At 47.2% G+C, this 72,089-nt stretch overlaps 1 protein-coding gene across 1 annotated transcript; it reads right to left on the bottom strand.

The window, feature by feature from the left end:
- Positions 1 to 22,057: 22,057 nt before the first annotated feature.
- On the bottom strand, positions 22,058 to 64,476 carry LOC144731166 (chemokine-like protein TAFA-1). Its single transcript, XM_078612131.1, has 4 exons — positions 64,437 to 64,476; positions 44,617 to 44,757; positions 27,375 to 27,523; positions 22,058 to 22,135 (listed from the first exon to the last, which is right to left on the bottom strand). The coding sequence occupies exons 1-4, from the start codon at positions 64,474 to 64,476 to the stop codon at positions 22,058 to 22,060; spliced, it is 408 nt and encodes a 135-aa protein (XP_078468257.1).
- Positions 64,477 to 72,089: the final 7,613 nt, after the last annotated feature.

The following is a 72,089-nucleotide window of genomic DNA, read 5'->3' as shown; positions in this document are numbered from 1 at the left end:
TCGCCCTGCGTGGCCTCACCCTAGTCCAGTCTCCAACAACCTCCTTTCCTCTTCCGGTTTCTCCCCTTAAAGACCCGAACCCTTCTCCCACGTGACGTAACCCCTCCCCCCCGTGACGTCACATCCGGAAGGTCGTTTACGCCCGCATTACACCAGTAACGAATTGGCACGTTCTGTGTAGGTGACAACCCTTACTAATTGGCTGTGTCGGGTGGTAGCAGGTTTAACGACACATTCATATATTTACGCGATTTGACCCAAAAAAACGCTATATTTTGGATGATATTGGTCGCGAAAGCCTACGTGTTAAACTGGGAATGTCTTCATCAGACATTGGATTGAGTGTGACAGGTGACAGGATGATGATGATTGGTGTGTATATATAGGGGTTATCACGCTGCGCTATGAACCCGACGACCCGAGTTTGATTCCCGCTCATAGCCACCAACACCAGTGACGAATATCTGAACCGGTCTTTGGGCCCCACCTAGGTAAACACAGCCTCAAATGAGTACGTGGTGTGACATGTCGACATCGCCACTGGGGAGACAAAGGCGGCCGGGCGTGGTGCTGGCCAGCCACCTCATCCTGTGCTATGCCGACTTTCATATGTGCTCGCAAACAGCACTTGGCCCCAAACGTCTGTTAAGGCTATACGGGGGATCTTTGTCTTTGCGCGTGTATATATATAGGGCGAATGCATGCGTTTCGCAACTGATATACGATACTCTAAAGTCTAAAGCTATCTGTAATCTTCGACACCTGCACGCCAATTAGGGGAATTCGGCATAATAACAGAAGCCCGGCCGCCGCTTTTTTTTCCCGACTCCCTTTTTTGTCGACGACAGATCCACCCTCCAATATGCAAAACAATTAATTTTACATGCTCTTTGCCCCGAGCAGTTAAAGTGCACAGCTAGCGAAATGTCACAGAGAATATTAATTATTGATTTCTACCTCAAGCATATTACCCACTGAGAGATGATGGTAATTTAGAATGAAAGCGCCCGCTTGCATCAAGGCCAGACTACGCTTGGAAGTTGCTGTTCTCCGAATGAGTAATGTTGTGGCGTTTGTAGAATCGCCGAATAATTACCTTAAACGTGCTGAAATTCATACCCTCACCTGCCTCCCCCCACTTCAAGTGTTGCTCCCTCTTGGCTTAAACACTGCAAGCGATGCGCTTCTCAAATCATTTAATGCCACAAAGACATTTAAATGAATCATTGTTTTTTGCATCGTTGCCCTTATGAGGATTTAAATGACCTGCAGCGATTATTATTTTTTAAATCATCGCTTGGAATCCCAATTGTGCCATCCGAATCACCATGCCGTGGGGCGAAAAGTTGTCCCTACGGTCACAGCATCCCGTGCCAGGGAATGGCCCCCAGAAGATGATACTACAGAATAACTTATGGGCCTGCTTTAAAGAATGATTTTCCCCGTAATTCTGCACAACAAGGCATAATGAGTTGAAATACAATATTACTTTTTGTTATTGTGTTGAACAGGGCCTCATTATTTAGGTGGAGTGGTTTTTTATTCCAAATACGTCAGGCTAACCCGAGCAATTTGCTTATCAAACCTGACAACCGGTGGCCCAGAGGGATTTGCTTAATAACCCTGACTCCGCCGATGAGACACAGAGGGTTAAGACCAGCCCAGCGTTTGCCTACAAATTCTGCTTTGCTAATCTTGGCTTATGAAGACAGGAGGCTCGTGGACTAAACGATATTTTATTTAATCCTTTATATTAAGTTCACTTGCTTGCTGGCTTGCTTGATTGCGCGCTTACGACCGTGCAAATATTTAGGTCGTTTTTTAACCCACTTCCCGTGATTTAATCGAGCTGACATTTTGCACACAGACTCGTTGTGCGTGACAATGTATTTTCGTGAAAAATTTTTCCCAAAATTTTACACTTTTTAGGTAAAAAAGAAATTATATTTAATTACCAATTGCTTAATGGTGGCAGGCAATCATCTGACCCATAGGTGGCAGCCATCTCAAGCCAGAGGACGAGAGGACTCTAGCCGCCCGTTTCAAAGACCAATGTGGGCTGGGATGTGGCCCATTGAACAGGCATATAAAGGATTTCTAGTGAAAAACTTTGTTTTTACGGGTTAATTTTTTTAACATGTGGAAGACACAGAAGGGAGTTCTGCTCACGGGGAGTTCAGTCGTGGGTGGATGAAACCTGGATTCAAATCCAGGATCTCAGCACTGTAGCTTCATCATACCACATAGCCACTTCTGAGACCCCGTGTATTTATTTAAATCTTGGGGTAATGTATATATTTTTTAACAGCATTCATTTTTGATAATTGTTTTTTTACCCTTCTATTTGGCAACAAAACTGACACTGTTTTTTACAAGGAGTCATGTTTACATAGACCACAATACCTGCAGTCATAATGCAAACAAAAAACATAACTCTGATAATGTGCACTGTCCTTGAAGTTGATTGGTCCACACCCGAGACAGCTTTGCTTAGAGCAGGGGTCGGCAACCTACGGCTCCGGAGCCGCATGCGGCTCTTTACGGGCTGCTTCTTGACGATATGTACGTATGTACAGTATGTACTCAGATGCATTGCGGCTCTTGAAATACTGAATTTTGTACCGAATTGGAAAGAAATGGCTCTTCTTGTTATTTTGGTTGCCGACCCCTGGCTTAGAGCCTAGTCTCACATGGGTTGGACCAGATGACGCCAAAAAAAAGGTGTCAGTTTTGTTGCCAGATAGAAGGGTAAAAAAACAATTATCATATTTTTACTGGCAAATGAGGTTCCAATGGAGCATTCATTTTTGTTCACACAAGTAAGCACTGCCCGCACATTCACGCCGGATACACGGCCGGTGATGACGTCAGCACGCTGCACGAAGCTCAACGCTCTGCAAAGCGATGACGTCCTCACGTAGATGTGCGGCGTGACGTCACCTGCCAGCCAGCAACACATTCTTGGTTCTTTCGGTAAAGTCACGTAGAAGGAAAATAACAGAGGTGTGGACTCGAGTCATGTGACTTGGACTCGAGTCAGACTCGAGTCATGAATTTGATGACTTGCGACTCGACTTGGACTTGCATAACAATGACTTTGTCCCACCTCTGGAAAATAATAAACATATTAAACAATACATTATCACGACGTTTCGACTGCAACACAAGCAATCATCATCAGGTGTGAAATCCACAGCTGCTTTTTTCAAATGTTCGTGCTGTGGATTTCACACCTGATGATGATTGCTTGTGTTGCAGTCGAAACGTCGTGATAATTTTATTGGTTTATATTTTTATTATTTTATTATTTCCCTTCTACGTGACTTTACCGAAAGAACCAAGAATATGAATCCCTGCAGTCACGAAAGCTTTAAATCGAAATTCCACTGTCTGTTGTTGTCGTTGTTGTCGTATCCTCAAATCTTGTAACTCAATTTTAACCCACTCCCCAATGTGGTATCGACTGCAAACTTGGTATACTTATGTCATACTCATGACAATACTATATTCCACGGGGTGACCAGCCCCTCCCCACCCAGCCCCACCCTTCCCACCCCCACCCAGCCCCACCCTCCCCACCCAGCCCCTCCCCACCCTCCCTCCCCACCCAGCCCCTCCCTGCACGACGGACGGACGGACACAATAATCCCCTGTGGGCTGGTGTAACCAGGAGGTTCCTACCAGTATCAAGTCACGTGCCCATCAGTTAATTCACAGCATTAAAATCATAGCCACTGTGGGCAGGCGAGTGCCTAGCAGGAGGTTCGCTTCAACAACCGCCGCGGCCACTGACACGCCACGTGGCATCATCCAGCAGTGGATCGATAAAGGGCTCCACACTATTTATTATATCATGCAGTGTATGGCTACATACGCATGCCCAAGAGGCTGCACACTCGTGAAGTCGGCCCGATGTGTTCTGAACCAAATTCTAAAGCTGGTAAATACCACTGATTTTGACCGTAAATGTTGGCTAAATGGGGCACGGCAGGCACGCACGATTAGTCCGAAATCCAATTGCTTAATTTCGCAACGGTGTCCATTTGGGAAACAAATTTGTCCAACTGTGCGCTCCATCGCGACGAATCCCGTGTTGGGCTCTCCGCCACCTCTCCGTCGCCGTATGATAATCATTGACAAGCATCTGTTCACCCACGCGGCACGACAGCACATTTTATCTTCCCCTTTTATAATTTTTTGCTTCGTCCCGAATGTAACGCAGTCTGGCAAGGTGTTGGAATTGGGAAGAAAATAGGATGGAATAATGCACTGTAATGTTCTTAGACATTAGGGCCTGTTGTGTTATGCTCTGAGTCTAATTCTTCCCCTAACTAAACTAATGGACCAATTTTGATGAGCAACAGCCCATTGGAAATGTCGTCAACAAATTGGAAAGAGTTGTGCACGTATTGACAGATGGACACCTTCTCCCCTGCCCCCTTGGGTGTTATTAAAGAGAAATGGAGCTGAGTGTGGGCTGTGACAGAACATTTGACCCTCGATTGGAAAAGTCGTGAGCTCAAATTCCCGATGGAGATCCACCGAGGTGCAGAGCCCTTCCAGTGTTATGCAGATGAATTATAGTCGTCATGGCGAAGCAATGAGATGAAACCACATAGAGCCTGAGTTCAACTTTGGGCAGAACTGGCCTGCTTGTAGTTCAAGCTGTTTTTTTGTTTGTTCCGAGTGGCCGGGTGGCTCAGAGGTCAGAGGGCTCAACTGGCAACGCTGAGAGTCCTGGGTTTGAATTCGAGCAGATGCCCACGGTTAAATCTGAGTTCCCGATTGCAGAACGTTCATAGAGGTGTAGTTACCAATGGCTGCACAAAAAAATCATCAAATTGAGGTTTTGCTAAATTATAGCTCTAAAACGCAAGATTAAAATATCAGCAATCTTCATGGAAGGGCTATTAGATTGCTCTATAAAGTGTAAAAGGCCCACTTTTTATTCATCATTTTCCAGAGGTATTGCGAAAATTGCTACCACAGTCATTAGCTGACAACGGAGGTGCAACGCTCTGTGAGACTCATGAATGGATTTTCCATCGCATGTACATGCCACTGAACGAAATTCGAATACTTTGGGAAAAGGATAGCAGAGTCATGTACAAATTTGAATTCAAGTGAAGTGGGCCTTAACTTTTTCAATGAAACAAATTATTTGGGGACGCTGCATTGGCAGCGGTGCGCATTCACAAACAAAAACAAACTCAACACATTCATCGATACCACTGTAGCCTTTTAAGGAAAAAAAATACAGAACAGGTAAAATTTTGGTCAGTGGCCCTTTGTCATGGCACGTAAATTATATTCTCAGCCTAATGGCCCAAAAAAATTAAATATATTCTGAAACTCATTTACCACCGAAACCACCAAACCCAGCTTTGAAGGGTGAGGTTTATAAACACAGTGGATAAATGAAACGTGGCAAGTGACTCCTTACGTAGCGATGACTTCCGTCTTCCATAGTTGGGTAAGGCCCATTGAAGTGACTCCAGAAGTAGTTCTGCCATGTCATGTTCTGCGGGTCGTTTGCTGACATGACCGTGATTGGTCTACCGATAGAAGCAGTTGCAGAGGGCTGTGTATTCACTGTTTGATGCGCGGCAGAATAAAAACACAACTGGTAATTTAACGGATACTGGTACATCATTTAACATAAATATGTTTTTCTCACGAGCTTTGCACATCATGGGATGCGATTGGTATACTCCCGTCTCCTTTGCAAATTCGCTTCAAGTACAATCACCATGTTATTATTACGAAGCCACTTTTTTTGCACAATCTGGCACAGACACAGATGCCTTCAATGGATGTATGTTGAACTTCTTTCGCACCGTACGTAGCCAACCGTGTTCATTGGAGGTGCGGGGGAAGGACAACGAGATAAATACAGTTCTGAAAGAAATTCGTTTTCAATCTAGGTTCAAAAGTGACATCGCTCCCAGTGGCTTCCATACATCGGAAGGAAGAGCGTTCCAGACGGCCGCAGAAGCGCATCTGCGAGCGTGCGATGTGGTGACCACCGCCTTTGTTCGGTGGCCAGCCAGAAGCCGCTGCTGCTGCTGCGAAGATGAGCGGAGTTGGCGTGATGGTTTAGGCTCCTTGACGAGATCAGGGAGGTCATGGGGTTCATTTGTGGAAAGCACCTCCGATTGGCACAGTTGGCTACGTACGGTGCGAAAGAAGTTCAACATACATACACATCTACAGCACTTACCTGAGTTGACGGAGACGCCGATAAGTGGTTTGGTAAGAGTCGTTGAAAGAAGAGCCAGGCAATAATAAAGCGATTCGCACAAGCCATCAATTCAATAACTTTCTTTAATTTTATATCTTTTCATCTTTTTTTAAATCTCCACATACACTTTACTTATATAACTAAAATATAGATTTAATGAGATGTCACGGGGCACTGGAGAGGCAGTAAGGAGGAAGGAATGCCTTTATATAATGATTATTGTTTATGTACATATTTTGAACTGAAAACAGCAATGCAATGGCATGCACACCGCATGGAAGATGTCATTCGATGATTTACCGTTTTTTGCATATTCGGCTGAGGAAATAATTAGCGTCTCGTTTGAATGTCCAAATTCGTGTTCTTTTGCAACGATGTCAGCTGTGAAGAGAAATGCAGACGAAAGATAAAGTTGAAGGTGAAATAAATATAATTTAAGGATAAAACAAGGAAGGTTTTGTTTTAAAGCACGAAATATTTGATTTTGTTTGACGGTTTAAAATTGTTGTTTATGTCTTTCAGCAAACTGTATTGCTGCTGTATGGTGACCACCAAAATAAGGCTCTTGTTTTTCTTCTGTCTCAGTCTCGTATTGCTGAAAGTGAATGTGCAAAATTACACAAAGACCACAGCTTCTGTGTGAAACCCTCTCTCCAACTCTTTAGACACACGCTCATAGACTTTTCTCCAAATGCAGGGAGAGAGCGATAAATGTTTTGGTCAACACTTTGTTCAAAGAATAATCATCGGAGTCTACATTGTATCCCTTCTCAAACGATCACTGTTGGAAGAACGTCCCCCATCACCACCACCACCACCACGTGACTTCCTTCCCACAAAGGGCTTCCCATGCACCTCGCAGGGAGGGACCGATGAGCCGAGTTTGACCCTTCACCAGAGGTATTGAACGTGTCACTTTCCTGATTGCGAGGTGGGCAAACTCTCGCGGTGCCACCCAACTCGGTCAAGAAACCCGCAAAAAAAAAGGGTTTCAACGAAAGTTTTACGTGAACTATTTTTTTTGTTTGTTTTTCAACGGGGATTAGAAATCAGCTCGAATTTTTGCGCCATTCGGTTTGGAGGTTGCTCCCGAACGAAGCGGGGCAAACAAAAAACATAACTCTGATAATTATATGCACTGTCCTTGATGTTGATTGGTCCACACCCGAGACAGCTTTCCTTAGAGCCTAGTCTCACATGGTGTTGGACCAGATGACGCCAAAAGGCGTGTCAGTTTTGTTGCCAGATAAAAGGGTAAAAAACCAATTATCATATTTTTTACTGGCAAATGAGGTTCCAATGGGGAGGCGGGGCAACTTAAAGTCTGCGCTTGGAAGGTAATATCGGAGCACGGCGTGTCCCCTCGTGGGAGCTGCATCGAACGGACGGTGCGGGGGGGAGAGATAGAGAGAGGGTGTAACTCGCAAAGCGGACTCCACGCAGTGGGACAAACGCCCAGCAGACGGAGGCTCACGCCTATGCTCGCGACAGGACGGCTCGCGAGCACAACGCCGCAATGACCCAGCGAAGGCCACCAGATCGTCACTTGCATGCGGGACGGTCCACTCGTTTAGTTCGATCCCAGAGAGAGAGAGAACGAGCGAGCGAAGAAGCTGCAAAAATTCACGCCGCACCAATTTCATTTGTTGTTATTGAGAATGCTTTTTATGCGTCGCTGTCGGTGCAGTTGGAGCGCCGGACGTGCAAGAATGATGACTAAATAAATGCGTCTGTCAACGTTGCTCGCGTGAGCGCGGACGTCAAGCCAAGCGCGTGGCCACAGAGCCACGTGTCAACGTCATCTCCCTCCAGCGCGTGGAGGGCAAAGCGATCGGCCCGCCCGCGAACGCCGTGACGGCCTTCGCAGTCGGTGACCGCGTGGCGTATCGAGCGACACGACGTGATCGCCCCCAACTTACTCCGATGGACTTTTTGTTTGTGTTTGCCCGTCCCCCCCACCTGCTAAGGGAATTTTTAAATCCCGGGCCATACCGCTTTTGGCTCTGTTCACCTTGACCCGAGAAAACTCCATTCACGACAAGCTAAGTTAAACCCATTACTGATATTTAAAAAAAAGTACAACCCCGGTGCCAGATGTGGCCAAAAATAATAATAATAATAATAACAGGTGTGACAATTAGAGGGCACCTGGCTCAATGATGAAGCTGCCCTGCTAATGGTCGTTGGTCGTGGGTTTATCGGTGGTGGTCTAGGTGTGCCTTTCTGGGCAAAGGGAAAATACACGTTCTATTCCTCGGCGATCGGATGTGTCACGCAAGGTTAGTGTTAATGGTGACTGACACCTGCATGATTTTATGACAGTGTCTCGATTCTAAGCATACCATTGATGTACTTATAAGAGCAATGCCAATACGTTGGTATTTCCCAAATCACATTACAGTCGGGGTGTTAAAGGCTCAGCGCTGCAATTGCCTGGTCACACCACGGCTAATGGCAGGTTCGCCAAGAGACGGAGCTCTGGAGATCCCCTTCAGAGGGTGTTTTTGGCCTATTCTTCCATTCTGGCCTTAAGTCTCGAAAGAGGCGGTTGTACCCACACGTCACCTCACCAACAAGCGACGTCAATTACAGCAATAGTAATAATACGAACCTCTGTTTTATATATTTTTCACGGCTTTCATGGAAAGATCACAGCTTGCTGCAATAATACAAACAAGATCAGACCTTTGGTTCTTTCGGTAAAGTCAGACCTGATGACGACCGCTTGTGTTGCGATCGAAACGTCGTGATTTGTTTTATTTTATTTGATTTCTAACTACGTGACTTTACCGAAAGGACCAACGAGTATTGATTTTTGCAGTCACGAAAGCTTCAAATCAAGATCAGACCTGCCGGTCGACTAACTGTGCTGAACCCATTCGTACTGCTGGCTGGACACAGAACGGGACAATTTAAGTCGCTTGCAGATTTAATTTCAACTGCCGCGCCCGGGAATCGAACCGGCGCCCTCTGGAGTGCAAGCTCGGTGTGCTAACCACTAACAACACCACAGGCAGCGGCTATATATATATACCGTAACTCTACTCGTTCACGCTCAAGGGCCATTGCCCGAAACGTTGGCGTGTTTAGTTTGTCGTCTTTCCCCTGCACCACGGTTAGCTACGTACGGTGCGAACTAAAAATGTTCAACATACATATATATTCATAATCAACGTTTTTGGGTTTAGATCGCGTTATTTATAAATGTGTCGTAACCCTCCACCACCCGACACGGCCAATCAGTAAAAAAGTGTCACGTTGACAAAAGACAAATAGTTCACTGCTTTAGCCCTCCGGTGTGTTGAAGCGTGAAACCACAACATTTACAACGCGATCTAAACCCAAAAAACGTTGATTATGAATAATATTGGTCGCGAAAGCCTACGTGTTAAACATACATATATATATATTTTTTATTTTAAGGCAGCGTTATTTATTTGTTGAGTTTTTTTTCTAACGTTAATTGTCTTTGCGCCGGCACAGCGCACGAGGGGGTGGGTGGTCTAGCCCCACGCCGCGACCGCCTTTGTCTCCCTAGTGGCGACGTTTACACATCGCACCAAGTGCACATTTGAGGCTCAGTCGACCTAGGGGAGTCGCACAACCGGTTCAGATAATCGTCACTCGTGGTCTCCGGGTTCGTAGCACGGCGCACTAATCATTAATCTAACATCGCTGGTGCAACACGACCCGTTGCAGCGTCATCAAATAATGTTCAATAAATATTGGCATCGTCGGCTAATTGCCACATCGCAATACATTACCAGTTCCTGTGTAACAATGAAGGGCATTGCTCATTGTTACAGGCGCGTAACGACTCATTGATTAAGATGGACTGCTCACGATGCACACGAGTTGAATCGCACGTACAACAATTGTCAACAGCTCTGATTTGCAAGCTACGCAAAATGTGCGCGATTGCACCGTTTGTGTTGGTGTGTGTGGCGTTGTTGCGGCGAACATTACACAAACCATACAAATACGGTGGTGCAAACAAGACGGGGAATAAACACTGGCCGAATCAAAATTGGGAAAATTCGTGAAATCTTCCGGCGATGTGTGGTGGCTGTGATTCACTGCACGACCAATCAGCACGAGCAGTGCCTCGTCATTACGTCACTCATGCCCTCGTGCATTGCCAATGCGTTGCATTGCCAATGCAATGCATTGCCAATGCGTTGCATTGACATCGCACGGGCAAAGGAGGTGAACTCGTCGTCAGTGTCCCGAGCAGTTACTGCTCGGCACAGAGACGACATTCTTGTCGGCATAGGTCAGTGCAGCAAAGTCCGTTGTTGTACTGTACCCGTGCACCGGCGAGCGTGGTGACGTATGGCCAAGTAAGCTCTCATCCAGCAGTGGATTGATTAAGTAATATGGTTGGTCCATGTTACACAGAGGCATTGGTGAATGAACAAACGCTGTGGGTGTATTAACCAACGTACTATTTGAAAGAGCCAAAAAAATCCCTTAATAATGAACGTTTCTTGTTCATTATGAATATTCGATATATTATTGACGAATTATGTTTTTTTCCAGCTATGTAATTCCTAATATAATTTATAGCTGATTACTGTGAGTCCAGGAGCAGAGTAGGTAACAGTTTTCGAGGGTTCCGATTCATGGTCACTCTTTGGCTGAACGTAATTTACAATAGATTTACAAAACGTTTACGGCCAATTCTGCTCATGGAAACACACGCACGCTCACTCACGAGACCCGACTTCACGTTCCACAATTTCGGAACGAGCCAAATTAGTTGGGGGCCGGGGTTATGAGGGCTGAGGAGGCGAGCACATCGCTGGCGGAAACTCCACGCGTTGTTATGTCTGGCTGTGTGTGTGTGTCTAGGTGTGTCTAGGATGTGTGTGTCTGGCTGTGTGTGTGTGTCTATGTGTGTGTCTAGGATGTGTGTTTGGTTGTGTGTGTGTCTAGGTTGAAGGACGCTACTCGACAGTTGGAGGCAGCCGCCCTCCAACAACAACGGAGGGCGGAGGAGCGACGCTCACAACAACGAGCGGAGCGCCGGGTGGCTAAAGCACAGCAAGTTGGTACAGTAGGGGGCACAGGTGGTGCATCAGCCAGTCATCTCGGTCATCTCGGTCAGTCGACCCGTGGCACCTGGGTCTGCCCCGTGACCTCCTGCCAGCGGGCGTTCGACACTTCACGTGGCCTCAAGGTGCACATGGCCTGGCACAAGCGTTGTGGTGACGTCACCGCCACTTAGTGGCGAATGGCGGTTGTTGTTGTCTAGGATGTGTGTGTGTCTGGCTGTGTGTCTAGGTGTGTGTCTAGGATGTGTGTGTGTGTGCGTTCGCTCGTATTCAACGTGACGAGTACCTGGTGCGATGGGTAAACATCGCCACTAGGGAGACAAAGGCGGCCGGGCGTGGTGTTTGGTCCACCCACCGCCTCGTGTGCCGCGGCGGCCTTCGTAGGTGCTCGCTAACAGCACTTGCCCCAATAGTCTGTTACAGACTATACGGGTGATCTTTGTCTTTAGTGTGCAACGTGGCCTTGGGCAGGTAGCAGACTGAGAAGGGAGCATTGTGCTCCCAGTCCAGCCTTGTTTTCGCTTCTCCGCGTACAAGAAATCTGGAGCAGGTGTTTTGTTTTCCTTTTGATGATGATGATGACCGTGATAAAGATGAAGACCGCAACGACAATGATGATGATGATTATGGTAACGATTTTTTATGGTTATTATGATGTTGATGATGGAGCTGTTGCTGTTGTTGCTGATTTTCGATTCTGATATTGTTGATGGCAATGATGATTAAGATTATGACAATGATTTTAAAAGTTTTTTTTTTAATGTAGTAGGAAACTAAGCAGAGAAAATATAGCTATGCTTCGAGAGGATTACACTCACGCATCCACACAGATACGTTCGAGTAGTACATGTTTGTACCGTCTTCCTGGCCGTGTTTCAGCCCAGCAGGTATGGGAGTTTTCAAACCTCCATGTGTCTCACCAGCCCTTGGCACCCACTGTGATGGATTTCAGGGGTACCAATGTGTACAAACCACAAGTTAACGCAGGGATTTCGCAAAAGCGTGAAAGCAACCCCGAAGGTTCATAGGCCTCGCCAAACGTCAAGGTTATTCCCTGTTCAACTTAGCATTTAAACGATGCCCCCCCCTGCCTGTTTACAGCCCTGAGTCAATGGTGTAAATTTCCGTTCCTATGGCAGGTACGAGTCCATCCATTGGACAACCGCCTTTGACGTGTCACAATGTTTCCAATTTTTCGATTTAAAGCTTTCGTGACTGCAGGGATTCATCTTCTTGGTTATTTCGTTAAAGTCACGTAGAAGGGAAATAATAAAATAATAAAAATAAAACATAATAAAATACAATTCTCACGACGTTTCGGCCACAACGCAAGCAGCCGCCCTCAGGTCTGAATGGGACGCTGTCTTTCCGACAGCCCTGTTCTTCACCTGGGGACGGCTGCTTGCGTTGTGGCCGAAACGTCGTGAGAATTGTATTTTAATATGTTTTATTTTTATCATTTTATTATTTCCCTTCTACGTGACTTTACCGAAAGAACCAAGAAGATGTTTCCAATTTTTTTTAATCCACCCCAGAGGGAAGGTGAGCCTAGCCCACTGACCTGCTTCTAACGGTCAACGATCGTCACTGTTAAATCTCTCGCAAGGAAGAGTAGGCCAAATACCCTCCAGAGGGACTTCATAAAACTCCCTCTAGTGGGAGGCGCTTCTGCCAGCAGTGGCCTGAGCAGGCGATCGCAGGGCCGCAACTTTTACCGTCGGCTATTATCATCCCACCAGTTAAGAATATATAGTCCAATTTGTTTTGGCGGATATCATAACTGCGCTAATCTTTTAACGGCGTTCAGATTTCGCACAGTCGGCACACACGAACGCAGCGCGATCATGCGCTCTGCTAAGTGAGCAGAACAATTGTTGCCAGTTTTAAGGACGCTAATATCGCAGGTCGGTGCGCACTACGGCGTCGTGATTACAGGGTCGCTGTGGGTCCATTGCCTCCGTTTACTGGTTGATTATGGCCTTTTGTAGAGAAGCTATCTATTTTCGCGCACAAACGGCAAAGAACGTGACTTATTGACATGCCATCCGAGTGTCTGCGGCGATGTTTGTTTAGCGAGGGACAATGCCCATTTGTCGTTAAGGTCTCTGGGATTTAAACGTACACCCGTGTATATGTGTATCATGTGTATGTATCCATGGAAGGATGACGCTGCCTGATGTGTTGTTCGGGTTGTACCGAGTCTTGCTGAGGCATTGTGTCGTCTTGACACTTTCTCTGCACGTACTCGTAGTAGCTTCTAAACACCATTGGTACCTCATTTGCCAGTAAAAAATATGATAATTGTTTTTTTACCCTTTAATCTGGCAACAAAACTGACACCTTTTTTACGAGGAGTCATGTTTGCATAGACCACAATACCTGCAGTCATAATGCAAACAAAAAACATATAACTATGATAATGTATGCACTGTCTTTGAAGTTGATTGGTCCACACCCGAGACAGCTTTCCTTAGAGCCTAGTCTCACATGGTGTTGGACCAGATGACGCCAAAAGGCGCACAACTCAAAGACAATGCACCATCAGATTATGAGAGCTCGGGGTAAGCATTTACACCATTGGAACCTCATTTGCCAGTAAAAAATATGATAATTGGTTTTTTACCCTTTTATCTGGCAACAAAACTGACACCTTTTTTTTTTTATAACTTCAAGGACATTGCATACATTATCAGAGTTATGTTTTTTGTTTGCATTATGACTGCAGGTATTGTGGTCTATGCAAACATGACTCCTCGTAAAAAAAGGTGTCAGTTTTGTTGCCAGATAAAAGGGTAAAAAAACAATTATCAGCTTCTAAATAGTTCCTGAACCGAGCTTGCGCAGCACAAACCAAGGGACATCTACCGCAGGCAGTATGGAGAGTTTGCGATCGATTTGCGATCGGTTGGGGCGCATATGCAGGACTGAGGAGGAGAAACGGGTGAGGGAGAGGGGCATTGCAGTGGCACGCAGCGATTGTTGGCCAAGCAGGAGACCTGTTAAAACAGAGATCTTGATGCGCGTGTATTGACTGCAACAGCTTGCAGGGATCTGGCAAACGGAAGTGGATATTTAGTGGTGGTGGTGGAATCCTGCATCGGCCGCAAAGCCCTCCTGATCTTGCGGGATGTATTATTAATATTTTATTTTGTTTCACAATATGGATGATTACGCAACCGGGCAGCACTGTTGAAAAGCAACCAGTTGCAACCGTCAAAGTAAGGACGTTCAAATCCCCTCCCGGTGTTTTCCCGGTCGTACGGGCGTGTTTGTCTGGCGCGATGCGACCACGTGTCGCTTCACGTGCTGGGGGGGGGGGGGAAGAGCCGCCTTCCAGCGGTACGTGGAGCGAAACGTCGGCCGAACAGCACGCGGTACGACCCGAAGACAGATCAGAGACTCAAAAAAAACCCTGCGAAACACGTGCGCCGTTGATGATTTCAAGCCCCATTCGGGACTTGACTACGCACATCGCCCCCTCCTTAGCCAACGAAGTGAATTTCACTTTAACAGAAAGTCACTGAATGGTGAAGCGATCGAAAGACGATCTCAGGGGTCGGCAACCTGCTGCTCCGGCACCGCATGGATGCACTATCAGGAACTGTTTGCGTGAAGTTATTTATTCAGCACCGCCGTCTCGTATTCACCACACAGGTCATTGCGGCTCCTTGAAATCAAGAGGTTTTTTGTTACCGAAAAAAATGTCTCTACCTTGGTGTTTTTTTTCGTCGCCGAACCCTGGATTAGTCCCCTGCCGTGGTACATTCGGAATTCCACCGCTGACGCAGGGCCACTGACAAATTAAAAATCGCCCAATGCCCGTTTGAGCAGAGACATTTTAACATTTACTCTTATGCCGGTACAAAGGACTTATGGAGAAAGTGCTGTTAGCGAGCACCTATGAAGGCCGGCACGGCACACGAGGGGGTGGGTGGCCAGCACCACGCCCGGCCGCCTTTGTCTCCCGAGTGGGCGATGTTTACACACCGAGGTTACTCATTTGAGGCCAAGTCGACCTAGGGAAGGCCCAGGACCGGTTCAGAAATCGTCACCGGTGTTGGCTGTGAGATGGGGAATCAAACTCGGGTCGCCGGGTTCATAGCGCAGTGCGCTAACCGCTACACTACCCGCTACACTACCGCACCCCATTTAACAACAACAAGCGCCATTTGCCACGAAGTGGGGATGACGTCACCACGGCGCCTGTGCCAGGCTACGTGCACATTGAGGCCACGTGAAGTGTCGAACGCCCGCTGGCAGGAGGAAATCACGGGGCAGACCCAGGCGTCAAGGGTCGACTCACTGAGATGACTGGCCGATGCACCACCTGTGCCCCCTACCGTGCCAACTTGCCGTGTTTTATCCACCCGGAGCTCCGCTCGTTGTTGTGAGCACGTACACACACACACGCGCGCGCCCACCTCCGTGTGTACGCGTAAGGCGCGCCTTGTGCCCGTCGGCGATTCTATTTCCCGCAACGCGCATTGCACTTTGCGCCGAAAAGTGCTCATGTGAGGCTGATTATGAAGCAAAAAACAAAGAACCACACACGGTCCTTCACCGCTAGCGAGGGGAAGAACACGACGGGAATTTTGGGGGCGTTTCACGGACACGGAGGTAGGGAAAGCCACCGTCGTCTGTCCGCTTCGATTACGGACACGAAAACCGTGCCCTCTCTCCTCGCGGTCCTCCCTCTGCACCCGCAGCTGCCCCCACGGCAGGTAATTGAATATGACGGCAGCGATGGAATTAAGAAGTGTTTGAATTACGCAAGTGTCAGAATGCCCTGTCGTGGGTGCTTTTTTGTCTTTAAAGGAGTCCATAATTGGAAAGTAATCAGCTGAGATGCACGTGGGTTAAGAATTGCAATGGTAAAGATTGACGGTGGTGGGGGGCGAGGTGGGGTGGGTAAGCTACTGGTTAATTTTGACGCGCATTTCAAATACATTTGTCTGGATGGGCTGAGTTACGAAGTCAATAATTGGTCTGCAGGGAAAACGTTTTTTTCCCCCTACTTATTTTCAATAAATGTTTTAATAAGGGGTATGGAGGTGTACAGCGGTAATCAAGCTCTCTGCGGGCAAGGTTTGGGTGGGTCCTGTGCTTGACTGCTGCCCATCGAATTCCTCCAGTGTCAATACTGATTATGATCAAGATTGTAGATTTGAAGCTTTCGTGACTGCAATGATTCATACTCTTAGGTTTTTTCGGTAAAGTCACGTAGGTAAAAAATAAAAATAAAAGTTTATAAAAGTAATAAAGGAAATAAAATAAAATAATAAATCACGACGTTTCGGAGGCAACACAAGTCTCCGTCATCAGGTGGGACCGTCACAGCTAAAATGACTGCATCAAGTGAGGAAAATTCCAAAAGACCAGCCCTTAAATACAAGTTAAGGGGGGAGGGGCTTATCTGAATGTGGTAACCAGGGAATGGAACGTGGGGGTGGTGGGCGGGGCTACAAGAGAAATTGGTCGACGTCGTCATGTGCAAGACAACAATCGGTGTACCTCGACCTAAACCGATGTTGGTTGAAAATCCAAATACAAGATGGGGCAGCCGATGGCGACGCGGCAATTGGATGTGTGACCCCCAGTTGTGCGGATCGGTGGCTGCTCTCACCTAAGCATGGAGATACGACGATTTTATATATCGCGTTACGATATAAAACATCAACAATCGTGCCCTTATCCGTTTTGGCTAATGTCGTCATTGTGATTTATCGTTGCTAATAAAAACAAACATATATTACATTTACTGGCAAAATAATTATGAAATGACAAACACAATCTTCAAGTTTCTAATTGGCTATTGCCAATTAAATGAGCTCAGATTATACATCAACATTTCCTAGCTCTTTTGATTAGTTTGTAAAATATTGTGTAGCCGACGGCGTTTGCATCATACGCATTGTAGATTGTAAAGTCGCAGTGATGAAGCTTTTGTTGAGTGAACTGGAGTTGAGTAACGCTTTAAAGTGATCTCTTTTGCGCCAGTGTGTTCCATGGCCACATCTCTTCTGTTCTACCCGTGTTCCTTTTAATTGATGAAGACGAATGTAAGTTCTTTCTTAAAATAATTTTCATGGGATACAGTGGGTATATTAATAACATTACCACGTCTGGTCTTCTTAGAATTATGTAGGTTGCAAGGATGTGTTCCCGATTTTTGGGCAGATTTGAAATATCTGAAAATTAGTCCTCGCTATCATATTTTTGGATGATCCTAAAACCATTTTTTTTGTTTCACATTGGTCAAAAGGTATGATATGATGTCGCATGTCATGTCATTTCCATGATTTTTGCCACCAAAAGTGGTTTTCACGTGACATCGGGTGATGTCACTTTCGTTAGCACAAAGATGAGTCGTGTTATTACATCATTTAAACCATCTGAAAGAGAACCTGCAATTTTCATTTAAAATAAAAAACATCCAACATCCTAAGTTTAAAAAAAAATCCGAAATCCATCCCGAGGAGGAGGTTAATCAATGGTTTCTGGTTGCCGAACGAATACGTTCTGAGGTCGAACTCATGACACACAAAGTGCTTGCCACAAATGAACCACAATATCTTGCTGATCTCATCAACGAGCTAAAACCATCACGCGAACTCGGCTCATCCTCGCAGTGGCGACTTCTGGCTAGCCATCGAACAATCGAACAAAGACGGTCACTGCATCGCACGCTTCTGCGGCCGTCTGGAACGCTCTTCCTTCCGATATTCGGAAGCCACTGGGAGTTACACACTTTTAAATCTCAATAATAAATAATTTCTTTAGAACTGCTTTTTGTGCTTAGTTTGTCCTTGGACGCCCCCGCACCTCGGATTAGCACGGTTGGATACGTACGGTAGGAAAGATGTTAAAAATACATATTCCAGCGTGGCATATGATATATTTTGAAAGCCCCAAGTCTGGGCTGGCTTCTGTGCATTCAACACGACGGGAAAGCAATGCAGAACCACGGATGCGATCCACATTTCTAATCGATCTCGGCAGAAAAATGGGGGAAAATCCCATGAATTTGGAAATGTATTTTTAAGCCGTGCGATTTAAACTTTGTGAAAGCGAAACGGGGTATCGATCAAGCGAAAGTTTAATTTAATTTGGAAGGAAATAAATGAGAAAAGCATGCGGCAGATAGATGTATTAACCTTGCAATGTCCTGCTCAGGGAGGGTTTTATTTGTAGCTGCACACCTTATTAACTTTAGTAAATATTGAGCTGTATGTTATGCATCATCTATTTTTCATGTATTTAATAGCTCAAACTGCAAAGTGTTTCCCAATCGTTTTAACAAATGGAGAAAAAAAAAACATGAATTGCTCTATTCTTTGAAAACGTGTAAAAGATTTACGAGGTAAGTCTTTTTTTCTTTAATCACGATGGCTCAACACAGCCCCAAAAGCCACCCTCCCCCAAAAATAAAAACAATCCAGCACGATCAAAGTTATATTCGATAAGAGTGTAACACGTTTTTTGATTTGAACAAGGCTATGCGAACTTGGATGAGAGACGATGATTGGAGAGAATTCCAAAGTCGAGCAGTGCAGCGTACAGAGTCGTATTTTTTTTTTACCGGTGACGTGGTGTTTTAACAACAATATTTGCCCACTCTGTTATGCAACCATTTAAAAAAAAATATTCATGCTACGATTGGTCGCCCCTTTGTTGCGATGAAGAAATGTTAAATAATACGTTCTCAAGAAATGTCGTAAATTTTGTTTTTGTTCGCTGAATTGTGGTAGGGGTGGCCAAGCCCGTGTTCCAGGTACGTTGCAAAGTGGGGGCCGTTGATCACCGAAAGATTCGTCCATTGCGACAGGCATCGACGATCAAGGCAACGGCGTGCCTGTGTGGAGTCGGCAGAGCAATACGGTTTCTGACAGGCAATCTGTGTGAAATTTTGAACGTCCTCCACTCTTAAATGCTTCACATTTTCTGGGAACTTCCGTTTTCCGTTCCCGTACAAATACTATGAAGAAATAAAAGCCTCCGAGGCTTTCTGTATAATTATCATGCGATGCAGTATTGTGTGTGTGTGTGTGTGTTTGCTGACCATTCTACCATGGCAGTGACACTGTGTTGGTTGGCACACGTGATTGTATTCTCCAGAGTTGGTCGGTTCTATCTCACCGGGGGATGGCAGGTGGTGAAACCACGTGAATGGTTTCACCACAGTTTGATCAGCAGATCCCATGTGGTGGTGGTGGCGGCGATGGGGCAAAGTGTGAGTACTCTCACCTCTTACAAGACATGTGATCAGTGTGGGTCAGAGTGGGCCAAATACCGTCTAAAGATTCCATCCGTAGAGGCCCTCTCACCAGCAGTGGCATGAGCAATAATTTGAAGGGCTGCTGCACCCTTTAAAGTCCTGGCGTGTCCACTTTTAAAAATCGCATTGTTTCGTGATTAAAACGAGCCCCGAACAATATTTTTTAAAAAACAAGGGGTGTGACCTTTTGAACGAATGGTGATGGGGAAAACTTTGGTAAGGAAGACTCAAATCGGGACTACAACAATACATTTTTTGTGAGGTTTGTGGCCCGCATTTATTTGAATGTGAAAAATGCCCTCTCCAATTATATGCAATTTAATAAGTAATTTATTTTAATACAAATAAGTGGACGTGTCATTGTGCAGTTTAGCTTGGATTGTATTAAAGCAATTTCAACCATTATGGAGAATAAACATAATCACTTTCGGGCGGGTGATTTCTCGACTTGTGAGCTCGCAGTGGTTTGTCTCATGGAACCCAGCCGCTTTGTCGTCTCGTCTCATTGGCTGGCCCAGTTCAAATGTACTCTGATAGACACGTGAGTGAGGATGTTACCGTGGTGGAATGGTCAGCTCGCTGGACTTGCAACCCAGTGGTCGCCGATTTTGATTAAATCTCCTGGTGTGGCAGTAAAAACAACGGCACGTGTTATTTAAATCCCCCCCCGCCCGCCCGCCCGCCTGCCTGTTTCCACCAAGCAGGGTACGGTGCGAACTTCTTTCGCACCGTACGTAGCCAAGCGTGCTAATCGGAGGTGCGGAAAATAGGTGACACCACAGTTAGCCAATCGGCAGGGTCGTCTGCGGTGTACGGTAGAGTGTGGTGGTGTTTCATTCAGACGCTGTCTCTGGTCTTCACCTGAGGACGGCTGCTTGCGTTGTGGCCGAAACGTCGTGAGAATTATTTTATTATGTTTTATTTTTATTATTTTATTACTTCCCTTCTACGTGACTTTACCGAAAGAACCAAGAAGATGAATCCCTGCAGTCACGAAAGCTTTACATCGAAATTTAGAGTGGCGGGTAATCGCACTTCCTTCCGAGATGTCTAACCAGCGTGAAAGAGTAGGCCAAATACCTATTTTTTCTTGTTACTAATGAAAGATTATTTAGACCTTCTAATGCTTATTCGTCGCCAGGAGGTAAAGATATTGTTTTCCCATGGCGTAATTTGCTCGAGAAATTTTAAATGATGCAGCACTGCGAATGATTCGCACAACTGTCGACACACACACACTCTATAAGCTTTAAGGTAATGCATTGCAAGCGAGCAGTTTTCTTTCATCGGAAGCCTGTCTGCCGGTGTAATGTGTTCACCAAAACACGTTGATCCACCAAAATCGGTGAGAAATTTGTAGAATCTGTGAAAAAAAAGTATCAGCAATTTGAACTTTTTTTTCTTTCCATATTATTAGTTCGAATTTCCCTTCTGTCTAAGCATGAAACGGACTCTTCTTTTTGTCTTAAGTTTCTTAAATAACATAGCAAAACTCGAGCTACGTTGGTCATTGAGAGAGGGCTTTACACAGAAGCTGGGCATGGTTAATGATACTCTTGTGGAAGTGTGTAACAATACGTTCATTTGAGTCACCACACAGCCTGAAAAACTCTCATTTGATATTACAGCCATACTCTGAAGGTTACGGCGGTCTTGAAAAGCACATTTAAACCAACAGAAATAAATTAATGACGATAAAATAATATACATTCTTTTTTATCGAACAATGTGCTTGAAACTCTTTGTCATTTTCAGTTGCTGTTCTTTGCTGTGATTGCATCTTCAGTGAATTTTAAACGATTCGGCAATCGCCAAGTGATAATTTTTTTTGAAAAGCGAATTTAACATGTGCGCAATTTTAAATGAAGGGGGAAATGAAAAAAGTGAAACAAAAAAAAAATGTTGGCAAAAATAACGACGGCAGTAGCTTTGAAAGCCTTGCTTGTTTTTTTTTATACAACTCACATCATCCACACATTTGTAAAACATTCAACCCCGTTTTCGCTTCGCTCATTTGGAACAAGTTGGCGCAAATATTTAAAAATAAACAATTCAACAAAAAAAACCCTCCAAAGACTGATGTCATTTGCACAAAATCACTCTTCACCCTACGCGTGTCGTATACAGGCTACGGAGAGTAAACAGAAAACAGAAATATGTATGCCTCGTAACTTCATCTTAAAGGGGTTTGATCGTCCTCCTCTTTGCAGATATTTACACCGATGGGAATAAATCAAGAGGGAAATTGTCACCCCAATTATAACAATATTTAAACGAGAAGAGATGTTGTTGTTTGTTGTTGTTGTTGTTGAGAATACGCAGCAAGGGGGGATGGGGGTGGGGGGAGGTTGGTGAGTTTTCGTTCACAAGCATCCCGCCGCCTGTCCCCTTCCATTCTGTCGGGATATAAAACCGGTCAAATTGTACTCGCACACTAAAACGGAATGTGTAACGCAACCAAGACAAACTCGCGGACCGTTTTGCTGCTCAAACCGCGCAGAGTTTCGGGTAGAGGCCCCGGGGTCGGGCGGCGGCTGGCAGGGAGAGAGGCAAGCCCTGCCCAGGCTTCGGGTCGCACCAAACGCCCGCAGCTCGGTTGAGTTTTAGGACACCCGGTGATCTTGTCGGTGGACTGGGAGAGACGTTGCCCTCCTCCCCCCCCCCCCGTGACGCCTTCCCCCACCCACCACCCACCACCACCACCACCACCACCCCGTTCCGTAATCCGTTGTCGCAGAGAAACTGGAAACGAGAAAACCAAACTGCGCTCTTAGAACGTCTGAGCGTGTGCAGGTGCCACGGCTTCTCCTGGGATCGACGGCACGAGACTCCCGTCTCCTCGGCCTCGCAGATTTAATTTTACGCAATTAATCGCATTTTTTCCCACCTCCCATCGACTTAAAGGGTTCCTCGATGTTTTTGTTGTTGTTGTTGTGTAATCCGCGTGCTCTCGCAGTGCCACGCTGATGATGCCCACGTTGCCTCTTCCAAAGTTGCCGCTCCCTTTTCATGATTGCGCTGTTGCTTGTGATGCTGCTGCTGCTGCAGCTCATTGATGTGGCTGTCACTACTGACATAGTTGATCACCGTTGCTGCTGTTGATGGTGCTGCTTCTGCTTATGTACAGTAGTTGATGATGATGAATCTGCTGCTCATGTCAATGTTGCTGCTGCTGCTGTCGTTGTTGTCAAGTTCGATGCTACCACTCGCGCTAATGTTGCTGATGACTTGTTACTGATTTGCGACGTTACTGCTGCTTCTAAATTGTGTTGCTGTCTGTGCCGTGAAAGCGACTACTGCTGCTACTGCTGCTCTGCTACTTATTGCTGCTGCTGCTGCTGTGTCGGCTCTCGATGTGTCAACAGCCGACGTCGTTCTTGCCGGAGTGAGTGCTAATTTCATTATTTTACCACGCGGTTATATACATCCTATATCGTTATTATATAATTGGCGCGCTGTATATTGTGCTTGATTTTTTTTTCTTTCCCCGTGATGATTTTACCATCTGCGGCAATGTGTTGCTGCTCTTGTTTTTGTTGTTGTTGTTGATCACCGTGCAGACAAGGGTGGTTAATTCTCCAAAGATCAGGACCCGGAGAACTGAAGGGAGATACAAAAAAAACAAAATCGCACGCAGACGCGAGATAAAACGACGTTGTACACACGTAAAACAATTGACAACAAACGCTTCCTTTCAAAAGTCGGCACAAGCTTCACCTACTTGGTCATTAAATGCCACACAACAACGGTCCCTTACTCCACCGAATGGAGACTTCAAAATGTGTTTTGTGTTTAATTGCCCCCCCTCGCCTAATGGAGCCTGGCGTCTCTTACACCGCCGGTGTTAATGAGGCAGCGCTCTGAGACTAATTTCAGCTCGTACGTGGGCGTCTACACTTGTGCTGTGAAGAGCGCCGATTATATATATTTAAAAAAATTGCTGTTTGTAAGTCCGAGTTTTCATTGGGTATAAAATTGCACGTTGCGTTTAGATCTTTTTTGAAAACGTATTTAATTTTTTTTTATAAGCGTACAATTGATTTAGCATTTTTATAATATCACTAATCGCATCAGAGCCGTTCTCTTATCGGAGATTGTGTTGAGCTCGCTGGAATTGGGGTAACGGTGGGACGTCTGCCGTTTGTTCGCGGTGTCTCTGGCCTTCGCGTCGGTCATGAGACCCGCGGAAGATGACACTGCAGAACTACTCATGAGGTCCCCTCAATGGAGCCTCTCGGCTCTACCATTGCTTATGATGGCAATATGTTCAGGGGTTGAATGCCAATGTCGAGGTCTGCTGTTCGCCACGACGAGAGGGTTTCAGGAGAGGGTGTGTGGACTGTTGCTGTTTCTCCTCCTCTGTTGAAGGAGCGCGGAATACAGCGGTTTGCTTATATGGTCCATATTTTTGGTTGCAAGGCCACAATTGCACTGCGGTGCCGTTAATTTGAATAGACCTCTCGAAGCCAACACTACACAGTGCCCCCTCCACGCTCTGTAAAGAGTGGTTCACCCGTATCAATCATCATTTGTCATAGGTATAGCACGTAATAATAATAATCTATTATCGTTATAATGTACAATAGTCATCGAGCGTCATTGTGTAGGACACGAGTTACAAAATAAATTAGCGGACAGTACCCCTCCATCCCCACGTAGTTTTTTCCACGTAAAAAAAATGCATGGATTTTCTTCTTATTCCCATTGGCCACGTGGCCTTTTGGAAGTCCATCTTATCACCAGCATCGGTTGCGTAACAAGCAAATTTTGCACCGGTTTTTACATTTCGTGTCTCGTCAGTAGAGCCAGGCTTGCTTCGACCGATCCTGGTGAATTTCCCGATGTTTGTTTTTTTTTATCGAGGAAAGTGCGCTAGACGTGGGGCGTAGTTCGACGCGAAACTATATAATTCACAGCACTAAATAATACTGCTTGAGTATCCTTTATGGAGAATGTACGCAACTAAATAAATAACCAGACGTTAATGCCTTCTTAGCATATTCGTGTCTCCACATAATTTATACATTTGATCAACATTACAACTCGAATTAACGATCATGGGGCACTCCTCATGTCAGATTAGTGCAGCATCCTGTTCTTCGTGTGCCTAATGTTGATACAGAGCAACAAGGAAAATTTTACAATTGCAACTTTGCATCAGTGCAACCAAGTGATGCCAGCAGTCGTGGATACATATTATTTGTGGGCCGTTTCTAAGCCGTGAGACTCGTGTTGGCCCTCGGCTGTATTAAGTGAGAAAGCGAATGTAAGACGATGCAATGTTGTGCAGTCACCACCACCGCAGTTAAAACACGTTGACGATCAAGACAATTATATTCTTGGTTCTTTCGGTAAAGTCACGTAGAAGGGAAATAATAAAATAATAAAAGTATAAAACAATAAAATTCTCACGACGTTTCGACTGCAACACAAGCAATCATCCTCAGGTGTGAAATCCACAGCAAGAAAATTTGAAAAAAGTGGCGTTTTTTTCTTAACGTCAGCACTAAGGACAGCGATTTGGCAGTTGGTCAGATGTTTTATATTTTCATTATTTTACTATTTCCCTTCTACGTGACTTTACCGAGAGAACCAAGAATATGAATCCCTGCAGTCACGAAAGCTTTCAATCAAGATCAAGACAATTGTTGATGATGGTGGTGGTGTTATGGTGATGCCGATTGCATCATCGTCTTCTCGTGTCCTGTCACTGCAGTCACATGGTTATCCAGTATCAGGCACGTGATGATGATGATGATGATTGATTATGACGACGATTATGACGATGATGACATGGTCCAGTCTGAAGCCCTGGCCAGGTCATGTCATGGTGCATGGCTCCCACAGCAGCTGAGACACCAATAGATGCTCCATGGTCTGTTTCATGGCTCACAGGAATCGGTGTCACTTAGATGATGATATGATGACCAAGCATGCTTTGATGATGATGTTGATGATAATGATGAAATAATGGCCTTGCCAATAACCTGAAACTCATTCCGGTATCTCATCACAAGTGGCTCTGAGATTTGAACGCACATTTCGGTATTTGCCAGGAAAGTATTTAGATGCCATGCTCATTATCAGCTGTTTGTACCACCCGGCAAATGTTGTGGATTTGCTCTCCAACACACTGGTGTGCTGTACTCGTAACGGATTGGCCATGTATTATGGATGATATTGGTCGCGAAAGCCTGCGTGTTAAACTGACAGGGAGTTTCGTTTGCTAAACACTATATTTAGTAGCCAACACATTCTTGAGTGCTTATGCCATGTTTTTTTACACACACACAACACTTAGCAGTGATGGACATTTATTCATCACCCTCCTACCCTTTTCTAACAACAGTCCCCACATAGTGTCTTGCGCTTTCTTTCTCATTTTAAATGGGACCGCCACACCGTGGATCTACCACAACGTGGTCAACCAACCCCTGCAAGTTAATAGGAAACGCATTAAAGCTGAGTGGTCGGCGGAGGCGAGGCGAAATTGAGCAGCCGTTGTTCAGATGTGTGCGTTGCGTGGGGCTTGATCACGTGGTTTTGTTTGTTTTGGTTTTGAGATTAAAACAAACCGGGTCTCTCCTTGTGTTGCTGTTGTTGTTGTTGTTTTAACGTGCGAGAGGAGAACGGTGTCCCCTTTTTCTGTCGGTTTGGAATTTAATATTCCGCACCAGCAAAACGAACCAAAGGGATTTCTGTGTCATAACCGTCTGTGGGAAATGAACCATTCTTCACAATGCAGTGTGAAACGTAGAAAGAATGCAATAACCATCACCCCCAGCCCCCAGATGATATTGATATCGGTGCTTTGTGTGCAAAATACCCCCCCCCCCCCCACTGTAGCTCAATTCACCTACAAATCCGAACGCACTTAATAACCCGTGCATGCATCCATCGCACGGGAGCGGCCACCCTCATAAATGATGGATTTCTCATTTTCTGCAGTGTCTTGCGCCGGGATATTTCTACAAATCCGTTCAACTTTGGCGCAGCGTTTGTTTCGCAGCGGCGCTAGTTGGAAAAACAAGTCCAAGAAATTAATCGCGCCCTACACACATTTCCGTACGTCATACAAGGCATCGTGTGGATCCAACCAATGACAGAAGCCGTGTTTTTTTTTAATGTTATCACTTTAAAGAGAGAGACTCTACGCCACATGGCTCATGACGTGACTTTTTAAACTCGCAACGAGGGCCCCAGACCCCAAGGCTGGCTTGCAAGCTCACGAATTCAGAGTATGTATTTATACTTGAGGAATCCGATGAGCTATGAAGCTCTTTTTTGCGGCTGTGAAGTAGGGGTGGGTAAGAACGCAGTGGGCGGGCGCAGCAACAAATACGACGTTGTATTGTACTATTGCTCCAACGTATATGCCCCCCTCCTACCTTCACCAACCAACCGGCACTGACCGGCACAGTGAAAATACGATGACGATTACCTCCACAACCCACACGGTTTGGCAAGGAGGCCCCTGATCCAACGGCAGACGAGACAAACATTCGGCCTGTGCACGTGTGTGGGGTGTGTGTGGGGTGTGCGTGGGGTGTGTGTGGGGTGTGTGTGTGTGTGTGTGGTGTGTGTGTGTGGGATGTGTTTGTGGGGTGTGTGTGTGTGGGGTGTGTGTGGGGTGTGTGTGGGGTGTGTGTGTGGTGTGTGGGGTGTGTGTGGGGTGGGTGGGTGTGTGTGGGGTGGGTGTGTGTGTGCGTGGGGTGTGTGTGTGTGGGGTGCGTGTAGGGTGCGTGTGGGGTGCGTGTGGGGTGCGTGTGGGGTACGTGTGGGGTGTGTGTGGGGTGTTTGTGACTGCAGCCAGGGCAGATCCGCTCACCCGTGTCGTCTTGACTTTGTTTCCAGCTATGCACATCCAGCCAGAGTTGTCCGGAAGAGTCTTGCACTCCTCGCCTTCCAAACACGGATCCATCTCGCACCACCACTTGCCCACGACTATCGACGCTGTTGCACGCGAAACAAAAGACAAAGATCCCCCCTATAGCCTTTAACAGACTGTTGGGGCAAGTGCTGTTAGCGAAGACATATGAAGGCCCGGCACGGCACACGAGGTGGTGGGTGGCCAACAGCACGCCCGACCGCCTTTATCTCCCCAGTGGCGATGTTTTTACACACCGCACCAGGTACTCGTTTGAGGCCGAGTCGACCTAGGGGAGGCCCAGGACCGATTCAGATAATCGTCACCAGTGTTAGCCCGTGAGCGGGAATCAAACTCGGGCCACCGGGTTCGTAGCGCAGCGTAGCGCTAACCGCTGTTGTGCACACACACACACACGCACGCACAAAAGGCAAAGATCCCCCATGTAGCCGTTAACAGACTGTTGGGGCAAGTGCTGTTTGCGGGCACCTGTCCAAGGCTTGCACCTGCACACGTGAGGTCTCTCTCGCCAGTGCTTTGATCCAGATGCGTCTCTCTCACCCAGTGCTTTGATCCAGATGGGCCTCTGTGATCATTATATGTAAGTAGATATATTACATTTAGCGTAAGGGCTTGAAAAGACGTGAAGGCAAGCTCCTAAGACTAATGAGATGGGAACATGACAACTTTTTCACCGATGATGGTCACTTTCAGCAAAAAAAACCCACCGCTGTTTCCTTTAACATTTAGCTCTGTTCATTGAAAATTACGTGTAACCTAAGATACGACCACTCGAAATTGACTTCGTGTTCCAAATGCTTGGGCAACATTTTTCCAGACGTACTTTTTAAGTGGGATGCCTGAGTGGTATGGAATGGGATTGCATCTTTTTGACCGCCCTCTTCTATAAACATCTCAAGCGCAATGACAGTTCACAGAATCGGTACCTCAATTGGCAATCATGAAAATGCATATTATTTACGTTTTTTAGTGCTAGAAAAGTAGGTGGTTACGTGAAGACTTTCACTTTTTTGTCATCTATCCCCCCAGTTTTGTTCCGATTTGTGCTATCGGCCTCGTGTCATGAGATCAATGATCCATTCGGATTATTGTGGGACGGAGCAACTTACTCTCCGTCATAGACAACGGCCAAAGGAAGTGGATATCACAGAGTTACTACTGAGATCTCTTCAAGTGACCTCTGGCCCACGCGGTAAATTACAGCGTTTCTACCCCACGTTTTGAAGAATGACCCCCAGAATTAAATGTCATAGTACCGCTGCTGAGATCTTTTCAGGTGCCTTCTTCTATACACATGTAGTGGTGATACGCGCTGGGTGTATATGTCGTGTGCCAGCGCGTATGTACGGGTGTGTGTGTGGTGACGCGCGCTGACGGGGAGGAGCAGGCGTCAGTGCGCGGGTGGGGGTAGTGCTGCTGATTGGCTGTGTGCCGGTGACGCGCCCAGAGGGAGTGATCGGGTAGCAGCGCGGTGTGATTGGTCGGGGAGTGGAAACACGCGCTGAGCGGAACCGGATCGTAGGGATAGCGCGTGGGGATTGGGTAACTGAGGAGCGGTGCCGACGTTGAGGTCCGCATCCGCTCCGTCTCCCGGGAAGAAGGGGTATATAAGGTGATGCACAGAGGAGCAGGGGGCAGAAGTGGAACCATCTAAGAATGAAGACGAAGGTGCAGAGATAGAGCCCGGAGAGGAGAGAAATGGAGAGTAGAGGAGAGTAATGGAGAGTAGAGGAGAGTAAGGTATAGTGTGTAGCCAGCGAGAGAGAAAGGTCTACACGAGCTGAGTAATGTATAGTGTGTAGCCAGCGAGAGAGAAAGGTCTACACGAGCTGAGTAATGTATAGTGTGTAGCCAGCGAGAGAGAAAGGTCTACACGAGCTGAGTAATGTATAGTGTGTAGCCAGCGAGAGAGAAAGGTCTACACGAGCCGAGTATGCATACGGTGTAGCCAGCGAGAGAGAAAGGTCTACACGAGCCGAGTATGCATACGGTGTAGCCAGAGGGAGATGCAAAGTCTACACGAGGCGAGTGGAGAGTGTAGCAGAGGCGCAGAGTCTACACGAGGCGAGAGAGGAGTGTAGCCGAGGCGCGGAGTCTACACGAGGCACAGAGAGCCGGCAGCACAGAATCCAGAGTCAAGAGAAGCGCATTGTGAGAAGAGAGGCCACGCGTTGTATTGTTACGAGTCAAGATTTAATAAAAGAAGTGTGTTCCCGTCAAGGAGTTTCCTGCCGTCATTTTCCAATACTTCATCTGGCGTCAGAAGTGAAACGGGCTTCCAAGTATGGAGACGAGGAAGACCCGTAGGACCCACGGGATTGACCGCGAGGAAGACCTGGACGACTCGGGGCCGCTGGTGGCGGGGGGTGAGGAAGAGGACTTGCCCACGCTGCAGGGTCCGTCGACGGCGCCGGCCGAGCGACCGGGGACAGACGCCGGGCTTCGTGAGGCGCACTCCCGACTGGCGGAGCTGCTGCTCGCCGCCGCGTCCATCTTGGCGGAGATCAGCTCGTCGGGAGGAGCGGGGACGGTGGGGGACATTTTACAAGGTCGCCCCGCAGATTCCCGCCAAAACGAATGGGGGATTCCCGCCATTGCGCCTGGGCCTACTTTTGGCGGGAACGGCGGGCGCCACGTGGTGGTGGGTTCCCAAGCGCGCGCATCGACGTCATCAGCGCGCGAGGGGGTCCGCCATCTTACGTCTGCTGCTGGAGCCGCCATCTTAGACACCGACGGACAGGCGGAGAGGAACCACGAGGCGGATGACTTCATTTTTCAGCAGCGCCTGCCCACGTTGTCAGCCTTCAAGGCGGAAGGCGGAGACTGGGGCCAATTTCAGCGAAGGTTTTTGGCCCATCAAGAGATGTCAGCGTGGTCCGATGCTACGGCGCTGCGGGCATTGCCCGCCATGCTGGACGACGATGCGCTCGCGGCCTTCAGGGCTGCACGGAAGTCGGACCGCTCCACGCTGAAGGATGCGCTGGGGTTGTTGGCCAGGGTCTACGGGCCTCCCTCTACGTGCCGCCATCAGTTCTACGCAAGACGGAAAGCGGCCACGGAGACCGCGCTGGCCTATCGCACGGCGTTGCTGGCTCTTGCTGATGCTGCGTTCCCTCGGATGGACGAGGAGGGCCAAGACGCGATGGTTTTGGAGCAGCTGCTCAAGTTGGCGCAGGACCTGGGGGTCCCTATCAACACAGCTGACGAGATTGATATTTCTTCTTTGAGAGTCGCCACGAATATTCAAGCGCACGAGGCCCTACAACGGAAGCAAGGCGTTGGTTGCAACGCTGCTGTCGTCGCAGCCCCGGGTTTGGTGGTCGCCGAACCCCAAGTCGTCAGCCCACGAGAGGAGGCGTTCGCCACGGGACGACCAGGGGACTGGAGGCCGGGGGCCCGGTCGCCTCTGCGATCGGGCCGAAAGTCGGAGCAACCAAGATCTACTCCGACCCTCGTCACGTGCTATAACTGCGGCCTCCGGGGCCACGTGGCGTCCGGGTGCCGCGCTCCGCGGCAGCGCGCCATGGGAGCTCGGCTGGACGACGACCGAGAGCCCAAGTCATCTCTACAATCCCCGGCAAGTCGCGGCACCTCACACGCTCGGCCTGTTTATTCGGCACACATGGGACGCCGCGTTGCGGCGGAGGAGGGCCGGTTAAGGTTCGGGGATTCGGTTCGGCGAGGGGGGTTCGGCCGGGACCAGGGAGACATTGAATGGGCGGAATTGGGGCATAGAATTGTGGCTGCTTCGGCGGGTTCGTCCGTTGTTACGGGATCTATTGATGGGGTTGAGATTAGGGTGTTAGTGGACACGGGGGCATCGGCTACTATTATATCGGACCTCATTTATAATATTCTTCCGGTCCAATGTCGTCCGCTGCTTCCAGTGGATGTGCCATTTTACGCCGCTAATGGGGGATCGTTGGGCATTATCGGTCAGGTTAGGGCGTCCATTTGCATTGGAGATATCAAATTGTCGGGACCCGTTTTCGTTTCGTCTTTTTTGGCAGTTCCGTGTCTTTTGGGCACTGACTTTTTGGCTAAAATGCCCATTAAAATTCTTATCGATCAACGATGCATTGAACTGCCATCGGGTCGCCGGATTTCATTTTTGACGGGCCCTACTGACATTCGGACGGCGTGCGCTACGATACAAGCGGTGGCGACGCAGACAGTGCAAGTGCCCCCGGGTTCACAGATGTTGATTCCCCTCCGGTTGCGGAAACCATGGGTGAGGGAGGCTTCGGGACAGAGTATGCTTTTGGGTCCTTCTAACAAGGCTGTCGGGGGTCTTGATTTATCGGTGGCTCACACTTTGGTGCGGGCTGACAGGGATCCGTTTGTGATGGTTTTGAACGCGGGGTCGCGACCAGCTGTCATTCCGCAGGGCACCGTGCTGGCTCACGCGGCGCAGGTCCCTGGGGATGATGGGTTGGTTGCGCAGGTGGGCTCGAGCCCCGCGCGGAACGTTGAGCCAAGGGAAGACCTTGAGTGGGTCCATTCGTTATGTGCCGCCTCGGACGATTTGTCGGCGGCGCAGTTGGGTGCGCTGCGCGAGTTGCTCATTGAATTCTCTGATGTATTCAGTAAACATAAGTATGACATTGGGTGCACGGATTTGTTGCACCATCACATTGAAACGGGCGATGCGGCGCCGGTCAGGCAAAATCCCTTCCGACTGAGTCCCGTGGAGAAGGAACATGTTCAGTCGGCTGTTAACGATATGCTAGAAGCCGATATTATTTCGCCCTCCTCTAGCCCGTGGGGAGCGCCTATTGTGCTGGTTAAGAAGCAGGACGGGTCCCTGCGATTCTGCGTTGATTTCCGTCGCCTGAATAAGATCTCTGTGGCTGACGCGTATCCGCTCCCCAGGATGGATGAGTCCCTCGATGCATTGTCTGGTGCGCGATATTTTTCGACTCTTGATTTGTTATCGGGGTTTTGGCAGTTGCCGCTCGACGAAGAGTCGAAACCTAAGACAGCATTTCGGACTCCAGGGGGGCTGTTCCAGTTTAACCGGTTACCCATGGGACTTCACTCCTCTCCAGCGACGTTTCAGCGACTTATGGAGCTGGTTTTGTCGGGCTTGCAGTGGGATACATGCTTGATTTATATGGACGATGTCATTGTTTTCAGTAAAACGTTTGAGGAACACCTCCGGCGATTGAGAGGGGTGTTCTTGCGAATGCGATCGGCTAAGTTGAAATTTAAACCGGCCAAATGTCACCTCCTTCGTAGGTCCGTTAGATACTTGGGTCACATTGTCGATTCTTCGGGGATCTCCACCGATCCCGCGAAGACGGATTGTGTCGGTTCGTGGCCGACACCTACGTCCGTTTCTGACGTGCGTAGTTTCATCGGGTTTGCTTCTTATTATCGGCGGTTCGTTGAGCACTTCGCCACTATTGCAAAACCCTTGCACGCTCTAACGGCGAAGGGAGTGAAGTTCAAATGGGGACCGGAGGAGGAGGCCGCGTTTCGCTCCCTCCGGGACGCCTTGGTGGGTGCCCCACCCTTGTGTTATCCCGATTTTGCCAGTCCCTTTTTGCTGGACACGGATGCTAGCAACACGGGCATTGGGGGGGTGCTATCCCAAGTCGTTGGGGGTGTCGAAAGAGTTGTCGCCTACGGTAGTAGGGTGTTGTCTCCGGCGGAGCAGCGCTACTGTGTCACCCGTCGCGAGCTGCTTGCCATTGTTTTTTTTGTGCAGCAGTTTAGGCCATATCTTTATGGTCGTCACTTTACAGTCCGAACGGACCACGCGGCGCTACAGTATTCATTGAGGGTCGCCCAGCCCTCGGGCCAGTTGTCGCGTTGGTTGGAAGTCCTCCAGGACTATCAGTTTACGACTACGTACCGTAAGGGGTTGCGACACACGAATGCCGATTGCTTGTCGCGGTTGTTGCCTTGTGATGAATGCGCGTGTTTGTCGGGATCGGCGCGCTGTAAACCGACGCTTGCGGGGGAGATGGGGGCACTGGCTGCGACAGCGGGCGCACCGATCGGGGATGATTCCACTGCCTCTCAGGGTCGGGACTCGCTGCTCTCGCTGTCGCTCAGCGAATGGGGCCGCCTCCAGATGGCGGACAGCTCGCTGCTAGCATTGCGCCGCAAGGTTGGGGGTCCCGAGGGGGACCAGGAGCGTACCGGCTCCTATGTACTTGAGCGGGGCGTGTTATTGAAATGGGACAGTTTGTCCCGGCGGAACGCACTCGTGGTGCCTTCCGCTGTGAGGGGGAGGGTTGTCTTGGCGGCACACGAACGCCTCTTGCACTTGGGGGTTAACAAGACGCTTGCCCTGCTTCAGCGTGACTATTACTGGCCGGGAATGGGAAGTGATGTGGTGCATATTCTGAAGGGGTGCATTGAGTGCGCCAGGCGTAAACCACCGGCCGTGGCAGCTAATCCACCGCTGCAATCTATTCAGGTCTCGCGTACCAACGAGCTCGTTGCACTCGATATTTTGGGGCCCTTCCCAGTCACGCCGAGAGCGAGAGGCCACGCCTATGGCGTGGCCTCTCGCTAACCAGTCGGCAGCGGCTGTGACGGATGCCTTCGTCCAGGGCTATGTCCTGGACAAGGGGGCTCCCGAACGCCTGCTGACCGACCAAGGTAAAAATTTTTCGAGTAAATTGTTGCAAGAGGTGTGCGATCTGTTGGGTACCAAGAAGGTGCGTACCTCCCCGTACCACCCGCAGACTGACGGGATGGTGGAGAGACTCCACAAAACCTTGACTTCCATGCTTTGCCAGCAGGTGTGCGAGGCACATGTAGATTGGGACCTGCAGGTCCCGGGAGTCCTTGCCGCGTATAGAATGGCCCCCCATGCAGCTACGGGGTTTTCCCCATTCTATTTGATGTACGGTCGGGAAGCTGACCCGCCAATAGAAACGCAACTTGGCCTGTCCGCTCCACGAACTAATTCTAATTTGGCAGAACATATTAAGTTTAATATTCACAAGCTGACAGAGGCAAGGGAGGCCGCGCGGCTTAATTCGCGGGCTCGCCAAATTGCTAATGAACGGTTGCGGGCACGGAAGGTGTCCATGCACGAATGGAAACCAGGTGACAGGGCCTGGCTGCATTGCCCTCAGGCACCCTTGGCTACGTCGCCTAAATTGTTGAGACCGTGGAGGGGACCCGTGGAGGTCGTGCGCGTTGCACGGCCCCAGTGCGTTCAGATAAAGTGGGGAAAGCGCCGGTGGTACGTTCACCCCTCCCGACTGAAACCGTTCTCGCCTCCATATGGCCTCCCCTTGTGTCGTGATGGCCGGGCGTGTGACGTGACCGGCGACCCAGAGGGGGAAATGTCTCTGCCTGATCCACACGTATTTTCGCCTGATCTGCTCCCAGGTGTCTCGGAACTGACAGCTGCCGATCACCGGCGGCCGGATCTCCGCGGCGGGGCCGGCCCTTTCAGGCCCGTTCCGCGCCGTCTGGAGCAGCCGGAACCGCCGGACGGTCGTCAGTGTCCCGCCCCATACGATGGATCAGCCAGACGGACTCGCGCCAGGTCGTGCTACTTTGCATGACCTGCCTCGTGAGGAGTCGGGGCAGTTGGAGCGCCTCGTCACTGCGTGTAGTCGCAGGGACGTGGGGCGCGTTCGTTTCGAATTTGCTCGTATCGTGTTATTGTTGACTTTTCGGGTTCATTGTCAATCTGTACATAGTTATTCTTGTTGTTGTTGTTGTTGTTGTGTTATGTTACGGGGCACACTCGGGGGGTTACGGGGTTTTTTTTTGTTGGTTGTCGTTTTATCGTCGCGGTTGGTTGTTGTTAGCAGCCGGGCCGGCTGCGAGCTATGTGGGAGGGGGTGATGTAGTGGTGATACGCGCTGGGTGTATATGTCGTGTGCCAGCGCGTATGTACGGGTGTGTGTGTGGTGACGCGCGCTGACGGGGAGGAGCAGGCGTCAGTGCGCGGGTGGGGGTAGTGCTGCTGATTGGCTGTGTGCCGGTGACGCGCCCAGAGGGAGTGATCGGGTAGCAGCGCGGTGTGATTGGTCGGGGAGTGGAAACACGCGCTGAGCGGAACCGGATCGTAGGGATAGCGCGTGGGGATTGGGTAACTGAGGAGCGGTGCCGACGTTGAGGTCCGCATCCGCTCCGTCTCCCGGGAAGAAGGGGTATATAAGGTGATGCACAGAGGAGCAGGGGGCAGAAGTGGAACCATCTAAGAATGAAGACGAAGGTGCAGAGATAGAGCCCGGAGAGGAGAGAAATGGAGAGTAGAGGAGAGTAATGGAGAGTAGAGGAGAGTAAGGTATAGTGTGTAGCCAGCGAGAGAGAAAGGTCTACACGAGCTGAGTAATGTATAGTGTGTAGCCAGCGAGAGAGAAAGGTCTACACGAGCTGAGTAATGTATAGTGTGTAGCCAGCGAGAGAGAAAGGTCTACACGAGCTGAGTAATGTATAGTGTGTAGCCAGCGAGAGAGAAAGGTCTACACGAGCTGAGTAATGTATAGTGTGTAGCCAGCGAGAGAGAAAGGTCTACACGAGCCGAGTATGCATACGGTGTAGCCAGCGAGAGAGAAAGGTCTACACGAGCCGAGTATGCATACGGTGTAGCCAGAGGGAGATGCAAAGTCTACACGAGGCGAGTGGAGAGTGTAGCAGAGGCGCAGAGTCTACACGAGGCGAGAGAGGAGTGTAGCCGAGGCGCGGAGTCTACACGAGGCACAGAGAGCCGGCAGCACAGAATCCAGAGTCAAGAGAAGCGCATTGTGAGAAGAGAGGCCACGCGTTGTATTGTTACGAGTCAAGATTTAATAAAAGAAGTGTGTTCCCGTCAAGGAGTTTCCTGCCGTCATTTTCCAATACTTCACACACACACACACACTAGGGGTGTACTTTCTCCAAACCTATAGAGACGTATTTGTGGTATGGCAGTGAAACCAACAATTAAATTCTCCATAACTGATGTTTCTCACCAAATTAAGTGCAAAACAGTTAAATGCGCTGGGTTTTTGTGCGTGTGGTCATTGGTGACCGGGCTGAAACCATCAATTCGCTACACTTGAAAACGTGGTTTAATCGCAGGCTGCCGTCTGGATTTGAACCCAGGGCTTCGGCTGTGCCAAGCTCAGCGCTCTGCCCTCTGAGCCACCTGGCTACCGCTTAAAACAAAATATCTTACCATTTTCTGTCTCTGTAGGGTGTGACCAGTGTTTGCCACTGGATGGTATTTTATCGGAGGAAAGCTGCGCTCCAAGACTTTTCGTGAACATCGTGGGCGCCGTATAAATGCAAGCACCTCTGGTAATTATTGTCATGACGTTGTCGCCGCGTGTAAATCATTCAGTGCAGTTACCGTCCCCCATTTGAAGGACGGCGCGCTAGGAGACGCTCTGCGGCGTTGGCGGCGACTTGGACTGTGTTCCTTGGCCCCTGCATCTCCTTCGCCGAGAATGACCTTTTATGATATTTAACGGAAAGTTTAATCGCCGCCCTGTCAATCCGCAACGACTTTGCGGTATTACTCCCCCCCCCGTCACTCCCCTCGCCTCCACAAATGAATCGATCCGCAGCGGAGGCAGCAAGAAGGAACCCTGGGTTTTCCGTCGCCACCGACAAACGCCCACGTGCCCTCTGCTACGCTGTGTGAGGTCACGGCTTCTCCACCGCGAGTTTGTCCACAAATTCAAACAAGCGGCGGACCAAAGGACGCTGCAACCGGCGGTGGTGGGCTTTGGCTCGAGGTTTAAACTCCTTGTGAGATGACACCAGGGATTTATATATATATAGGCAAGAGACGGGAGATGCAGCGAGATGGAAGGGAAATGCAGACAGCAGTTGGAGGTGAAATACTACGAGCGAAGATTAGATATAAATGTCGTGGCATGAGAGAGAGACGTAGACGTAGACGGAGACTTCAGAAAGGTTAATTCGGTTTTCTAATGTGAATTGGCTCGTTCATTAAGATCTAAATTCGCGCTGATAATTGGTTCGTCCGCTATTTTTGTTTCGTGATTCCGGGGCCCCTTGAGCCACTTGGTGCCCTTTAACTTTTGCTTGCTTCGCTCATGCCCCCCTGCGCCGCCACTGATTCTGAGAGGGTAACTTTTAAACCGTACATTGCGCGCGACTATTGACGGCTCAAAGGTTGTGGTGGTATAATGCGTTGTAAGCCAGTGTGTTGCACCTTCAAAGTAATGTGATCGAGTCACTGTAATTTATTTGACTACTTTTTATAAAAAAAAAATGCACAAAAATAACAGCCCAGCACTGCATTCCGAAAGTAGGCAGTGTGCAATAATTATCTAACGCACATCAGCTGTTGTGGTCCCTTCATGAAGCCAAGATAATGCTCTATAGTTTCTACCTGCCGATTGTTTTTTTTCAATCGTCGAATAAAACAACAACTGCAAGTAAGGTCATCATAAACAGCGGGGCAATTGTACGCGCTAAGTAACAGTAATCTGATTACACACTGATCATTGGGATAGCCATACAGGGTTATTAATAATAATGTTAAATTTCGATTTAAAGCTTTCGTGACTGCAGTGATTCATCTTCTTGGTTCTTTCGGTGAAGTCACGTAGAAGGGAAATAATTAAATAATAAAAATAAAACATAATAAAATACAATTCTCACGACGTTTCGGCCACAATGCAAGCAGCCGTCTTCAGGTGAAGAACAGGTCTGTCGGAAAGACAACGTCATTCAGGCATTCAGACGTCATTCAGACATTCAGACGCTGTCTTTCCGACAGACCTGTTCTTCACCTGAGGACGGCTGCTTGCGTTGTGGCCGAATGTCGTGAGAATTGTATTTTATTGTGTTTTATTTTTGTTATTTTATTATTTCCCTTCTACGTGACTTTACCGAAAGAACCAAGAAGAAGAATAATAAAGTTACATTTTGTAAAGTTGGCGCATTTCATCCGTAGATACCAATGCGCGCCCGTGGATGGAAAGCCAGGAGACGAACAGAACACGCATGGCCAGGACTAGGCAGGCGGTGGGTGGTGAAGGCACCGGACTTGAGTAGACCCAACAACTCCGATCGCGTTTGCTTTTCGTGTTACGATTCCAGTGGTCCGTCACTCCGTTAACGATCGACTCCCAAATTACTGCCGACGGCTGACGTTGCAACAGACGAATGTGTGGGTCAGGGGAAGTGCCACTTGCCGGCAGCAGCCGCCACCTGTGAGGTGGCGTTGACAATGAAGGCGTTGAAGCCGTGTCATTTAAACTATTTTTTAACGTGTGTGTTTTTTTTAACCGGTTCACCATCTTTCCTCCAGTGGGCATTGATTGTTAAGAGCATTCATCAGGGAATTTAGGTACTCCCCCCCACCCCTTATCCCTCCCCTTCCCTTATTTTTCCTTTTCCTGCAAGGGGGTATCAGAGCTTAGGGAAGGCACCAGGGTTGTAGAGTTGATTGAAACTTGCTGCTTAGACAGCTTTCTATTGCACTGTAATGTGTTTGTGCTGGTGTCAATCCCCTTTGATATCCTTTGTGCTGTGTGTCTGCATCGTTTTGTGAATAAAATACGTTGGGAATAAAAAACAAAACTTTTTTGGTTTTTCTTTTACATTCTTTGCCGACGTGGCACGGACATGCCTAAAAAAACCGCCCAATTATTTTCTAATCTGACTCGGATAACGTATCCGAAAAGTATGCTACCAATGAACCTTCAGGCAGGGAAGCTGCAACGGTATAACGCTCCCGACACTGAACCACGTGATCCACAGCACGCCGGTTCAACTCCCGGGCACGGCAGTTTAAAGGATGTTGGCAACTTTCTTAAATCTCTCCCCCACTCCCCACCACCACCACTGCGTCCGTCCACCCATCAGTACAAGTGGGCACGCAGTCAATCGTGGTGGTGCGGTGGGGTTAAAATGTCGGTGCTATCGCTTCCTTCCAAGAATCTCTGGCTCGCGTGGACGAGGAGGCCAACATCTTCTTTCCAGGTGTCTCTGGAGAACTCGGTCGAGTGGAGGCCCTTCCAAAACAGAGGTGTTACATATTCTTTGGGTCTTACGGTATTGCCACGTAGGTTAAAATGAAAATGTATTTGAACCTATCTAAGTGAAATGTCGATTTAAACCTTTCGTGACTGCAGGGATTCATATTCTTGGTTCTTTCAGTAAAGTCACGTAGAAGGGAAATAATAAAATACCACAGCAAACGTCGTGAGAATTGTAATATTTAATTATAATTATTTTATTATTTCCCTTCTTCCTATCTACGTGACTTTCGGTAAGGAATATGAATTCATGCAGTCACGAACGCTGCAGTCAGGAAAGGTTTAAGTCAAGATTTAGAAGTGTTACCTTTCATTCATTTACCAGGTAAAGGCCCACTGAGTAATATCGCTCTTTTTTTCTTCAGAAGCGACCTGGCCACAACTCATGGCTCGATGAAGGAGCTCATCGCGTGGAAATGTAGAGCAGCCGAATGCTCTTAACGCACGTTTCTAATTGTGGAGGGAAAAGCCGGAGGACCCGGAGAAAAATCCACACGACCACGGGGAGAGAGACCGGCAAACTTCAAATGTACAGGGGTCAGGGTCGAAACCCACGACTTGCTGCTGTATACCAGGCGAGGTAGTTAACATCTCGCCACTGTGGCGCATTTGCAGGGCTGCACCCTTTGAACCTTAGGATTGAATTGGCACTGTTAGATTGAGCTGACACGTTTGTAAAGTCCTCGGGTTATCCCGGATTATCCCTGCTGCTTTGCAGTGGCCGGACAGCGATTGTGTTAAACACAATGAATGGCTTTAATTTTTTTTTTGGAGCACGCATTGCCCAATGGGTATTGGGAGGAAAAGTTAAAAGATTTATAAGCGTGCCTATTTGAGGCCATCCGATGGGACGCATACTTAAATAGGCAATTCTGTCTAATTTACGTCTTAATATTGAATTATGGAAAACAGCCAAGGTTAGCATATTGTGTGTTTCACTTATTTTTTTATTTTAACATGCAGATGATAACAGGCTATTATGTCTACCACACAGGTGTATATTTCATTAAAATAAAATACGGTACTACTATCCGTGTGTACCGCGCTGTGCGCGTTTTGGTCTCATGCTTCGTGCCCACTGGTAGACTGCTGTGATGCACACGACATCTCTGGATGTATGTGCTGGCCACCCACGCCGCTCGTGCGCCGTGCCGGCCTTCATAGGGTGCTACTCGCTAACAGAACTCGCCCCTACAGTCTGTTAAGGCTACACGGGGATGGGAGGAGGGGGGGGGGCTTTTAGTCTTTTGTTTATTTTCTCTTTGTGCACGTGGACGTGAAAGCTCACTTGGCCATTGACCCCCGCCCCTCTGCCCCACACACTGAGAGGCCGCGGGCAGAGCGACCGCGCGTTCACGAAACGGCTTCGCGGACGGACAGCGGGCGGATAAAGTGGGACGCGCGTGTGGTGGTGGGTGGAGGTGGTGGGTGGTAGGTGGAGGTGGTGGTGGTGGGTGGTGGGTGAAATGAATAAGGGCGAGCTTGATGGCGCGGGGTGGGGGGGCAATTAGGGACGGGCAAAGGTTGAATAAAAGGTGTAAAACGACGGGCAGGAGGACAGATGGGGAGCGAAATAAACAGGCGGACTGGTGGCTAAGATGGGGGCAGGCAGACACGGACACAGTCGGACGGACAGACCGGCAGACCAACAGGTAGTCGCAGGCAAAGACAGACAGACGGCATACATAGTGGATAGAGATAAGCAGACACGGGCAGATGCAGACGCAGAGGGACAGGCAGCCGTGGCTGAGAGGCACACGGTCAGATGAACGGGGCCGGCTTCGGTGGCAATTGGCAATGTCATTCATTGAGAGAGGGTCAGAGTTGAGTTGGTGGATCACACGGAGATGGAGCCATGGTGTGCGTAAGGGAAATTGGTTGTTGTTCGACAACGAAATAATAATGAGCCAGGATTACAGTTTTGCCTTGATTAGGTTGTCTCATCAGAGTGACACGTTACTTTTGTCCAAAAATAATTTATATTGCGAAATTTGTTTTATCCGTTGTGAGCACTGCTTGGTGCTGCTGCATTTCCACTGCCGTTATAAAACGTACCCGTGCCGTGCTGAGCCATTCGGGGATCGCACAAGGGAAGCTCCATTTCTTGTCCCAACGTGAAACGGTCACGTGACCCTGTGGCCTTTTTTTCCTGCCCTAACCCTCCTCTTCTCACCTTACCTTACCATCACAATCGTAACATATCGTTTTTTTCACGATGACAATTTGTTAACGTGTCAGATTTTTACAGCCTCTTATCCCTTCCAGAATCTTCCACTGCTATTTATTTCATCATGAGGCCTCCTTTGCCAGTATCAAAATATACTAATAGGGTTTTTCCCCTTTTTCTGGCAACAAAACTGACACCTTTTGCAAAGAATCATGTTTACATTAACCACAATACGTGCAGTCAAATGCAAACAAAAACAATACTCTGATAATTTATGCATTGTCCTTGAAACCGATTGGTCCACACCAGAGACAGCTTTTCTTCGAGCCTAGTCTCATATGGTGTTCGACCAGATGACACCAAAAGGCGCACAGTTTATTTGTCAAACTGAAACGCAGCCCCTTGTCCTCATGAAGCAGCTTCCTGACGTTATATTATCTTAAACATACAATTGAAACCCAATTTATATTTAACTTTTCATGATACGTGTGCTAGGTCAACTGTGGCAAGCCTCTCTGATATTTGACGTTTCCTCCAGATAATTAAAATAGTTGATCCTGTAGGGCATCTTCAGATGATTACAGTATTATTTTCTTTTTACTATCTTTATTTGATCACGTAAGGCCCGCTAAGCTAAATAGCTTTTTCAGAAGTGACCTGGCCACAAGTGATAACCCAATGAAGTAGCTTATCAATGTGGACATTTATAGCAGCCAAACACTCGAAATGCATGTCTCTAAATGATGTGGAGGGAAAAACCGGAGGACCCGGATAAAAATCCACACGATCACGGAGAGAAATTGCAAACTCCATCGATAGAAATCAATCAATCAAGTTTGGATATCGATAGCACTATTTCGTGCTGTACACGTAAAAGACAAACATTGCTAAAAGACTAAATCGCAAGAAAAATAAAATCAATATCCGGACAAATTAAAATCGCATTATAATAAATTGCAAGCAAAGGCATTTTAAAAAAACACTATAAAATAATCTTAAGTAAAAGCAAGTTGATAATTGGTTTTTTACCCTTCTATCTGGCAACAAAACTAATACCTTTTAACAAGGAGTCATGTTTGCATAGACCGCAATACCTGCAGTCATAATACTAACAAAAGACATAACTCTGATAATGTGCACTGTCCTTGAAGTTGATTGGTCCACACCCGAGACAGCTTTCCTTAGAGCCTACTCTCACATGGGTTGGACCAGATGACGCCAAAAGCTTCCCATAGTAAAAGCATTTTCAAAAAAGTTAGTTTTTAGATTTAATCTAAAATTGCTTAATGATTTTGAAGCCCTCAGATCACCTGGCAGGCTGTCCCACATACGAGGACTGTCCACACTGAAGGCCGCTTCTCCGTGAGTTTTGTTCCTGGCTCTTGGGACGACTAAAAGACCGGTACCAGAACTTCTGAGGGATTTTGCTGGTTCATATCTTAACAGCATAGAGGATATGTATGCTGGTGCCAAACCATTCAACGATTTAAAAACCATTAAATAACTTTAAAATCAATTCTATGACTGACCGGCAGCCAGTACACGCATGGTAGAATGGGTGTCACGTGGTGGGTGCTCTTTCTGGCTTTCGTCAGCACACGTGCTGCCGCATCGTGAATAAGTTGTAGTTTCAATATTGACTTTCTCGGAAGACCGGAGAAGAGAGCACAGCTGGTAATAAAAGCGTGCATCAGTCTCTCAGTAGTACACCGAGAGAGAAAAGGCATCATTAGCTATATATCTGAGATGAAACAAGTATAACCCGTAAAAACAAAGTTTTTCACTATAAATCCTTTATATGCGTGGCGGCTAGAGTCCTCTCGTCCTCTGGCTTGAGATGGCTGCCACCTATGGGTCAGATGATTGCATTGCACCATTAAGCAATTGGTAATTAAATATAATATTTTTGTCCTATAAAGTGTAAAATTTTGGAAAATATTTTTCACGAACATTAATTGTCTCGCACAACGAGTCTGTGTGGAAAATGTCAGCTCGATTGGATCACGGGAAGTGGGATAAAAAACGACCGAAAGATTTGCACGGTCGTAAGCAAGCAAGCGAACTTAATATAAAGGATTTAAAAAGGCCGTTTTGGTGATATATCTGATGTGGGCTTCAAAGTTCAAATGCGGATCAAACAAAACACCTACGCTTTTAACCTGCAGTTTGGCGTTTTCGGTCAGCGAGCAGAAACTTGTGAGCAGCTAATTTCTTCGGGTTTTTGCTCCAATTACCAGGATCTCTGTTTCGTCTTTGTTAAGTGCCAGGAAATTATGTGACAACCACATTTCAATATCATCAATGTACTTCAACAGGTTCTCGATGGGGCCTACATCATTAGGAGATATGGAAATGTATAGTTGCGTATCATCAGCATAGCAGGGTCGGAATCGAACCCACGACCTCCTGTATACCAGGCGAGGTAGTTAACATCTCGCCACCGTGGCGATTCCTTGGAGGTAGCAAAACATTTGTACAACTGATTTACTTACATTGTTAACAAGAGTGCATTCCTAGATAATCCCACTAATTTTAAATGGTTATCGCATGAATTACTGTTGTTGGCCACACAAAGAAACTGGAACCACTAAAGTTACGCCACTGAGGTGGTTCCGACAAGTGACATTTCTGATCTGGGCTCGTGGAATAATTTGGAAGAACTTTACTGACAAAATAGGCCCTCGTATGTCTCTTTCCACTGTGCAACCGAACCGTACCAGGGCCAAGCCAGCCTGGCACCGTGCCAATTCAGCCTGGCACCGTTCCAGATTGTTTTCCACTGCGGGAGCCGCGCCGTGCCGTGCCGCCCAGACGTCGTCGGCCTCGCCCCTGACCCGCTTTGTCCCCGAGCCAGATTCACATGAGTTGTGTGTCCAGAAAAATTTGCCGGCGTTGCCGAATGGCCGGTGGCGAAAAAAAAAAAACCCCACTCGTACCGGGAGGCGTGCGCTGGCTCTGCTCGGACGGGCCGATGTAAAAAAAAAAAAGAGGTCCGCGGTTTCCCCGTCGTTCGTACCGTCCACGCAGGAGGGATGAGCGCGCGTGGTGCCGGCCACCTTCCCCGGCAGGCAGGAGCACTTGACGGTCTGCGATCGCTCCTCGATCTTGTTCTTGTTGCAGCAGCGTCGAGCCGCGATGACCTCGCACGTGTCCGGAACTGCGCGGACGAGAGGGACCACGGGCGAAAGGGCCCCGGGGTGGTGAGGGCTCGCATCGTATTGCGTACGTACGTATGTTGATGCTGGTCAACTGCTCGTGTGTTCAAAAATGATTCACATCATCTGGGATATTGGAGACAAATCTGGCCAGGTGGCACTTAGGTTAAGAGCGTCTGTGTCACGCGCTCAGGTCGTAAGTTCACATCTTGGTTGTGAGTCAGAACCACTTCATAGGGGAGTAAACATTGTAGGTTAACTTCTTCTGCACCGTACGTTGCCAACCGCGCTAATCGGAGGTGCAGGGGTAAGGACAACACACTAAACACAAAATGCAAAAGCATTCGTTCGGAGCCTGCCGATTGCCGCAAAGGGTAGAGACTGCTACTTTTTTTGTTATCCCTCTTAACCCTTTCCCGTTCCAATGACATACGTACACATACAGGGCACTCACACGTACGTCATCGTAAAAGGCCACGCGGGAGGGCACGTGGCGCAGTTCTTTTTTGGCACCGGCTATCGTAGAGTGCGGTCGTGTCGCTTGCGAGTTCTCCTGTGGCGGAGAACGGCGTCTTTAAAAACAGCGGCGCTACCGCCTGTGCGTTCACAAGACGTCTCGGAACGGGAAAGGTTCAAGCGCTCGTACGTTCAGTGCGTTCACTCGATGTGTGTGGGGGGGGGGGGGTCTGGCTGCGTGTCGAGCATCTTCAGGACATCTGCTGCTGGCGAGTGAGTGAGTGCGTCGCGAGCACTTGAGGGAAGGAATGGTCAACACGTGGCGCGATCGGAAACGTACGCGTTAACCTTAACCTGACGTAGAATCAGAATATTTTATGCTGGAGGAATCCGATGAGCCATGAAGCTCTTTTTTCACAGATCCGTTAAAACTCTTTGCAAACAAAAATCGCCCCTGGAAATCTGCCCAATTTGTTGTCGGATCTCGGAGCCTGTGAGAGGTCGAACGTCGTTTGTGCTTGAAAGGGAGGCTGCCTGGGAACGCCACCGGGTGTTGTCGCCTTGAGCCGTGAAGTGGCCATGAGATGGCAGTAAATCAACGAATTGTTGAATCTGTCTGTGCAGAGCTCTGCGCGTTCATCCGCCGCGTGCATGGGCTTTCCCCCAGGACAAACCGTCTCCCGCGAGGTTCGTCGCTAACGCCGCTTTGCAATCGACGACGTGCGATGGGTTAGCGATAAGAGGCGATGGCATTTCTTCAGTCGGCCTTTTTCGATCGTGTATATATGATCGCTGCACTGTGCTGACGATTGCTAATAATGGTGAAACCGTTTCAGCAGGGCCGCGGGGAAGCAGCCCACCTCGCCGTGTCAAACATTCACAATCCCAAAGAGGAGAAACGCCGTTGGACCTTGCGAGGCAGCTTCTCGCGACGCTCTACAACGGCCGCCTTTTGGATTGCTCACAGTCCCCTGCGGGGCCTTTTTTGCCTTCTTGCATTTGGCGCAGAGCTGAGTTTTTTTCGTGCGCTTGGTGGCTTACCTCCAACGTTGCGTTGTGCGTTTGTTTTTTTCGTCGCGTTTTTTGGCGACCGTTTTAAACGAGATGGCCGTTGCGCTCAGTGTATCCCACGGTTGGCAGTGGCACAACTTGGGACCCGCAACACGCCCGAGGATCTGAGAGATTCGTAATGTCTGCGAGCTAATGGCGAGCATGCACCACGACTTTCCTCACATATACTCCAGGCTCTTTAAACTGGATATTATCGTTAGGAAAAAAACAATTATCGCTAATCAGACTCCCATGTTGCTTCTGCTCACACGTTTTCCAATGTATTGATAATGCATAAGCCACACTTGGCCCAAATCGCTTCATTCATGCTGTGTGGGAGGGCTCCCTATTAATTGTTTTGGCTGCCTCGGATACTTCCCATCCAATACTATTTGTTAATGATGAGAAAAACGCATTCGAACGAGAAGATGCTGTTGGCATTGGCTGCATTTCCCACATATTCGAGTTAGCTGCCTCTAAGCAAAAATACGGCTCTCAAGCGCTCAGCCCCTTGAGCTGGTGGTCTGGACAAGGCTGGGGCCGTTGTACACACAATGTGGGGAGTGGCATGACGTGCACGCAAGGCATGATGGGAGTCACACCTTGCTGTTGTTTATGAGCTGCACACCGTCTTTGAGTGTTGTTGACCAATCTATCTTGGCTACAGATCCCGCAAACTTGAGGGTTGACCTTAACTACCGGAAGCAAGACCCAATGTGCTGACCCCGTGAGCTGGGGAATAAAACAAAAATGAACACATTTAAAAAAAAAAACTCGGTGGTGCCCTAAAGATACTAAAGACTTTGCTCGCCCATCGAATTTGGATTGCAATTCGTGTTGCGACAAAAGCCTTTAGGATTCGAACGTCAGCTCCTTAATGACCTGAATTAATTTGCTTGCTGAGCCGATTCCTTTTTTTAGAGAACAACAACAAAATAAACGTGCAAGGAAAAATACCGTAATGCGAAACGCAAATCGCGATTCCGTATTGACGGTGGCGCACAAGCACATTCAATCACATTCTTAGGTTTTTTCGGTAAAGTCACGTAGGTAAAACATTAAAATTAATAAAAGTAAAATAAAAATAAAATAAAAATCACGACGTTTCGGAGGCAACACAAGCTTCCGTCTTCACAGCCCAAAAAAGAGGCCGGACATTCGTGTAACCGGCGACGTTTGGATGAATAAACCTTTCTCGTCGGAGCGATGAGTAAACTAATGGAAAATATCAACGAGTAAATAATAAATGGGCAAAATAATGAAGATGTTAGATCTGTTGGTAAAAGTGAGTGGGCTTTGGCCAGACACATTGCGAGGAGGGATGATCACCGATGGCGAAGAATGCTTCCATAATACAACGTTTTTTTGGGTTAGATCGCGTAAATATATTAATGTGTCGTTGTGGCGTTGCTCTCCAACACACCGGTGTGCTGTGCTAGTAACGAATTGGCACGTTCCGTTAACATGAGAAACCTTACTAATTGGCTGTGTCAGGTGGTAGCCGTTTTAGCGACACATTTATATATTTACGTGATCTCACCTAAAAATCACCTGTATTATCGATGATATTTGTTGCGAAAAGCCTACCACGTGTTAAAGCTGTGAAGAATACTAATAATAACACTGACGGAGCGGCAGACGAGAATTGCAACGCATCAGCGAGGATACGTCCGCTGAAGAGATGGAGCGGTGAAATTAATTCGTGCGCAGGTGCTAGGTTGGATTGGTACAACCGCAGGCTCATGGGAGGTGACAGCAGTTTGGTGCGAGGCTTTAATCCAGCAGTGACTCGAACGTTTTCGCACGCGGACAAATGGTGCTCAATGTGTTCATCGACAAGCCTTTTAAAAGACGCATTAGGCAGTACCGCGGTTATTTTGGTGACGTAACAATGCGAGTGCCCGGTTAATCTTGCGTTCGGAGGCAATCGGGAACCAGCCGGACGGAGCACGGCGAGTGGGTTGAAGACCCTGTCCATCCGACAGAACTTGAAGAGTGTTTTTCCATTACACGTGTGAATGTTAAACGGGCAATGCTTCTTTACTCCCACATGGGGAGAGAAGGGGGTGGGATGGGGGTGGGGGAAGGAAAAAAGCGAACAGAATTTAATAATAAAGACCTTTGCAATAAAGTCATAAGACTTGGTAAAAAACTTTTCTTTTTTTGCATTTTCAATTTTAGTCGGTGTCTCTGCGCGTGGCTTCTGGGTCAGAACGCTGAGCCCGGCTCCTCTGAGACCCGAGCATCGCGAGGTAATGGTCTTCGCCTAGCCACTGATGACTGCACGAAACATTCTGACATTTACATTCAGCGTTGCGCTTAATTTGGCTGGATTGCAGCCGAGAATTGGACACGCCGGCTTCACTGTCACGAGACAAAAAACACGAGTATTGCATGTGCGTATGTTGAACTTCTTTCGCACCGTACGCATGCGACCTTGCTAATCGGAGGTGCGGGGGGGGGGGAAGGACAACAACATTTACGCACAAAAGCAGTTCCTTGAGAAATTAGTTTTGTTCAGTAGAGATTTGGAAGTGCATCGCTTAAGCGGCTTCCTGATGTCGGAAGGAAGAGCGTTCCAGACGGCGGCAGAAAATGCACGCCCCCACTAAGTATACGCACAAAGAGGGAACTTGAAGCGATCTCGGAAGCAGTTCTATAAACTCTATTTCTTTGGGCCATTCTCCAACACACGGGGGGGGGGGGAGGGGGGCTGGTGATGCATCGTTGCGTGGAAGTTCTGAATGGATGCTTCGGCGCATGACAGGATGATGAAAAGCACCATCTAGAATAGTGAACGTGTGGAGTAATATGATGCGACGAATACGCCTCATCCTCGAATTCAGTCGGTAGAGCATCGCATCACGTTGGGCGCTGGACCCAGAGGATGGCAGAACTGCTGCCGGAGCCACTTGGACGAGGCCTCTCTCATCCCACACGACAGAGACGGGTTTCATGCTCTATAAGGCGACCGGTTCCAATATATTCTCTTAGTACATTTGATCCAATAGGCTTAATAGCAAAAGTTATTTCTTGATCTAACGAGCACCCGAGGTAGTGCTCATCTGTTCATGGCCTTGAACCAGTGGTGGACATTCCTCATTCCTATGGTGGGGGGATGAGTCTTTCTGGAGGTCAACCACTCCACTCTGCAGGGATGACGGGCTGGAGTCGACCTCCAACCTGGAGTTGAACTCGCACCCCATCGGATTGCGAGCCGCTCAGTGAGCAGAGCCGAGGCGGCTCAAGTCCCAAGGGTTATCGAAAGCTTCAAATCTAGAATTATCGAGGAGGGTTCCTGGATTAATCAAGGATTCACGGCCGCACAAGAACCCACGATTTCAATGGTGCAGGCTCATTGTCTCTGACGTGCACATTACGACTCTGACAAGTGGTTCTCAAGGGTGTTGTATATTGTGTCCCTCCACTCCACCCACAAATCATGACCACCAGCCACCCCCCCCCCCACTCCTAGCGCTCACCGCTCCCCAATACAACCCAGGTTTACGAAGGCCACAGTACACATAAATTACGTGTCCGTGCCTCGAGTCAATGTGGGGGTTTTAGTTCGTGGCGCTGACATTCCCCACGCACTTTAGAAATGTCTCCTGCACGGTATCCATGCCGCAGCCCAAGCTACTGCTTGAAAGTCTTCACGCCCCCCGCCCCCCGTCCCGTGTCCTCCCCCGCATGCCCCCCCCCCTCCCACAGGTAGATAACCACGACCATAGCCACGTGGGTCACCTCAGACTTGCGGTGACGAGATGTTAAATGCCTCATCTGGCATGTAGGAGGTCGTGGGATGGATCCTGACCCTAATTACACCCGTATATCCGGAGTTTGAATGTCTCTCCTCTGTGGTCGCATGGATTTTTTTCTTCGGGTCCTCCGGTCTTTCCCTCCACATTTAGAAAACGTGCACTTAAAGTATTTCGCTGCTATGAAATTTCACACAATGAGCCACTTCGCTCTCATTTGTGGCCAGGTCAGTGTGACCTTACCTGGTAAAATAAAAATAGTTCAGCAGTTTATTTTAGACGTGAAGGGCACAAAGCCACGAGGAGGTTCGCGGCACGCACTCGCCCCGACTGCGCGCGCCACGTTCTGCCGTTCGGCCCCAGCATCTGCCGCTTCGTCCAAATGAAACGGGCCGAACCGCTCGGCACGGGGGAAAGCCGCGACCACAACGACACCGATGCGACTTCGGCGCCGGATCGTTTTCCGAGAGTCGTCGAGGTCGTGTTTGAGCGAAAGCACGCCGTTTTAGACTTTAAAATGTTTACTCCGGGATAAAAAAAAAGGAAGGAAGAGCAGAGGAAAACAGTCCGGAATTAAATTTGCGTCGCACCGTGGGATTACTTTTCTGCCGTACCCGGGGAGGAGCCGCGCGTGTGGTATTTTTGTTATCCGTGGTGTGAAGGTTTATTTCCGTGCTTTCATGTTTGGAACAGATAAGCCGTTGGGGGGGGGGGGGGGGGGAATAAGAAGCCACATGAAGGAATGTAACACGCATTTTGTGAGAAAAAACCCCCAATATAAAGCCCATGTTGGGGCCGTTGCCAATAATGTTGTGCTTTCAAGGTCTGCGAGGCTATTTGTAATTCTTTTGTTTTGTCTCTTTGTAAAATGTTGCCCCATGCGCAGGCTCGAATTCATGTGTAACACAGAGCTGTGCATGGTCCTACAATAATAATAATAATAGTGCTGACAATTATTGTTGATTTACCAACAACATCTCCACGGAGTCCACCCCCCCCCCCCCCCCACCGAAGAAGGGCTTTCGCGACCAATATTATTCACAATAAAGGTTTTTGGGTGAAATCGCACAAGTTTAAATGTGTCGTTAAACCCGCCACCACCCGACGCAGCCAACCAGTAAGGTTTGTCAAAAAAAGTGCCAATTAGTTGCTACTTCAGCCCAATGGTGTGTTGGAGAGTAAATCCACAACATTTATCATTTGAGTACGACGTTTCGCTGGTTAATTCCATCAACCAGCATCATCGGGCGATTTTTGCCAGAATGTCGTTCTCAAATTGTAAATGTTGCGTATTTACTCTCCAACGCGCACCACCGGCGGGCTGAAGTAGTAACCAGTTGGCACGCTTTGTTCACGTGACAAACCTTACTGGTTGGCTGTGTCAAGTGGTGGTGGGTTTAACGATCTAACCCATACACCTTTATTGTGAATAATATTGGTCGCGAAAGCCTTACTACGTGTTTGGCCAATTCTTATCTCTCTTCGATGGCTGGGCTGAGACCACTTGAGAGCAGAGTTTTGGCATGGCTGTACGGGATCGAGTGTTGCCCCCTCGCACGTGTGGATTTTCTTTGGGTGCGCGGATTTCCACCCAAATCTAAACACTCATTGGATTCGATCTCGGGCTGTCAATGGTGCTGGCTCAGAGCCCTGATAATAGACTCGGCGCTCTTTGACCTCTGACCCTCCCAGACAATTCTTGTAGGATGCAACATTTGTATTTTGCATTATGTTTTTGTTTGTCCTTTCACCCCCCCCCCCCAACTTCCCCTTGCACAAGAGCCCCATCTCAGCCATCTCTCACCCACCACTAAACTATTTTATTTTAAAGCAAACACCCAATAAGCTATTTGCCCTTTCTCAGAGGTGACCTGGCCACATGTGATATCTCACCGAAGTGGTTGATATCATCACGCGTGGGAATTCATGATAGTAGCGTAATAATATAAATGCGTGTTTCTAAATGCGGAGGGCAAACCGGAGTTCCTGGAGAAAAATCCACGCGACCCCTATGGGGAGAGAAAACACGCGGAATCCAAAAATACAATAGGCATCGTCATGGTCTGGGATCGAACCCAGGCACTCTTGTGCTTCAGGCGAGAGGAATAACATCTCGCCACCGCGATGCACCTAATAGAATACAGGCGACAAATCAACGACAAAATGAGTTACGGTTGGAGCTGCTGATCGGTATTTTTTTTTACTCTTTGCTTAATGATAACGAATGGGAATTAACAGTTTCAGCCACGTGTGCCGATGGGTACAATTTAACGCACAGGGAACGATTCCATTTATTTTGAGCAGTGCGGTAATTAAGCATGGTCTCACCTCGGTGAATCTGTACGGATAATTGATTTGCTCTGCCAATGGGTGGTGGGTTGAGGGCCCACCACACAGCCCACTGCAAATAATCATGCACGCGTATGGTAAAAAAAACCCTTGAAATATTTAACATGTAAGCATAAGCCTTTGGCGTAACTATATGCGCGCATATCGTTACATATAATTAAAAAAAATGGTGATTTTTTATTCGTGAAAAATCGCACTCTCAAGGAGAGAAAACGACTCGGAGATGCGAGGAGGAACTGCAGATCAGCGGGAAGGCGACGGCTTCATGACGAAACAGGCACCAAATTCCACCCCGATTTCTGCGGTCCTCCATACATGTTAAGGTGTTATCGGCCAGTTAATGAGTGTCTACATTTGGGTGGAAATCTGCGCACCCAGAGAAAACCCACGCGTGCGAGGGGGCAACACGTTATCCCGTGCAGATGGAACAGATGGAGTACGCATTTTGGCTGTAAACACCATCTGGTATAGCCAAGATATGGCTCCTCAACGCCCATGGGCAGGTAGACTGACAAGATCCACCAACCATTGCTGCCTCCGGTTATCATGGCTGGTGACATCCGGTTCGAAATGAGTTCTACATGCATAGATACGCCTACTCCTGCGAGCGTGTCTGTTGAGCGTCCGTTGATAACAACTTTGCTACCAAACATCCTAATTGTCAAGGGTTGTGTGCGCGGTCATCAAGCGCGGGTCACGTGACCGCAGTCCCCCTTCCCTGAAAAGAAAACGAAAAGCAGCGACGCGCTGTGTTTTGGACAGGGCCGCTCCCGGGCGGAGCGAATTGCCCTCGCCACCATTAAGGCAGCGGCCGTTCATTTCCCAACCCCATTACGAGAATACGGCGTCAAAAAAAAAAGAAAGAAGACGTGTAAGAGTTGCTAAATTAACATCTAATATTTTAGCAATTTCTGCATAATGTGCATTCCCTGGCAGACAGCATTTCAGTGCATTGAGTCTCTCCTGTGGCTAATTAGGAAGAGGAATGAACGCTGAAGGCAGCTTAGGAACGAGCGTCCTACTTCAAATGTGCTGGGCTAGGCATGCAGCGGATAGTTTGTTCTTGGTCCAAGCATATTCTTTTCCCAATGTAAAAACTCGAATGCACACCGCACGTGCATGTGCGTGCGGACTTATGCACGTTAAACGTTTCTCGGACTCCATGCAGCCAACCGTGCTAATCGGAGGTTGCGGGGAGTGCTTACGTGCGTGTGCGTCAGGAAATCTCCATCGGCCACTCTCTCTCCACCGTTCAATGAAGGTGTCGCAACATCATCGCCGCCCCCTCGGCGTGTCCCGCGATGGCGCACAGTCGCGTCTCGCTCCTGCGAAATGTCACCGCGCCGTGCCCCACGCGGCGGCGGCGGCGGTGGTTCTCTTGGGCTTGCACCATCCTTGAGCTGCCATTCTGCCACCAGTCTCGTCTATTGACTGTCTAGCGGCGCGTCATGCCCAAGAACAAAAAAAAACCGGACTTTTCTGAACGGCCAAAAATGTGTCCTCTCATTTGGCTTCGTTTCCCCGAGCCGAGCGCCCTCCTTTTAATCTCGCAACGTAATTCCCAGCACGCATCTCTCCATATGTCTTGGCGCACTTTTAATCTTTTTTTTTTTCCCCACTCGTCCTTCATCGAGGTTTCCAATCCATAAATAATGGCAGATGATGATGAAGTGTGCACCGATTGAAGACCATCGGGTGCGCTTCTGTGGCTGTCTGGAACGCTGTTCCTTCTGATATTGGGAAGCCACTGGAGCTATGCACTTCCAAATAGATTAAAAACTAATTTCTTTCGAACTGCTTTTTGTGTTTTAGTTTGTTGACCTTCCCCGCACATCCGATTAGCACAGTTGGCTCTGTACAGTGCGAAAGACGTTCACCATACATGACAGCGGGCACGGCACACGAGGGGGTGGCTGGCCAAACACCACGCCCGGCCGCCTTTGTGTCCCTCGTGGCGATATTTACACACTGCTCTAGTTACTCATTTGAGGCCGAGTAAACCTAGGGGAGGCCTAGAACTTGTTCCGATAATCGTCACTGGTGTCGACTGTGAGCGGGAATCGAACCCGGGTCACCGGGTTCTTAGCGCAGCACGCTAACCGCTGCACTACCACTCCCCACAGTGTGCCACACGCAAGCACGCACGCACAGATGGAAGGTTAAATAGTCGGGGGCAGAGCAAAATCAGGTAATGAGAGCAAAATAATCCACACTCCAGATGCAAAGTGGCCCGCAGTACTAATTTCCCGATAGCGTTCAACGTGAAATAGGAATATTGGCTGCAAGCCGCACACGCTTCCCGGAAAACTCTGCCAGCAACCCATGCTGCTAATGAAAGCGGAGTTAATCTATCAAGCGCTGCCATTTTAAATCGGACGGACACCAATCTGCATGCGTTTAACGTCTCGGAGGTGCGATGCACGGACTTTACAATCTTCGCGTTTGCCGATCGATGGAATTGACCTTACAGGAATTTCGCCCGCGCTCGCAGGAAGCGATTGGACGTGAGTGGAAAAAAACACGAAATCACCCTCATCGGCAGTGTATGTATGTATGTAAGTTTAACTTCTTTTGCACCGTACGTAGCCAACCATGCTCATCGGAGGGGCAGGTCTGTTATTTGCATTCTACAAGGACCTAGAGGTAGTGCAGGGCACGGAAGGAGTTGCATTTATACGTGTGTGACGGTCCCACCTGATGACGGAGACGTGTTGCCTCCGAAACGTCGTGATTTATTATTTTATTTCTATTATTATTTTTATTATTTATTTTATTTATTTTTTACCTACGTGACTTTACCGAAAAAACCTAAGAGTATGAATCCTTGCAGTCACGAAAGCTTAAAATCTAGAATTATACGTGAAACGTCAGTCATCATCGCCATGACAACCATCCATGATCAATCCACTGCTGGATGATGGCCTCCCCAAGCCGCCGCCATCTCTCACGATTCCGCGATGCAACAGGACACCCAGCACCTGCGCATCAGCTGATTTAATCGCTCTGTAGATATCCTCTCAGACGTGATCCCCCTCCCTTCGCTGCCAGTGTGTCCCTTATTCTTCATCCCAACCTCCCTTTTCTCCGTCACGTGTCCCACCCAAGGCCCACTTACTTTCCTTAACAGAATTGTGTTTCTGAAACTGCGTGCATTCTCTCATGTACGTGTGTTAAACTTCTTCTGCACCGTACGTAGCCCACCACGCTAATCAGAGGTGCGGGGAAGGACAACAAACTAAACCACAAAAAGCAGTTCTAAAGAAATTATTTTTTTCAGTCTAGATTTACAAGTGCATAGCTCCAGTGGCTTCTTAATGTCAGAAGGAAGAGCGTTCCAGACGGCCGCAGAAGCGCATCTGAAAGCGCGTGATTCGGTGACTGCCTCTGTTCGATGATCAGTCGAAAGTCGCTGCGAGGATGACCACCGGAGTTCCCGTCATGATTCACACCCCTAATGCATGCGGTCCCATGTCCCTCCGTGTAAAGTCCACGCATGCATTTATCCCATACTGGTGGCAAAACAGTAAAACAAACACGCTCTGATCATATATGCATTCAGCTTATTGGTTCTTTCGGTAAAATCACGTAGAAGGGAAATAATAAAATAATAAAAAGAAAAAGGGAAACATTTTTTATTATATAATTATATTATTTTATTATGCTTCATTTTTATTATTTTATTATTTCCCTTCTACGTGACTTTACCGAAAGAACCAAGAAGATGATTCCCTGCAGTCACGAAAGCTTTAAATCGAAACATATATGCATTGTCCGTGAATCTCATTGGCCTACACCAGAGACAGCCTTCTTCGTGGGCCTGTCTCACCGGTGTTAGACCAGAGGAACGCTAAAAGACGAACAGTACACTATCATCATCACGGTGGCTAGGAGATGTTAACTACCTCGCCTGGTATGAAGGAGGTCGTGGGTTCGGACCCGACCCTGACGATGCCTGCTGTATATTTGGAATTTGCGTGTCTTCACTATCATCATCACGGTGGTTAGGAGATGTTAACTACCTCGCCTGGTATGAAGGAGGTCGTGGGTTCGGACCCGACCCTGACGATGCCTGCTGCTGTATATTTGGAGTTAGCATTTTCTCCCCATGTGGATTTTTTCTCCGGGTCCTCCGGTTTTTCCCTCCCACATTTAGAATAATTTGGCTGCTATAAATGTCCACGTGATAATAAGCCACTTCGTTGCACTCTCATCTGTGGCCAGTTTGGGTAAAACAAAAAGAGCCGTAGTCGCAATAGAGTCCTTTATCCAGCAGTGGATAGACCATGGCTGCTGCTGCTACAGATGATGATGATGATAATTACACACCATTAGGAACCAATTACCGCAGGCATTGTTTATTGGACCGTAATGTTAATAACGAACGCGGTGTTTTAACTCGCATTCATTAATATGATTCCATGCCCTCTTGTAACATAAGCCAGTGGGGATAATAACACCATTATAAAAGTAAAAATTTCTTCTGTAATTGTGATATTATTTAAATAAATTGGAATTTCCCTTGTTACTGCAAGGTGCTAATAGACAATAATTTGACAGACATGTAGATTTATATTATTATAATTAACAGAATTTAAAAAAAATCACGCTTGTAAATTCACAGTGCATACTTATAAATTAGCACTTTCCATTTTATAAGTTATATATATTTTTAAAAAGTGCGTAAGCGTTACGAGTAGTATCTCACGTTGATGATGTGATAATTTTCACACATGAGTGCGGAGGTTTTCTCCCTGTTTTTTTTAAATATTTTTTTCCTAAAAAGTACTTAAACATGAAAGATATCGGAAAAAAATCAATTATATGTGGGTTGGATCACATTTAGAATTTAGTGGCTGTGTGAACACCTGAAGCCGGCACTGCTTGGGGCCACGTGTTTAAATCTGCGGGGTTTTGACCACCTCGTGATTAAACCAGGTTTTGCAACTGCAGCAAGTTCATCTCAATTCGGTCAGCAAAAAAAAGACTTGACACCAATTTGTTTTTCAACTTAACTCTTTTAGCCCACAATTAACCCCTGTTCATGCTTGGAACGTTAAATTAATTTAATGCGTATTCTTGATTCTTTCGGTAAAGTCACGTAGAAGGGAAATAATAAACTAATAACAATATAAAACAATAACACTTCTCACGACGTTTCGACTGCAACACAAGCAATCATCAGCAGGTGTGGATTTTACAGCTGATGATGTCGTGAGAATTGTTATTGCTTGATATTTTATTTTATTATTTCCTTTCTACGTGACTTTACCGAAAGAACCAAGAATAGGAATCCCTGCAGTCACGAAAGCTTTAAATAAAAATGTGGTTTAAGGCGATTTTAATAAAAAAAACTATCAAAGGAACCCCTAAAATACATTGAAACGGTTTAATGTTTATTTTTTCAAGAGTTTCCATTCGTGGCATGAAAGGGTGGAACACTGCGCTTCCTCCAGCTACCACGGCCATGGAAAACACTACAGTCCTTTACCCACCGTTTTTGCCGTAGTCGTCACATTGTCCACGACTCAGTTTGCCACACTGAATGGATGGATGTCCTTCGGAAGAGGGCTGCATGCACAGCGGCTAAAACGCCAACAAATCCAAGCAGTCCACCGCCGTGGACATGACGCATTGACAGAGCGATTACTAAAGTGTATAAATATACCACACATGACTGACAATACGGAAATCCACTAAGTATAGAGACGCGTGCGAGCGTTCGATTAGCGAGGGTTATTGAAACGACTCCAAAATAATTCCACGGTGTCATTTTCTGGGGCTCCTTCCCTGCCAGAAGAGGTAGGCTTGGCTTATTAATCATTCAACATTAATAATTCTACTTCTTACCCTTGTTTCTATTTTTTACACTTGCCGAGCCTCTGGACCAGGGGTTGTCAATTCTAGATTTCAAGCTTTCGTGACTGAAATGATTCATATTCTTAGGTTTTTTCGGTAAAGTCACGTAGGTAAAAAAAATTAATGAATAAAAGTAAAATAAATAAATAAATAAAAATCACTATGTTTCGGAGGCAACACAAGCTTCCGTCATCAGGTGGAACCGTCACGTAGGTAAAATTTTAAAATTAAAATCAATGAACGTAAAATAAAATAAAAAAAATCACGATAGCTGTATTGTGCTGTGACGGTTCCACCTGAAGACGGAAGCTTGTATTGCCCCCGAAACATCGTGATTTTTAAAATTTTACTTTTATTAATTTTTATTTTAATTTTTTACCTACGTGACTTTACAAAAAAAAACCTAAGAATAGGGGTTGTTAACCTTGGGGATCCATAAATGCACGCGGCTCTTTAAGGACTTGCGTCACGACGTTAGTTATTAAGGACCACCGTATCGTATTCACGTGTGGTCATGGCTCTTGATACATTGAGTTTTTAAAAATGTATTGTTACGAATTCTAAAAAAAGGTTGTTCTTGTTGCAGGAGGATCCTGCTAGGTTGCCACAGTATGGGGCAACGAATTGCGATGTGTTACCCACTTAAGTAATTTGCGAGTATCTTTTTCAAATGTGGGAAATTTGGATCATGAAGTATTTTTATATGATGCCACGGGACCCTTTACGTCCACTCTGAAGCCGACTCGCACGCATTTTGTGGTTAATTCACCGGCAGTATTAACCAGGGCGGCTTGTTGGGTTTGAACCACGAACCTCTGGGGAAATTCCACGAAAATGAAAGTTCCGGAATTCCATTTGCACAATCCAGTAGTCCCATTGGGTATACATGGTAGATAAATACCAAACGATTTTATGTCATAACATTAACAGACAAATATTTGCTTATTGATATTAACCTAAGTGGCTTCCTGCTAAAACAACCTTTGGGAGGCGGTGTTACAAATCTTGAGTGATTGTTGGAAAGTCCTCACTCTTCAAGTGGGTTTTGGGTAACACTGGTCAACACACTTTTTCTGGCATAAGGTATTCCAACGGTTTTAAGGTAATTCTGAGGTGCTGATTCCAAATCTGGCATCAGTTTTTGTCTTTCACAGCAGGTTTTTGAGATAACAAATATTGCATTTTCAATTAAAACTGCAGAAGAAAAATATTAAATAAATGTTGATATCTACATAAAATGATATTATAAACACACTATCCTAAAAATACAGCACCATATTTTAACACTAAAGCAGTCACTGACTCGCAACAAACTTGAAATCATAAGTGACAGAGTTAATTTCGGGTAAAATCAATGAAAATTGGGTATACCGATAGTATTAAATGAGATGTGATAGAGCAAATCTGAGATCAAATTTGGAATCGGCACCCTGAAATTAGTCTAAAACAGCTGCAAAAGTCCAGGCCAGAAAAAAATGCTTTTTTTTTGTTGACCAGTGTAATCCACATACATCCACGTAGGCTCCCAGAAGGCAGAGGGCCCGATGATGGGTTGTGTAAAATAGCTTCGGAGACGTAGACGTATCGTCTGATTATTCATTTTGTCATCTTCTATTGCCCACGACGATGCTCGCGATTATTGTTGTCACGTGACGACCACTGTCGACTTCCCACAAGGCGGTACCGATTGTATTGACCCCCGAGGTGATGATGGGCTGAGCTAGCCGCATCGTCCAAAAATGGTTTGCCACGATTTTAATAATTCGCACCTGTGTGCGTACGTATGCACACATACACTCCAGGATTCATACGTGCAAGCACCATGACAACAATCTAAATCGCAACAGTTGTTGTCGTTAAAATAACGAATGGTCATATTACCCTGGTATATATCTTTTTTTTTTATATAAAAGTGTGAAATGTGAGCAACATTATATACGAAAAACTGCGACCATTTTGTTTCATGTTAATTAATATAAGAACATATTTCCCGCAACTCCGATTAGCACGGCTGGCTACGTGCGGTGCAAAAGAAGTTCAACATACTGTACATGCATGCCTGGATTCACAAAGAGAGGCGGGAAGAGGAACGCATGGATTTTGGAAGCATACGCAGGTTGAAGACGACACCATTCAAATTGTTCAGAATTATTAAGTGGGCTTGGGCAAGATGTCTCGCGACGAGGGAGTGTTAAATTTCGATTTAAAGCTTTCGTGACTGCAGGGATTCATCTTCATGGTTCTTTCGGTAAAGTCACGTAGAAGGAAAATAATAAAATAATAACAATAAAACATAATAAAATACAATTGAAGGAGTGTCAGTCAAGGGAGGAAACGCACGCAAGAGGACGATCATTGTGGAGATGGAGCGTTGAAATGGGACCATGAGCAGGCGCTAGCTGGGTTGCTGCATCGAGGGATCGTGAGAGGTGGCGATGGCTTGGGGAGGCCATCATCCATCAGTGGATCGATCTTGGCTCATTTAAAAAAAATCGCATCTGCTGACCATCTGGCAAAATGCAATAATGGTTTAAGTGCAATAATAGTTTAATTAAAGTGGACAAGTAGGTGAGAGTTGTACACAGTTTGCACAGCGAAATGGCAACATCTGTATAATTACTTGTAAAACCAATTACGTTGGTGGTTGAAGCCAAATATTGCATTATTATTCATAATTACATTGTCACTGCACCTTATTGCCCATTTAAAAATTAGGCCTTACAGACAAACATGATTGTTTGGTATTTTGATAACTCGCTGCAAAGGTTTTTTTTTAATGAGGCAGTAATATCAGTGTAGGCTGTTGGCATGCTTTTATATTTAGCATAATGGCGTTACGTATTGAGACAGATACGTCATTGTGCTGCCACATATAATAGCGTCCTTCGTGCATCGATAAAAGCCTCGCAACGTGTTAAGACTCTTAGTCCTGGATTGGGATGTTTTGCCCATTGAATGAGCCAAACGTTGCACCACTTTCTGGCTTTGACATTCCTCGAAGACACCGGTGGAACCATCAACCGCATGATCATAACGGCAACAGGCCAATGCGCACACCGCCTTCATGAAAGGACAATTAAGGACAAGGCACAGTGGTGCAATTGTGGCCACGCGACCCAAATCGTGGACTATATCGTAAAACACTGTAGTCTGTGCCCACTGGCAGAGTCAGTGGTGGGTGGGGTGGTACGTGCCCCCCCCCCCCCCCAGTGATCCGATCGAAATCCCTAATTTCGATCGGGTCATTGGGGTTTATTAGTAATAAATCGGCATTTTGCGACCCCCACTGCCACTGTGTAGTATATTATTACGTGCCAGGGACTTTATGAGATGACAGGACAATGGACTGAATCCATAATTGGCAATAAGTAACGGCAAAGCAGTTATTAGTGACTCACAGAATTGTGCGCAGTTGCGTATAGAGTACACGACTTCCCTGAAGGCAAACATCTTAAGCGATCGCGATGCCGATTAAACACGGTTCGAATTCGACCCTCGATCGATGGATGCGCCATCACCCGTCGAATAAAAAGCAAGGGACAAATCCTTCCTTATGAGACCTCCTTTACCAGTACCAGTTGAAAGGGTAAAAACCTATTACTATATTTTGCCACTGATAAAGGAGGTCTCATAGTGTAAATGCTTACCCCGAGCTCTCAATACTCTGATAGTGCGCTGTTTTTGAGTTGTACGCCTTTTGACGTCATCTGGTCCAACACCAATGGAGACTAGGCTCTAAGAAAAGCTGTCTCGGGTGTGGACCAATCAACTTCAAGGACAGTGCATATCATTATCATCATCAGAGTTGTTTCTTTTTGTTTACATTTTGACTGCTTGTGTTGTGATTATTGCAAACATGATGGCTTGTATAAAGGTGTCAGTTTTTGTACCAGTTGAAAGGGTAAAAACTATTACTAAATCCTTACTTACTAACAACTCCTATCATGTTTCATTGCTGGAGGGGTTGCCCCCCCCTTACCTGAAAATCCTGGCTCCGCCATTGTCTGTGCCCCTTCAACGGAGGAGGAGGAGGAATACAAACACGACACAGAATCTCTCTTGAAGCCCTCTCGTGGCCAGCAGATCTAGACATTGGCATTTAGCTCATCGACATGTTGCTGCCATACACAGGACGAATAACAATAAACGGGGTGTTTTGCACGCCACGTGCATGGGAGTGGTCGTGTTGGTCGTGAAGCTGTCGAGTGTGCAGGCGGTGCAACTGCACCGGCACCCATGGGCCGGAGCACCTCGCTGAACCGAGGTGCTTGGGTTAGTTGTGTGTGTGTGCGTTTGCGTGTACGTGTTATTTGTTTTAGTCATCTCGGTCATCTCGGTCAGTCGACCCGTGGCACCTGCTGGGTCTGCCCCGTGACCTCCTGCCAGCGGGCGTTCGACACTTCACGTGGCCTCAAGGTGCACTTGGCCTGGCACAAGCGTCGTGGTGACGTCACCGCCACTTAGTGGCGAATGGCGGTTGTTGTTGTTGTTGTGTACGTGTGTGTGCATGTCCGGGGAGCGGTAGTGTAGCGGTAAGGACGCTGCACTATGAACCCGGCGACCCGGGTTCGATTCCCACTCACGGCCAACAACAGTGATGATTATTTGAACCGGTCCTGGGCTTCCCCTAGGTCGACTCAGCCTCAAATGAGTACCAGGTGCGGTGTGTAAACATCGCCATTGGGGAGACAAAGGCGGTCGGGCGTGGTGCTGGCCACCCACCTCCTCGTGTACCGTTCTGGCCTTCATAGGTGCTCGCTAACAGCACTTGTCCCTACAGTCTGTTCAGGCTACACGGGGGGTCTTTGTTTTGTACATGTCCGTGCCACGTGGGTGTGTGCTTCTGCGTTTGTCTCGTTTGCGACTGAGGACACCTCGACGGTCGTGTATTTATGTGGGGGTCATCCGCGAGGACCTCGGGCGAACACAGAAGTATTTGTGTTTTATTTTGCCGTCGTTTATTGCTTGTATTATTATTATCTGCCGTAATTTCATTGCAGTGTTATTTTAAGTGACGTTTTTGTGTGCGCCGCGCCAATTTTCTCCAGCACATATTTTTTCTCTCTCCCTCCCCTTCTGTAAGCATATCAATATCTGGCGCGCGGGGACAAAGCGCACACTCCCAATTTTCTACCCAGTGGGAATTCGCCTTTCTAATAAAGCTTGAAAATTATTTGCTGTCTTCCAGTCCACTTATTTATTTGTTTTAGCTTTATAGAGTTGTAAGGCAAATATATATATATGAGCGATCGTCAAAATGACCCGTTGGATTATTCCTCCTCGCCCCCCCTCCCCTAAACCGCCTGACCCCAACTCGGTTCTGTCTGGAGAGTGCTTCAGTTGGCTGAGAAGAAAATGACCAGCGGACTTGCGTGGGAGGGAATTTTCACGAGCGCGCGTGCGCGCTCTAGCTCGCACTCTGGCGGAGTTAATAAGTGTCCCTTTTACATGGTTTGCGCACGCCCATCGCAATAACTGGTGGATGCCAGGAGTTTCAGCCCCTGGCAAACCCATTTCTCAAGGAAGGCCCACGAGTGACTTTGACGTTTAGGGGAGGAGGAAAGGAAGAAGATAGGGGAAAAAGCAAAGAAAATAAAAAAACCCCACCACCTCGGGGCGCTATACGGCGGTAGCGCCGTCATGAACCCTTTCCCATTCTGATGACGTACGTCTTAAACGGCACATGCAGATCCGCAGATGTGCACGTCATCAGGTTTTCTGTTCCGATGACGCCATCGGAACGGAATCGGAAGAAAAACGGAAATTAAATCACTTTATCGGCACCGAGCCTCCTCCCACAAGGCCATGCGGGAGGGCGTGTGACACGGTTTTGTCACCGGCTATCGTAGAGTGCGGTCGTGTCGCTACGGTTCTCTGCTGAGAGTACAATTTATTTAAAAACAACGGTGCTATCCCTTTCGGAATAAATTGTGGCCACGCGACCCACCATGGAACATGCAGATTCTCTGAACGGGAAAGGGTTAAGATGCGTCGATTCGCGGGAAAATAATGGACGTGCTGAAAAGAAATATGAAGATGTTTTCATTAAACGACGCATGCAGATCCGTCGACTGCTATGGATTAAGTGACACGAGAGACACCGAGAGCCGCAAACTCTGCCAGTTTGAATAAAACTTCACCGCGCATCGATTCGACCTTTTTGTCTCGCGTAAATTTCCTCCACCTAGCGAAGTCTAAAAAACCCAGCACACCTCTCAAGTTTTCATTGGCAGGGACCAGCAGGGCCTCCATGGCAATACGTTTCGATCACGCATCTTCCCCATATCACGCCCCCCCCCCCACCACCACCTCACCATCTTCGCTGTCGCGGCGACAGCGTTGCCCCCAACAAAATATTTGAGCCACCAGCCACCACTGCTCGGCTAGGTTCCAACAATTCGGCTTCACATTCTCCATCAGGGGGGGTCACCTGGGGCAGCCACCCAACCCGCAATGTTTTTAAAATAAAATTTTCAGAATCGCAATATTTATTTTTACCGGAGGAATCCGATGAGCTATAAAGTCACGTAGATAGGTTCAAAGAACTATGACGTTTCGATCGTGACTTTACCGAAAAGCCCAAATAATATGAATTCCTGCAGTCACGAAAGCTTTAAGTCAAGATTCAAAGCTCAGTAGTTTTGACAGATTTCCGTTGACCTCAGCAGAACGACAGCCTGGTTTGGCCTCACGACTGGCGTTTCATCTCTACGCAAGACGCCGACTGCAGATTGAGGTGCTCCTGAGCGCAGAGCCACCTTGCCACGTTGGGCGAGAGGAGTTGAATCGAACAACTCTTACGGCTTTCGTGGATGAGTGGGAGGTGCAGTGGCGCGGCGCGGCGCTACGAACGATGCGACCCCCGCGTTCGGATGCCTTCCACGGCTAAGCTCGTCCGTGGCGAGTGAGACGTGAACGAGTCCTGGGCACGCCCACTTCATCAACCTGCACCGATCAGCGTGGTGAAGTATGGTCAAATAACCCCCTCCCCCCCCCGTAAATGACATGGGGTGAGAAGGCCATCATCCATCATTAAATCGACAACGGGTTGTACATTATTACAGTTATTACCGGGTTCACTTTTCACCCTGCAGACAGTTGTCTGATACCGTGATCCGTGTCTCATTAGTGCTAGTGGAGTTGATTTATATGCAAAAACAATGTCAGGGGGTATTTTTCTTATTTTTGTTTTGATAAACTTAAAGAAAACCTTGAGACTGGCTTATTTTGCCATCTTATAATCCGATACTGTATATGCATATTTATAATCACTGATATATATTTTTTAAATCTCAAGTTAGCATTCAGCCAGTGCTCATCCTCCGTTGACAGGTCTGACACAGTGTTGGACATTCTACTTATCTATGATAACCAGTGTTGTTTTCAGCCACCAAGTGGTATCTATTTTATCGGCCCCGAGGGATGATGGGCTGAGTCGATACCAAAACCAGGAATTGAACTCGCAACCTTCTTATTGTGAGCTGCTCTTTCTACCACTGCGTCACTTGGTTGAGTAATGTATAGATATGTATTTTTATAATACACGTTGATATTGCTATATGAATATAATAATCATCATCATCACCACCACCACATCATCATCAATGTATTGGCTCTACAGTAACGAAAGTGCTGAATCTAGAGGAAGTCTCACGGAGACTCAAGATTCGTTTCGGGAGTGTTTTGTGAAGGGATAGTAATTATTGGGTTCATTTTCGAGTTGCTGCTTTGAGAAAAGTCCATCGCTGCATTGACACGATCACGTAATAACGGCGGGTAACGTGGCAAAACACATCGTCAACCACAGTGCAGTAAAATTTCGATTTAAAGCTTTCGTGACTGCAGGGATTCATCTTCTTGGTTCTTTCGGTAAAGTCACGTAGAAGGGAAATAATACAATAATTAAAATAAAACATAATAAAATAAAAAAAATTCTCACGACGTTTCGGCCACAACACAAGCAGGTGAAGAAACAGAGCTCTCGGAACGCTGTCTTCCCGACAGCTCTGTTTTTTCACCTGAGGACGGCTGCTTGTGTTGTGGCCGAAACGTCGTAAGATTTTTATTTTATTTTATTATGTTTTATTTTAATTATTGTATTATTTCCCTTCTACGTGACTTTACCGAAAGAACCAAGAAGACAAAGTACAGTAGTAATACTCATGATAACGACGAGCAAAATGCGTTTACGAGAAGTGACGGACACTTGCGCTAATAACCACGGCGTAGGCGGCAGGTTTTGTTTTTATCTAACCGCGCACACAACCAAAGTTGCATCGGTGAATGTTAGCGAACGCTAATGACTTACGCATTTGTTTGGCACCGCACGGGTTTCGCTTAATCTTGCCCCGTCCCCGAATCCTATAAAGTAAACCCCGCCAACTTGGCCTTGGAAGTAGGGCCGAGTAACTACACTTTGATTGTATCTGCCTCCCACAGCAACTGGGCCTCGACCTTTCTGCGTGTCAAACAATGGCTTCTTATTTCATGGTGGAGCTTGGCTCCTGCCATAGTCGTGGGGAAATGTCACCGCCGGCTCGAATCCATCACAGGGAGATGAGTGCCATGCCAAGGGACCTTAATTGAACCCCTGGCCGACTGAATGTGACTTGATCTCATCAGATTTCACAAGCTAAACCGGACTAAGCCTGGTTAACATTGGATGGGAGACTGCGTGGAATGTCTAGGTGTTATGGACTTGGGATGCAAGGTGGGTCCATTATTAAGCAAAAACAGAAGTAGATTGTTTCAATCTGACCGTGTGCATCTCTGTGTGTGTTATTCCCTCATATGCGTGGTTCTTCTGCAGGTATTTTTTTTAAGATGTCCCTCCTCACAAGGCAATCACTCACTCGATCAAAATGGCAAAAACATTTCCGATGTGGGATCATCCTGAAAAGAAAGTATCCAGACTCGGCGATGCCTTCCTGGCTAAATAAAGCGCATGACGGTATATATATAGTTAAACGTTGTGTCGTGTTTTTTTTGTTTGTTGCAACATCGATTCTTTCAGTACAAAACTGCAGCGACGGATAAAGTACCTAATTGTATTAATGGGGAGCTGTAAAAATTACATTCGGCGTTTTACATATGGCACAGTTTGCCTCCATAGCCGCCGCCGCTGCTGCTGCTGTTGTTGTTGTTGTGGTTTGCACGCTGTGCCTCGCGATGTTCTGCTGCTATTGGCTCGGCGCTCTCTGTGCCCGCGTGTCACCTCCAGAATTAACTCAGCCCCGAAAGGATCATGTGCAGTTTTTTGTTCGACGGTCAGGGCCAACATAGGTGGGTTCTGTTGGCCCCACAGATCAATTGTGTGCAGGACCAGCCTTAATGGGTGCTCGCTAATAGTACTGTCCTCAACAGGATAAGAATCTAAATTGGGACAATTTGTGTTTTCACGGGCGTAATGGTTGCCTCGTAGGTTTGTTAGACGAAGCTATACCCATTGCTGCCTCCACCAAAACTATATGCATTTGAAAATGTCCTGTTAATCTTGAAATGTCTGTGGCAAACCATTTCCCGACCCTGTAATTTATTCCAGCGATGCCATTCCAGGTCTCTCCGAGCCTTCCGTTACTTTGACCGTTCTCAGAACGCATTACGTTGAACGTTAAACTGACGTTTGTCTTGGGAGATTAAATAAGCCTTCCGGGGGAAACGTGTACCATTCGCTGCAGGTGATGCCCTGTAAATTTCAAAGCCATTTGAAAAAATGTGTGTTTTTCCCCCTTCGTCTCCCCGTTACATTGATAGGGCGCGTTGCCAGTGGGGTGGAAAAAAAACACCTCGAATTTCGCAACATTTCTCCTGCCTCCTGCAAGATTTATTTGGACTCGCGGAAAAAAAAATCAAGTTCCTTGCAATCACAGCGCAATTTCACGTCAGAGTGCCGAAGTGATCTGGAACAATGCACGCATCGCCGGACCAATAATACAAGTCAAACAGAAACACTGCTGTCCACTTGCTGGGCTAGCTCTGAATCTGTACTTATTTTGTCACAATCTCGCCAGGGCCTGATAGGGGGGCCCACACACTCACACGCGCTCACGACGGCGCCGCGCGCGAGCTGAGGTCACGTTGGGGAGAGACGCACAATTCTCACCTCGTTGCGAGAGATGGCGGTGAACCTCCTGACTGTCTTGCGCGAAAACGCACGATCCCACACTGACGTGCTGAATGTTGATTTGCACTTGACTCGTTTGTATTCAATCCCAATGGAGCTGCATGTACGCACGGATCTATTATGTGTACGCACATGAATTTATATAAAAATTTAATTTGAGTACATGTAGCATATTGGCTTTACAGACCATTCTAGATTTGAAGTTTTCGTGACTGCAAGGATTCATACTCTTTGTTTTTTTCGGTAAAGTCACATAGGTAAAAAATTAAATGAAAAAAACCCAACTAAATTAAATCACGACGTTTCGGAGGCAACACAATCTTCCGTCTTCCGTATCAAGTAATTTTGCTGTGACGGTTCCACCTGAAGACGGAAGCTTGTGTTGCCTCCGAAACGTCGTGATTTAATCTAGTTTTTTTTTCCATTTAATTTTGTTACCTACGTGACTTTACCGAAAAAAACAAAGAATACTTTCCAGCCCAATGACGACGAGCGAAAACTCTGGACTGGTTTCGACCATTCTGGGTCTCATCAGCAGAGTCAAACTTGTCAAAGAAATGTTGCCCGATTAACGGATGTTATTGAGAGCATTCCTGTAATAATTATGGGACGTCGTTTCACGGGAACGAGCAAACGCGTACACGAAGCGCGTTGTGAGTTGCTGCGGGCATTGTGGGTGACCGCAGATATAAAGAGAACCTCATGTTTTGTGTGTCCATAGATAAATAGGCACATCTATTTCAGTCTCTTAGAGCATGATGGGGTACTTTTTGGAGAGTTGAACTCGATAATATTTGCACAGCAAGCATACTTCCAAATGGATCGTAAACATTGACACGTGTCTATTTATCCTCTTCCTCGACGCCGTCTTACGAACTACGCAGCCTGAAGTGATCGCATTCGGTTTGGGGCTCGTAACAATAAACAAATAACAATAAATACGTCCTTATTAAAAAATATATATAAGTCTTCATTTCATCGACTTTCTACAAGTGTATACAACAAACGCAATGTTTCAATAACAATCACAACGATTTCTCTGCCAGACCACTCCCGAGTGCTAACACCATCGTCAACGAAATTATTCATGTGCCAAGGAATGAGAAATATAGACATCACTGACAAAGAAAACTGCAACAAAAGCTGAAAAGCATGCATAGCAGCGCTGATAAGTGTACGCTTAAAATTGCCCAGAGAGAGAGAGAGAGAAAGAACACCAACGTTATGAATCATGTATTAACACTTACAATAAAGGAGGCCGGTTTTTTTTCCGTGTGGCAAATGGGCTCTGCGTCAGAGTGAAGTGAAGAGGGTAGCGATGATAGTTTGCCAATGGCGTTTTGCACCGTGGGCCGGTCACAAAACTGAGCCGTTTTACAAAAGGCGTTTTGACAAATGAACCGTGGTGACTCGACACGCGGATACGTTCTTCCGTCGGCAGACACGGAGTAGCAGACTTAAACAACAACAACAAAAACCGCTTGGTTGACAAATGCGGTGAGTGTTTTTCGATTCGCGCTTGTACACCACTGCAAACACCGCCCCCACCCCTATCCTCCCCCCACTCCCCTTTGTGTAACTTTGTTTATTTTTATATTCTTGGTTCTTTCGGTAAAGTCACGTAGAATGGAAACAATACAATAATAAAAATATTGATTTTATTGTTTTATATTTTTAATTATTTTATTGTTTCCCTTCTATGTAACTTTACCGCAAGAACCAAGAATATGAATCCCTGCAGTCACGAAAGCTTTACATCAAAATTTGTTTATTTTGTTTTGCGATCTGTAGCTTTAATTTGTATACATGAGAGCGGTGTGGAGTTTTACTTATGATGTGATGAGAGAGAGCGCCTGGAGACGAATACAAGTGCCCTTCGTGAAGGAGACCTGCAGGCAAACGAAACTACACGACAGAATATTTCACTGCAGAAACTCAAACCGAGCAACCATCACGAGCAACCAAGATGACTACACAGACAAAGGAAATGTTCTCAACAAGGTAAAAAGCGCAGCCATGAAATGTCTTGCTTCTGCCACTGCTGGCGGAAGGGACTCCAATGTAGGGGACCTCCAGAGAGAGAGAGAGGGGGTTTTTTCTTCTTCTTGGTTCTTTCGGTAAAGTCACGTAGAATGGAAATAATAAAATAATAAAAATAAAACATAATAAAATAATTCTCACGACGTTTCGGCCACAACGCAAGCAGCCGTCCTCAGGTGGAGAGCAGGTCTGTCGAGTAGACTGAATGACTCTGTCTGAATGACTCTGTCTACTCGACAGACCTGCTCTCCACCTGAGGACGGCTGAAACGTCGTGAGAATTATTTAATTATGTTTTATTTGTATTATTTTATTATTTCCATTCTACGTGACTTTACCGAAAGAACCAAGAAGATGAATCCCTGCAGTCACGAAAGCTTTAAATCGAGAGAGAGGGGTTTTGTTTTTGACCTACTCTTCCTCACTGGCGAGACGTCTTTGGAAGATGTGGGCGGACCCACACTTTGCTTCCCCACATGTCCATCGACAAAAAAAATAGACTCCAGTGTAAATAACGTGGGCAAGATCACACGCAAAAAAACATTCGGCTCCACATTCCACACGGATAAACCCACATGATGCTCAGAGCTCTGATGCTACACTCGCCATCCGTGGGACATCGCCATCGGTAGACTAATCCCCAGAATAGGAATGAATCATCTCCATCACCGTAGAAGTTCTGCTTGTAAGCATGTTGAACTTCATTCGCGCCGTACGTTTCCAACCATGCTAATCGGTCAGAAGCCAACACCCCCGATTGCTGCGAGCAACGATCCACATCTTGTTTCCATGACCAGTGTGGCGTCCTGCTGGGCCCAGGCTGGACCAGGCAAATCTTGGCGAGTCCAGTCAGGCCAAACTAGTCCCACGGAGATCCAGACCCAGGCCCCCAAAACGTATTTTTTTCAAACTCGGAGCTGGGCTGATCCTTGAGTCAGTCATGAAATCACGGGGTAAATGTTCGAGTCAGATGCGCCTGCTATTACGTGTGTAATTCTAAAAAAATATAAAAACTTTTTATCGTCATATGTGCGATAAGAATAGGTCACGGTGCCGCCCTTAAATTACATGCCCACTCCACTGCAGGTGGAATGACCTCCACTCGAGGGAGCTGAAGGGAACTCCTCTTGAGTTGTATTTGGCCTACTCTTCCATGCGGGCCAGCCATCTTGGAAGAGGTGGGAGTACCCACCCTTTCTTTATCCCACCACATGCAACGAACTGCAGTGTACCTGATTCATACAATTACTGCTGGGTGTAAAGAAGCGGGGAGGAAAGGGGATTTCAGAAAACTCGCGTCGTTGTTTTACCTGCAGCGCCTGGAGATCGAATCCAAACGGCGATCTCTGGATTGCCAAGCCCAATGAGCCGCTGACCGTTACACCACGCAGCATGCCGCACCAAGCTACACGGCAATAATGGCAACGATTTTTTTTTGCTTGAAATAGTCTGTCCATTCTACAACCGTGTCATCTGTAAATCATCTGAAAATACTGTGGGGCCAAATCGAAGGTCTGTTATCTGCGACATTTTACCAACAAGGGAAGTTTCTCGTGAGTGGTCATGGCGAGGTAAAAATAAGAAGCCCACATGTCCAGGGTTTTTTTGTTTGTTTGACGGATAAGAGGAGTTGTGTGAAAAGCTCACCCCTATTGCATCTTCTTGCGTATACATTTTTTGCAGATAATAGGATTTTTTTGCGT

The sequence above is a fragment of the Lampetra planeri genome, chromosome 38 (assembly GCF_965212315.1).
Source record: "Lampetra planeri chromosome 38, kcLamPlan1.2.h2, whole genome shotgun sequence".
Lineage (NCBI taxonomy): Eukaryota > Metazoa > Chordata > Hyperoartia > Petromyzontiformes > Petromyzontidae > Lampetra > Lampetra planeri.
The sequence above is the reverse complement of the archived record's forward strand: the minus strand, read 5'-3'. Positions and strand labels throughout refer to the sequence as shown.

Excerpts from the sequence above, each read along its gene's own strand:
- LOC144731166 (XM_078612131.1), bottom strand. The coding sequence starts at position 64,476 with ATGGAGGCCCTGCTGGTCCCTGCCAATGAAAACTTGAGAG. Across the intron at positions 44,758-64,436 it reads TGCCAATGAAAACTTGAGAG|TTCCGGACACGTGCGAGGTC; the intron begins GTGTGCTGGGTT and ends TCGTCCGCGCAG. Across the intron at positions 22,136-27,374 it reads GCGGATCTGCCCTGGCTGCA|CCTGGGCAGGGCTTGCCTCT; the intron begins GTCACAAACACC and ends TGCGACCCGAAG.